Genomic DNA, 67,033 nt, shown 5'->3' on the forward strand with positions numbered 1-67,033 from the left:
TGGGAAGAGGGGGGTGAGGCATAGTGGGATATGAGGGATACTGGGAGTGAGGAATGGACAGGACATGGAATACTGGGACATGGGGACACTGAAGGGGCGAGGGATGTTGGGGTACTGGGATTTTGGGTCACGGGGACACCAATCCAGGGGGATCCTGGGCTCAGTGTCCTGTCCTGCAGCGCTCTGGGCTGGAGGCGGCCGTGGCCGAGGCCGAGGAGCGCGGGGAGCTGGCACTGAGGGACGCCCGGGCCAAGCTGCGGGGCTGGAGGGGGCCCTGACCCAGGCCAAGCAGGACCTGGCCCGGCAGCTCCGGGAGTACCAGAGCTCATGAACGTCAAGCTGGCCCTGGACATCGAGATCGCGACCTACAGGAAGCTGCTGGAGGGCGAGGAGAGCAGGTAGGAAGCCCCGATCCCAAATCCCACATCCCATAACCCACTGACATCCCACATCCCATAACCTCTGGGCATCCATATCTCACACCGGTGTCCCATGCTCCACCCCGTATCCCATGAGCATCCCATTTGCCATGCCCTTCATCCTGGACACCGTGAACATCCCATGCTCCATGTCCTGTGAGGATCCCATATTCCATGGGCATCCCATATTCTATACCTCATATCCCATGGACATCCATATCCCCCATCCCATATCCCCCATCCCATATCCCATGGACATTCCATATCCCCATCCCATGCCCTGTGGGTATCCCATATCCCATGGCCATCCCATATCCCCCATCCATATCCCATGGCCATCCCATATCCCATGGACATCCCATATCCCCATCCCACACCCTGTGGGTATCCCATATCCCATGGACATCCCATATCCCATGGACATTCCATATCCCATCCCATGCCCTGTGGGTATCCCATATCCCATGGACATTCCATATCTCCCATCCCACACCCTGGGGGTATCCCATATCCCATGGACATTCCATGTCCCATGTCTCATATCCCATGAACGTCCCAAATCCCCCCTGCCCTTGACCATGTGCCTTATTCTCTCCCCCCCAAAAAACTGAGTTTGGGGGACCCCTCCAACCCCTCCCACTTCAGCCACATCCCTTAAATGCCATCCCCCGCCCCACCAATCACTGCTCCTCTTTAGGGGAAAGTTTGGGGGACAGCCCCCCCCAGATTTCCCCTATTCCATGTCCTTTATCCTCCACCCCATCACTGATCCTGTTTGGGGGACCCCCCCAAACCCCCAGGCTCGAGGCTGCTGTGCAGAACCTGAGCATCCACACCAAGCCTTCGGGGTACCTGGGTGAGTTTGGGGTGTCCCTGGAAGCCCCCGATTTTGGGTGCCCCCCCCATGTGCCCCTCCTCACAGCTGCTCCCTCTTCCCCACAGGTGGACTCGGGGGAGGTTTTGGGGGGGATTTGTGGGGGATTTGGGGGGGTGGGGGGATTTGGGGGGGCCGTGGTCAGCTCGGGGTACTCGGTGCCGCCCCCGCCCCCCCGAGAGCACGGCCCCCCCTCAAATCCCGTGCCATCGTCATCAAGAAGATCGAGACCCGTGACGGGAAACTCGTGTCCGAGTCCTCCGACATCCTGGAAAGCTGAACCCCCTTTCCTGGGGGACCCCCATTCCTTGGCTCGGCCAGCTGAGTGAGCCCCCCTCTCTCCCTGAATCCTGACCTGCTGAGCCCCCCCTGGGCTGCACTTTCTGGGGTGTCCCCCATGTCCACACAAACCGAACTCCCCCTTTCCCAGGGGGGTCCTCCATCTTCCCTGCCCTCCCAGGGTGTCCCCCTAAGTCCTGGCCAGGGGAACCCCCTTTCCTGAGAGGGGGTCCCCATGTCCAGCCAGCTGAGCCCTCCCCCTTTCCTGGCAGTCACTCTGTGTTTTGGGGGGTCCCTCATGTCCAGCCCAGCTGAACCCCCTTTTCTGAGGTGGGGGGGAGGGTCCCCCATGTCCTGACATTCTGAGCCCCCCCCAAGTCCCCTCTTTCCTGCCCGGGGGTCCCCCCAAGTCCAGGCCACCTGAGCCCCCAGAGTCCCCTTTCCTGGGGGTTCCTGTCCATGTCCTGGGGGGATTTTAGGGGGGGTCCCCCTTGTCCAGGCCAGCTGAGCCCATTCCCTTCCTGGGGGGGTTCCCCCGTTTCCCTGGGGGTCCCCCATGTCCTGACCTGCTGAGTCCCCCCTTGGTGTGCTCCCCCTCCATCCTGGCCCCCTTCCCTGGGGGTCCCCAGCTCCTGACAGGACACCAGGCACCCTCTGCTGACAACCTGAGCCAGTGCCAGTGCCAGTCTCCCCTGGGGGCTCCAACCCCCCCGCTGTCCCCTCTCGGACTGGGGGGTGGGCACTGGGGGGTCTGGGCCTCCCCCGGGTGTTCCGCTTGCTGCTGGAATAAAACCTTGGAAATTCGGAAGTGTTGATAACTGTGGGGGAGGGTGTGTGGGAGGGCTCATCCCAGGCTGCCTGGGGTGTTTTGGGGTGCCAGGACGATCTTGGGGTGCGTGGATCAGTCTGGGTGTGGTGAGATCCATCTCGGGATCCCTGGCGCTGTTTTGGGGGTCCTGAGTCTTTCTTGGGGGACTGGGACCAGTCTTGGTGTTCCCAGATCAGTTTTGGGGTCTCTGGGTCTGTTTGGGGATCCTAGGATCTGTTTTAGAGTGCCAGGACCCATCTGTGGCTGCCAGGACCAATCTTGGGGTGCCCTGCTCCCTTCCTGGGGTGCCAGGACCAGTTTTGGGGTGCCTGGACCCATCCCAGGGTGCCAATACCTGTTTTGGGTTGCCTGGATCTCTCCCAGGTGCCAGAACCTATCTTGGGGTGCCCGGGTCTGTGTCGGGGTGCCAGAACCCATCTGTGGGTGCCTGGCTTCGTTTTGGGGTACCAGGACTCATCCTGGGGCACCAGGGTCCCTCCTGGGGTGTATGTGACCGTGCCAACGTGCCCAGATCTGGTTTTGGGTGCCCGGCTGTGTTTTGGGGTGCCAGGACCCGTCCTGGACTGTCAATACCTGTTTGGGGGTATGAGGGTCACTCCTGGGGCGTCGGGGCCCTTCCAGGGGTGCCAGGACTTGTTTTGGGACAGCAATCCCTGTTTTGGGGGTGCCTGGCTCCTTTCTTGGATGCCCAGGCCAGTTTTAGGGTGCCCGGGCTGCCTGGGACTGTTTTGGCATACCAGGATCCACCCCAGTTTTGGGGTGCCAAGGTCCCTTCTGGGGCTCCAGGGCCCATCTTGGAGGGTCTTTTTGGGGGTGGCCGGCTCCCTCAGGGGGTGCCAGGGCCCGTCTCAGGGTGTCTGGGTCTGTTTTGGGGTTCCCAGATACCCTGTGGGGGGTCAGAACCAATTCCAGGGTCCCTGGGTCTGTTTGGGGGTACAAGCACCCACCCCAGAGCTCATTTTGAGGTGCCCGGGTGTGCTTTGGAATGCCAGGGTTTGTTTTGGTGTGCCAGGACCCCTTTTGGGACATCAGAGTCAATTTTGGGGTGCCCAGGTCCCTTCCTGGGCTCTCATCCAGGGGTACCAAGGTCTGTTTTGGGGTGCCCGTGTCCCTCCACGGGGGATTTGTGGGGTCCTTTTCTCTGAGGCTGCCACCGCACCCCAAAACCCCTGGCTGCCCCCCGGGCCCCCCCATTTTGGAGCGGCAGGGAGGGGGGACGGCAGCCTAATTTGGGGGTCCCGGCCCCCCCGGTTGGTTTGGGGGTGTCGGGGTGTTGCCCGGGGTGTTTGGGTTGGTGGGCACGGGGCATGGAGATGTTTTGGGGGGCTCAGAGCCCACGGGGGAAAGGGGGACGCCCCCCAAAATCAGCACTTCCCGTGGACTTTGTCCCCCGTTAATCATTAACCCCACGGGGCCCGGGAGGGAGGGAGGGGGGTTTGGGGCTGGGAGCAGATTTGGGGGTCCCTCCATGGGGGCTGGGAGTGCCCGCAGGGTCTGGGGGCGTTGCAGGTTTTGGGGTGTCCCACCCCAGTTCCATCTGCGGGCCGGGGGGTGACAGCTGGTGCCCGTAATTAGTGCCAGCAGAAGGTTAATTAATTAATTCACTAATTAATTAAGGAGCTGGGGAGGCGCTGCAGTCCCGCAGCCCTCAGGGCTCCCCGGCTCGCACCCCAGGGGTTTTGGGGACCCTTCCCACATTTGCGGGGGGAGGGGTGGTCCCAAACTGGGGGGGGCTCCCTCAGAGCCACCGCGAGCCCCCCAAATTTGGGGAGTCCGAGGGCTGGGCCCTCGGGGATTCGGGGGGCCCTGAGCTTTTGGGGGGCCTTTGGGGTGAAGGGGGCTGCTGGCTCGCGGGGGGGCTGACACAGCCCCCCCTTAAAAACGGGGTGGGATCAGGGGTGCCCCCCCTGGAGGGTTAAACTGGGGTCACCTCCCTGCACCCCCTTCCCGCCCCCCATTTCAACTCCCCCCTGACCCTATATCCGTTTTTTTTTTTTTTTTTTTGGGGGGGGGGTCTCCCCGGGGAATCCCCCTGCTTTTTTGGGGGGGCGGGGCTGGCTTGAGGGCTCACAGGGTTCTTTGAGGCGCTTGAGGAGTTTGGGGACCCCCCCCGAGGTTTGCCCCGCAGAGCCCCCCGGCCCTCCCGGCCCGGTGATTTTGGGGTTCGCGGACGCTGGAGGGCGGCAGAGGAGCGGGAATGGAGCCGCGGGGGAGGCGGGATTTGGGCCCCCCAATTTCGGGTGGGGTGAGTCGGGAATGGGGGGGTTCCCCCCGGGTCCGGCTCCACGGAGGATTTGGGGGCGGGGGGAGTGGCAGCAGGGGGTGGATCTGGGAGCGGGGGGGTCTGATGGGTTTGGGGGGGTCTGGTGGGTTCAGGGGGGTCGGGAGGGGTCGGGGGGAGGCTGGGGGTGATCCGGAGGTTCCGGAGGGGGCAGGGGGTGGGTTTGGGGGTATCTGGAGCGGTTTGGGGGCTGCGGGGGGCTGAGGGGTCTGGGGGAGGCTGGGGGGAGCTGGGGCTCTCTGCGGGGTCTGGGGGGGGGTCTGGGGGTGGTCTAGAAGTAGATGGGGGGTCGGGGGGCTGTGGAGGGTGGTCTAGAGGTAGATAGAGGGTCGGAGGGCTCTGGGAGGGGGTGGCCGGGCGGTCGGTCTGGGGTCTCAGGGGCTTGGCTGGGGGGATCGGGGTGGTTCTGGAGGGGTTGAGCCCCACGGACCCTCCTGGTTGGAAATGGGGGGTCGCGGAGACCCCGCAGGGAAACTGAGGAAGGGATCGCTTGTGGGGGGAGCGGGAGCCCTCAAGCTCGGTGGCACCCCCCGGGATGTCACCCCGTGTCACCCTCAGCGCCATCTGGACTCCTGGGGTGGGAGAAGACCCCTCCCATAGTCCTCCAGTGCCAGCATCCCCGTCTCGCTTCGCCCCTTCCCACTCGGGGCACGAATTAGGGCGGGGGCAGCCATGGGCGGGTCTCTGGGGCAGGGGGTCTCACCCCACCCCGCTGGGACACTGCGGGGGGACCTCGGGGATCCCGGGGCACCCACAGCGTCCTGGGGAGGGGCTTTAATCCCCCCATGACCCAAAGCTGCCAGCACTGGAGCTGCGGGTGCTGGTGGTGCCCGGGGAGGGAAACTGAGGCACGGGGACATCTCGGGGCCCCCTCGCCCCCGCAGGATTTGACCCCGAAGCCACCCTGGGGGTTCATGCCCGGGACCTCGGGACCCCCCAGAGCTGGGCAGGCTGAGACCTGAGCCAGCTCATCCCATGGGTGGGGCCGTGACTCACCCGCCCGGCTGGGACCCCTTTGAGGGCCCCCAGGTTTGGGGGGTCCCTGAGCCTTTTGGGGCATTGAGAGGGAGCTGGGAGAGGGGACCCGGACACTAGGGTCCCTTTGGCTCCCTTTTGGGGGCCTTTGAGGGGTTTGGGGTGCTGGGGGAAATGGAGTCCTCCGGGGTCTGGGGCTGGGGTCGAGCTCAGGGCGTTCGGGTTTTCCCAGCTTTGGGGGGTCCCTGCTCCTTCTGGGGTCACCTGGGTTCCCCTTGGGATGGGGGGAGTGGAGTGAGGGGTTTGGGGGTGCCGAACTATTGGGGGTGGTTCTGGGGCCTCATGGGGGTGATGGAGGAAGTGTGGGTGACCCTGTCCTTTGGGGGTCCGCCTGTGTCTGAGGATGAGGTCAGGCCCACGGGGCTCGGGGGTTCGTGCCCCGCCCCCGATTTTTCTGCTGGGGAACCTGAACCCCCATTTCCACCACTGAGGGTCTGTCCAAGCTCAGACCCCCCAAATCCACCTCCCGAATAGGCTTCTTATCCTCAGACCCCTCCTCCCCATGGGGGGGATCCCCAAAATCTGGGGGCTCAGACAGACACTTCCTGCCCCCCAAATGTTCCTGGAGCAGAGAATCCTCAACCCCATCTCTGCCTTTGTGAGACCCCCCCAAGCTCAGCCCCCCACAGATGCACCCCCTGAATGGGCTCCTTACCCCAAACCCACCTCCCCATGGGGGGGATCCCCAAAAATCCAGGTGCTCAGGTGGGCACCTCCTCACATAGACATATCCAGGGTGTTTTGGGGGGGTCTCTGCCCCACAGCGGGGTATCCCTGCCCCGTATTGGGGGCTGGTCCCTTGGCTGCCACCCGGGTGGGGTTTTGGGGTGCAGTGACAAGCTGGGGCCTGTCGGGGCAATTAACTGCCGTAATTAGCGTCGGGAGGAGCCGCCCAAACTCTCGGTACTTTCACACGCACACCCCTGCACTCCTCCCCTCCTGGCACCCCAAACCTCCTCCTGCTCCCCCACAGCCCCCCAAGACTCTGCGCCCCCAGGCCCAGCAGGTTTTGAGTCAGTGTTGCCTTTTGAGTTGGGGTGAGATGTGGAGTGACCCCAGGAGCTGGGGAGCCCCCAGGGTCTCGTTTTTGGGCCCTGGTTGGGCTTTGGGGCACGTTCCGGCCCTTTAGAGGGTGTTCTGGATTTGGGATCCCAAGGGTCTGGGGAGGGAGGGATGGATACAGGGATACCCTGGAGTGCAGCCCCTCTCTTTCCCACCCCCAGGAATTTGGGGAGGGGGTGAGGCTACCCCTGGGAGACCTACTGGGTCCAACCCCCCCCCATCCCAATGGTTTTCCCTGAAAAACATGGGATCCCTCCCACCTTAAACACCCGCCCCGGTCTTTTTAACCCTGAATTCACCCCATTTTCCTGTCCTTGTTTGCCCCCCATGTGGGAAACAACAGGGGGACCTGGGTGTCCTTTATTCCCAAGGGATATTCACGTGGATTCCTGTGGAACCCCCAGGGTCAGCCCTACCCCTGGCTGGGACCCACCCCCACCCTGTGACCCCAGAAGGGTCCCCAGCCCCTCACGGGGATCATGGGGGGCTGTCCAGTCCAAGTGGGTGCTCCTTCCTGCGGCTGCCTCCGCGGTGATCCCAATCCTCCTTCCCTGGGATCTGTTTCCCAGCGCTGGGGCTGAGAGGAGCTTTCCCTGTGGCTGGGCATGGTGGGGGTCCCACCCCTGGGCAGTGGCACAGCAGGAGAGGTGACCCCAATGGCACCACAACAGGCATGAGAGCCAGCCCGCCCCTGGGGGCTGTGACTCCTGGGATCGGGGGTGCCATGAGCTCCGGGCTGCCAGCTCTGCTCCCGCCAGGGATCCTGGGGCGCCCGGGGCTCTCGGCAGTCCCAGGGTGCCGCCCGTCTTCTGCAACACCTGCTTTGATCTGCCGGGAATCCATCTTGTTGTTCCAGCCGCCACCACTCCTGCTCCCAGCCCTGCAATTTCCCAGGTCGGTGGCTGCCAACGGAGCAGCCAGGAGTTTCCGGATCTGAGGTTTTCCCAGTTGAACCCAGTCCCAGCACAGTTTTGGGGTGAAAACGGCTGTATTTGGGCTCTGCTTCTGCTAGATATTTCCCTGGTTGGGACTGCTGGGCACCCGTGCTGGCGGTCCCTGCTCCCAGGGGATGCACGGGGAAGCTGGGATGCAGGGGGGCTGGGTGGGTGACGGTGGCCAAGACTGAGCAGAGGATGGTGGCCAGCACTGGGTGGGGGATGGCCCTCCATGGATGGGTGGGTGCCGTTGTGTTAGGTGGGTGATGGTGGCCAATGTTGGGTGGTGATTTGCCCAGCATTGGGTGGGTGGTGGTGGCCAGTGTTGGGTGGTGATGTTGCCCAGCATTTTGTGGGTGATGGTGGCCAGCACTGGGTGGGTGACAGTGGCCAGCCTTGGGCCCTCTGCTTTGCTCCTGGTGCATTCCCATCCCGGCAAGTGCTGGAGCGTCTGAGATGCTCCACCTTGGAGTACAGGAGGGATTTGGGAACTGATCCGGTGTCCCAGTGAGGTGTCTTCACCTCTTGGTGGCAGGGCGGGGCAGGGCTTTGCTGGCCCAGCAGCTGCTCGGGCAAGTGCTGGGCTGGCCGCAGGGCAGCAGCTGGGCCAGGAGCTGGTGCTGGAGCCACCCTGGGAACTCCTGGCAGGAATGCTCTCCACCCGGGCTCCAACAGGTTCATTCGGTTTTGGGGCTGATCTGCCGGTTGCGTAAGGTGAGGAGATGCAGCCGCCGCCTTCTTCCGCCAGTTCAAACCTCTTCTCTTCTCCAGCTGGAAAACTGGGGAACCCTGGAGGGTGGGAGGGGGTTTCCAGGTGGGATTGGGGCGTGCAGGAGGCACATTGTCCAAGGGGAGCATCAACTTCCCTGTTCCCTGCACCGCAAATTCCCTGGGGCTGAAAATCCTGGAGCTTCAGGAATCCCCAATGAGATTCAGAAGGAAACACCAGGACATGCACCCAGACCTAGATTTACATATTTTCAGTGAAAAAAAAGCTGGGGTGAGCAATCTTGGAGCTGAAACTGGTTCCACAAACCTCTCCCGGTGAATGGGATAATCCAGAGCTGGATTTTATTGGCAGTGTGGGGTTGGGGGGGGAGTTTTGGAGCTTTTTATTTGTTTTAACAGTTGGATAAGCCGGGATCCTCAATGGAAGCAGCTCAACACCTCATTTAAATAAAATTTAAAGCAATTAAGCAATTAAATTGTGTTGTTTTAACAATGGGGTAAGCTGGGAGTGGCTTTGCTGAATACCACGCGCTGACATGCTGTGGAGGGACTGGAGGACCACAAGGACCCTCAGGAAGCATCGTAAAATCCCTGGAAGGTTCCTCAGAGCAGGGATGTGGTCCCTTGTCAAAGCTGTGGGTCAGGGAACAGCTTTGACCCTGCTGGGGTGTAGCCCAGCACAGATATATTGGGATATTTCAGTCTCTGCAAATCCCAGTGTGTCCCGCCCAGCTCAACCCATCACTCAGAGGGATCCAGAATGACTTGAAAACCCTTTCAGAAGGTTTAAGAAGGTTTTAAAATCATCTTTATTGACATAAAAGTAGTTTTAGAACCCTGCCCAACACTAATGCTCCCAGTTGTGAAACACTTTGGACAGCCCACGTCACCCCTCCTCAGAGCAGGAGGTTGAAACTGAGTGCATCTGAGGGTGTGCCTGGGAGCCTGGGTTTTTGTTGGAATTCAGTGAACCCAGCCACTGGAGTCAGGCCGAAAATGACAGATTTAGCTAAAACAAGGGTTTCCCTCGAGGGTGTGATACATCAGAGAGTTCACGGGGCTTTGGCCACGGCCCAGGGAATTTGGGTTGGAGTTCAGCTCCAACACCAACAATACTTTTGTTTTTCTTTGCTCTCTGGGGAGTGTTTGCAGGCAGGTCATGGTTGTGGCAAAGTGAGGAGGGCGTCCTTTCAAACCTGAAAACAATGAAGAGAATTAAACAATCCCCCAAAAATGACATCTCCACTCCCCCCTGGCACCGACCAACTCCCTGTGCCAATAAAAAGGGGGACCCAGCAGCTGCTCCCACAGGACTTGGCTTCTCTCGCCTCTCCGGCTCCAGCCTCAGCCTTTTTCTCAGAACTTTGGGGACCCTTCACCATGTCTCGCCAGTCCTGTGCCCTTGGCAAGGGGTTCAGCTCCAGCTCTGTGTGCTTCGGGGGCAAGAACAAGGTCACGTTTGGCTCCATGCCCCGTGGAGGATGCCGGGGATCTGGCGGTGCCGGCGGCTTCAGCAGCAGGAGCCTCTATTCCCTGGGGGGCACTAAAAGCACCTCCCTGGGAGGATTTGGGGGGGCTGCTGGTGCCTGCCGAGGCTTTGGTGGCCAAGGAGGCTTTGGCTTTGGGGCTGGAGCAGGATTTGGGGGTGGCTATGGTGCAGGGTTCTTTGGTGGAGGCCCTGGTGGCTTTGGTGGCTTTGGTGGAGGATTTGATGGCGGGATGGGGGGCCAGGGCTTCCCCCCATGCCCCCCGGGCGGCATCAGGGAGGTGACCATCAACCAGAGCCTGCTGGCCCCCCTCAATCTGGAGATTGACCCCGAGATCCAGAGGGTTCGGACACAGGAGCGGGAGGAGATCAAGAAACTCAACGACAAATTCGCCTCCTTCATCGACAAGGTTTGGAGGGGCTTCACTCCAGGATTGGCTCTGGAGGGTGGGAATGACCAGGAAACGCTCATCCAGGGGCACCCAGAGCCGAAGTTGCCCAAATCACCATAAACAGAAAGTGTTTGGGGCTGTTTTTAAGGGGAAAATGGGCTATTTTAAGGGGAATATTGGGCTACTTTGAAGGAGCAGGTAAAATTTTTTGGATGTTTGGGGCTATTTTTAATGGGATTTTGGCTGCTTTAGGCTACTTTTAAGGGAAAGACGTGATTTTGGGTGACTTGAGCTATTTTAAAGCAGAAGGTGGGATTTTTTTTTGGAATATTTTTAAGGAGATGTTGGGATTTGGGGTGTTTTGGACTATTTTTAAGGAGAAGATGGATACATAGTGATTTAGGCTATTTTTAAGGAGACGATTGGACTTTTTGGATGTTTTGGTCTATTTTGAAGATGTTGGGACTTTTTTGGCTATTTTGAACAAGAAGATGCCAAACCCATGAAGTTCATGGTATTTCTCCTGTTTAGAGGCTCCAGAACTGGGAAGGGGACGTGACCCCCTTTTTCCCACTCACCCCATCCGCTGTGGTCCTACCTGTCCTGTAGTACTGGGGAGTTATCACACATTAAATGGGAACAAAATATGGAAAGCACATGGGGAAAAAAAAAATCAATAAAAAGATGGGGTTTTGAAGGGAGAATCTGACTCTTTCCCCACGTGTTTAGGTCCGGTTCCTGGAGCAGCAGAACCGAGTCCTGGAGACCAAGTGGAAGCTGCTGCAGGAACAGGGCGGCACAGGAACGGGGGGCAGGAACCTGGACCCTTTCTTTGAGACCTACATCAGCGGGCTGAGGAAGCAGCTGGATTGTCTCTCCAGTGAGAAGCACCAGCTGGACACAGAGCTGAAGAGCTTCCAGGACATGGTGGAGGACTTCAAGACAAAGTAGGTTGCTTGGGGTGTCTGGTGGTGAATAATCAGAGAGAAAGCCTCACTTCAAACAGCAAAAAAAGGAGAAATATTGATAATAATTATCAATATTGATTTTTCCCCCCGATGGTTAGAAAATGTAAAATGTTTTGGGAAAAGTGAGTTTGGATGAAAAGTGGTGCTTTTTCAAGGTTTTTTTCTCAACTTTTCTCAATATATTGCTCCAAATGTGCTTCTTCCAGAAGGAGGATCCTGGACTTTTTGTCTTCCTCAAGAAGGAATTCCTTAAAAATCAGTGACATTATGATTTAGTTAATTAATTGGTTGCTAAACCCAGCTCTAATTTCCTTATGGATTTCCTCATGATTCTTTCACATAATGTCATTCAGGATTTTAGGATTTCTGTGGAAGGCTGACACGAAGTAAAAAAAAAAAAAAAAAAGAAAGGAAAAGTAAAGACTATTTTCCTGCTGTTATTTATTATAGTATATAATTTATTTTAGTCTATAAATGTGAACACAAAATGTGTCCAGTTGGAAAAAGGAGAACAAAGACTGGAGAAATTAATCCACTTGAGGAATTACAAAAAACACTGGGCAAAGAAGTCTGGGAATCATGGGACTCCACAAGACCTGGGATCTACCAGAAGCTTCTGGGTGAAAATTGACTTTATATTTGGAGACAAGCATCTGGAAAATTTGAGTCCATTTGGGATTCTGGGGTGTCCTGTGCAGGGCCAAGTGCTGAACTCCATGATCCCTGTAAGCCCCTTCCAAATCAGGAGATTCCATGACACCTGTGAGGAGCTGAAGGTTCTTGGATCTCGTAGAAGGAGTTTGGAGTGGCCGCAAGTACCAGGACTCCTTTAGCAGAGCCAGAATTCCTCTTTCCAGGATTTTCTCACCCAGGTGCTGGAAATGCAGGAGCCAGGGCTTGTCCTGAAAGGCGAAGTGCAATTCCCTGTCCATAAATCTCTCTCATGGCAGATCTATTTTTGCTGGGTTTATGAGTCTGAGGCCAACAATGTTCATTAGTCTGAGCCGGAGCCAAAACAAGCAGCCAGATTCCATCTCTCTCCTTCCCATCCACAGGTACGAGGAGGAGATAAACAAAAGGACGGCAGCTGAGAACGAATTTGTGCTCCTGAAGAAGGTGAAGTCCTTGTTTTTTACCTAAAGGGGATCCAGGAGAGCTGGAGAGGGACTTCTGACAGTGGCCTGGAGTGCCAGGCCCCAGGGAATGGCTTCTCACTGCCAGAGGACAGGGATAGATAGGATATTGGAGAGGAATTCTTCCCTGTGAGGGTGGGCAGGCCCTGGAATGGATTTACAAGAGAAGCTGTGGCTGCCTGAGCCCTGGAAGCATCCCAGGCCATGTTGGACTGGGCTTGGAGCAGCCTGGGAGAGTGGAAGGTGTCTCTGCCCATGGAACGGGGTGGAATTGCATTTAAAGTCCCTTCCAACCCAGAGCGTTCCATGATTCCATGAAATTTTAGATTAACTGGTGTGTGCTGAGCAGGTTTTCTCATCTCATCTCTGCCACAGGATGTGGATGGAGCCTACATGACCAAGGTGGAACTCCAGGGAAAACTGGACTCTCTGTCAGATGAGATCAACTTCCTCAAGTGTCTTTACGAGGCAGTGAGTACTGTAGGGCACCGGGTGGGGAGGGTTGTGGCACCCTAAGGAAGCTCTGGAAGGGCTAAATCCGAGTTGGGCATCACCTGCAGGAGCTGTCCCAGATGCAGAAGTCTGTGTCCGACACCTCGGTGGTGCTGTCCATGGACAACAACAGGAGCCTGGACCTGGACAGCATCATCGCCGAGGTGAAGGCGCAGTACGAGGAGATCGCCAACCGGAGCCGGCTGGAGGCAGAGTCCTGGTACCGGAGCAAGGTGAGGGTGGCACACACTGCTGGGGTTCTCCTGTGCCCAGGAGGGTGGGAGAACTACTGGTGGCAGCTCAGGCCATGGCAAGGTCTGGAATGTTGCTGGTGCTGGTCCATCCAGAGTGGAGCTGGCACATACTTGCTCTCCTTGCATCTCCTGTGGTGATGTGGGAGCAGCTGTGAGGTCAGAATAGACTTAACATGCTCCTCCTGCTTCATCCCACCAGTACGAGGAGCTGCAGGCCACCGCGGGCAAGCATGGAGACAGCCTCAAGGACACCAAGACTGAGATCTCAGAGCTCAACCGCATGATCCAGAGGATCCGGGCTGAGATCGACAGTGTGAAGAAGCAGGTGGGGGTTATGTTTTTTGAGGAATGGGGAGGACCTTTTTTTGAGCCTTTTAGAACTTCCCTGAAGGGAAATAAGTGTGGTGGGAATTGTTGGGTGTAGGAAGGACCTGGGAATAGCTGAGCCTGAGTGGCTCTGGCATATGTTGCCTAGAGAAGTTATGGATGCTCCATCCATGGAAGTGTCCAAGGCCAGGTAGGACGTGGCTTGGAGCAAACTGGGATAGTGGAAGGTGTCCCTGTGCATGCTCCGGATCATCATTAAGGTCCTGTTTATTATGGATCAGATAAACCATTACATGTTTATCTGATCTGGGATTATGGCTTCATCTCTCACTGGCTGCCCCCACTCCACTCATCCCCTCCAGTGCGAGACCATTCAGACATCGATTGCAGATGCGGAGCAGCGCGGAGAGGTGGCTCTCAAGGATGCCAGGGACAAACTGGCAGAGCTGGAGACAGCCCTGCAAAAAGCCAAGACTGACATGGCCCGGCAGCTCCGGGAATACCAGGAGCTTATGAACGTCAAACTGGCCCTGGATGTGGAGATTGCAACCTACAGGAAGCTGCTGGAGGGCGAGGAGTGCAGGTGGGTGGGATACAGCAAGAATTCCAGCGCATCCTGACCAATCAATGGGAAAAATGTGTGCCATCATCTTCATAAACATTAATGGTGCTGTCGTGAGCCATGGACCACAGCCCTGTGGCTGTGTCAGTGGACCAATCCTGACTTCATGGAGTTGGACCACTCCAGATGCTCTGGCTGGATCTGACACTCCATCTCGTTTCCTTGCAGGATGTCTGGAGAGTGCCAGAGCTCCGTCAGCATCTGTAAGTACTGTTCCCACAGGAGTGTGGTGGGCTGGGATTGGTGCTCCCAAACTTCTTGGTGGCATCAGAGGTAACCTGGTGCCTTTTGTTCCTCTCTGCAGCCGTGGTGGGCGGCAGCAGCTCCGTGGGAGGTGGATATGGCAGCGGATTGTGCCTTGGAGGAGGAGGAATTGGCTTTGGAAGTGGGAAAGGCAGCTGCAACACGGGCGGTGCTGGTTTATGCTTCAGCCTGGGAGGGGGTGGATTTGGTGCTGGGGGCGGATTTGGCTCCCTGGGTGGGGGATCTAACTCAGTGGTGGTGGGGGGATCTGGCACCATCCTGAAGAACAGTGGCCCCTCCAGCTGGAGGGCATAGGAAAGGGATCAACCCCCCGACCCCGGCACCCAGAGGAGAAAGGCAGTGAATTGCACGATGACCCCCCAGTGACCACCTGGTGAGGACTGAGATTCCCAACAGCAGCCGAGAGCAGCTCAATCCCTCGTGCTTCCATGCCCAGCTCTCCTTAGGGAGCGGGATCCGCCCATTCATGGGGAGCCCCAAACCTGGCTGCGATGAGCCCAGCACCCTCCAAGCAAGAGGCACCCGACCACAGGCAGGAGCGGGGATGGATCCAAGTGCAGCTCCAAGTGTGCAGGGAAGCCTCGGCTCCTCTCAAGCTCTTGTGCTGGATCCAGCTTTAATCAGTGTCACTCATCAGCCTCAGCTTGAGCTCCAAAACAGGAATTTCCTCCTGGTGCCTTGGCTGAAGATGTTTCTCACCCAACTGACTTTTAGTTTGCTTTTGCCCCAGAAGTTTCACTCCTGCTGTTGTAAAATGTTTATTTTTACTCAGGGTTCACCTTTTCCTTGGGACTATGGGAACAATCATGTGTGTTTGCTTAAGCCTTTCTCCTTGGCATGTGCCATACCCCAATAAACATGAGAGGCAGAAACCTAGTGTGGTTTTCTCCCCGACCAAAGAGTTTCATGTTGTAACAAGTCTCATCTTCTGATGAGATCTGAAAACATTTCCTGACTTTCTCCTGCCCTTTGAAGTCTGAATTAAAGGAACTCAGGTGAAGGGGCAACCGGGTCTCCTCTCACCCCTCTCTGTCTCCAAAAATGTGGGGAGTTTGTGAGTTTTGCAGAATAAGGAGGGTCTCACTGGGGAGGCAGAAGGGTTGTTGGGTGCAGAGTGATAGTGACACAGTCAGGGGTGCCTTTGGTGACAGCCCTGGCAATGAGCCCACTCCTAGCAGAAAGAGGCAGCCCCTGAATTCTCCTGTGTGTCCTGCAGGATCTCTGGACATGGCAGAGATTCTTGTTCCACCATTGTCCCCACCAGGTCTGAGCAGACTTTCAGACTCTGTGGATTTTAGGAGACCCTTCTCTTCCTCCTTCTCTTCCTCCTTCTCTTCCTCCTTCTCTTCCTCCTTCTCTTCCTAAGCCCTTTCCATGCTGGAGTTAGTCAGTTTGGGATGTTCCCCAGCTATTCCACCTCTCCCTGGCCACTGTGCCTCCTGACCACACAACTGCCCACCCTTGTCTTCCGAGGTGGCCCCAGGACTGCAGTGCCACAGCTGGAGCTCCCAGGACACTCTGTGTGTGCACTCCAGGTGCTTTAGGAGCATCCTACCATGGTTGGTGTGGGAGAAGGAAGAGCAGTCATCACCCCTCCAAATAATCTGGAGTTAGTTCCTTGGTATCCATTATTTTGGAGCTAGCCCTACAGCTTTTCCTACTGTCTGCACTCACCAAGGATCCATGGCATGGATTGCTCTTAAGGCATCTCCAAAGGGTAACTGAGACCATGGGAAGAGCAAGACCTTCTCCCCCTGCTCCATCAAACCCCCTCTCTCCTCAAAGCAGAGTATTTGGATAAATTTTGATCCCCAAACTCCTGGTGTGGTTTGACCTCCTGCTCAGGAAACCTTGAATCACATTCCTGGCCAACCACAGACTGCGCTTGGGGTGACTCACCCCACTTCTCCCATGTTCCATTCTGAGCTGGTAAAGGCTGAAGACATCCAGTACCAGCAGTGACAGGCGGAATGTCACAATGGAATGTCACAATGCTGCCAGCACGGGCTTGTCACTGCTTGGGTGGGGACATGGTTTGAGCGGTGGTTAAACATTCAGGGATTGTAAAAGTGACCTGAAGTGGTGTTGAATGAAAAGGCACTGACTTCGCTCGGAGTCACCCCAATCCCTCGGAGTCACCCCAATCCAAACTTGCTTCCAGCAGTGACTCCTGCCTGAGGAGAGACAAAGGGCTTCTCCAGGAACACAAAGGCTGTCACTAAAACAAACATACTTAAAAATCCCTCCCTTTTAGTTCCTGGGATTGCACCAGCAATTACGGAAAAATTATCCCGGGCGGACATAGAGATGATATAATTCCTGCCTTTGGTTGGAAGAGAGACAATGTTTTCCATGGTCTGAAAATAGGATTGGATTGGATTAACCAGGGCTTGTCCCTGCCCATGGCAGAGGATGGACCAAGAGGAACTTTAAGGTCCTTTCCAGCCCAAACCATTCCATGATTCTGTGATTTCATGGTTTCCTCTCAGTTATTCAAGGCCTGTTTATTTTCACAGCATCATGGAACAGTTTGGGTGGGAAGTGACCTTTGAAGGTCGTTTTCCTGCACGGGGGGCTCCAGGAGAGCTGTAGAGGGACTTGGAAAGGGCCTGAAATTATGGGCTAAGGGGTGATGGCTGCCAGCTGGAACAGAGTAGGATTAGATGGGATATCCGGAAGGAATTCTTCCCTGTGAGGGTGGTGAGGTCCTGGAATGGATTTTCTGGAAAAGCTGTGGCTGCTGCATCCCTGGAACTGCCCAAGTCCAGGCTGGATGGGGCTTGGAGCAGTGAGGTCTACTGGAAGGTATCTCTGCTCATAGCAGGGGTAGGATGGGAAGATCTTTCCACTCCTTTCTCACCCAAGCCATCCCAGCTCTGCCCATCATGTCTGAACCAGGAGGTGGTATCAATACCCAAATCCCAGTTTGATTTCCTAAGCTTGGCTGGAGTCATGGCCGTGACTCAACGCTCTGCGTTATCTCTCCACGGGCGCTCGGGGCTCTGCTGTTTGCTGACTCGGGAACTCTCCTCCCCTGGGAACAGGAGAACTTTCAGATCGTGTCATCCCGCCCACAGAAGGAGAAAAAAATCCCAACAAAAATCCCCCAGGAAAGCGTAACCAGAGGTTTGATAACACTGAGGGAGGTGGGTCTTGCCTGGGCTGCTGGGGGACAGTTCCTCAGCCCCCATTTTTAATGTTTGTGTATTGATTTCTTGTCTATTTTTTGATTTATTGCCTATAAAAACTTCTCTCCAACCCCCAACCCCTCCCTTCCTTTGCTCGCACAGTGAGCTTTTGATATTATATATATTTACTTTCTCAAAAGTAGGACTTGGTGATCTTGAAGGTCTTTTCCAGTCTTAACAATTCTATGATTCCATGATCTTTATTAGTCTTATCTACCCCCCGCTAATCCACCTCCTCGAGCCCTCCTAGACCCACACAGGTCCCGGAGGTGGGATAAACACAGGGAATATCATCTTTTCCAGTGGAAATGCCAGTTTGGCTGCATGTCCGGGTCCCAAGGCACTTTTGGAAATGGGTGTCTGGGCGATATTTTTAGAGGTATTTAAACATCTGATGATACCAGAAGTTGCTGGTGTGGATTTTCCAGAAGCTCTTAATTAACATGTGTCCTGTGAGAATTCTGAGACCTGCACCAGATGGCTGCCAGCACAGTTAGGTGCCTCCAGAGGTGTGAGTTTGGACTTCAATATGGCCTAGGTGGCTTTAAAATGTTGAAAAATAATAAAGAAATCTACTTTTTTCTATAAAAAAAGAAAATAAGACTATCTGCTGTTTGATAAATAGGGCAAAAAGGTGGATCTGTGGTGGATTTTTGGATTAAATGACTTACAGAGTCAGCTTGAATCATTCCATGATTCTGTAAAGGGTGGTGCATGCCCAATCCCTGGAAATGTCCAAAGCCAGGTTGGACAGGGACTTGGAGCCACCTGGGATAGTGGAAGCTGTCCTTGCCCATGGCATGCAGAGGAATGAGATGGGCTTTAAGGTCCTTTTCAACCCAAACCATTCTGGAATTCTGTGATGGATCATAGTCTGAATCCATCCTCAGTCAGGGATTGGAACCGGAGGATTCCGACAAACTCCTGCCTTTCTAAAATCTACATGTGGCAAAGATATATTTGCATATAAACAGCAAAAGAAGTGAAACAGCTGGAAAGAATGGTGATGCCTCCAAGCCCTGTGCTCTCCGGATTTTCAAATCCCTATAAAGGAGTTGAGCCTCTATTAACTGCATTTAAATCGTTCCAGGGCATGTGATGTGGGCAGCAAGGTTTGGGATCCCTCCTCCCACTGCGCTCCCGGGGCTGTCTCTCCATCTTCCTGCACGTCCCACCATGGCAGCAAGTGCCTGGTGTCTCCTCATGGTCCTGAAGCTTTCAGAAAATCCTACACATGTTTCCCGGATAGGTATTTCCTCACCAGTGCTGAGATTATCTTGGCATGAAGACAGTGGGACATGCTTTAGTCCAACAATAAATGAATTTCCAGTGCCAACACCGGCGTCTCGTCACCGGTGAGGTTTTATTTATCAAAAAGGTGCAGAGCCTCATCAAAATGCAATTTGCTGAGCCCTGGCTGTAGATTGAGAAATTCAATTATCCAAGCCAAAGGCAATTTTCCAAGTAAAAAGAAGGCTGAGGGTGTAACTTAGGTGTGTTTTGGGAATTGTGAAAGCCAGGCTACAACTTGGCATGAGCCGCAGTGCCTGCCTGCAATGGGGCTTTGGAGTGAGAGATTTAAAGATAAACACAAGCAGGGAAACAACCCCAGCGGATGAAAGGTGAAAAAAAAATGCCCGGTGTATCCCAGGGAGGCTCTTGAAGCTCCAAAAGGTGTAGCATTCCTTACTCATGGAGTGCTGGAAGCCCCAGTAGGATCTTTTTTGCCTTTTCTCCTGCATTAGAGGGTGTGTTTCTGGGTAGGGTCAATGTTTGGCAAATTGGAGATGGAAATCTTTAGCCACGCCACGGTGATGAAGACAGGACCTGTCTCCTCCTTCACGCCCATGCAGACCCAGCCCACCTCCAAAAACACATAAAAGGGAGAGTGCGCTGCCCTCCAGCCAGAGGGACTGACTTCCCTTCTTCCACCCACCTCATCACCCACAACCCCATCGAGTTCCTCAGCTTCTCCATTCTTGGCTCTCTTGAGGATAACCAGCCATGTCTCGCCAGTCTGTCTGCAGGAGCTTCGGAGGGGGGAGCAGAAGGGGCTTTAGCTCCTGCTCTGCAATCGGTGGTGGCTTTGGAGGTGGCAGCCGGAGCAGGAGCAGCTACAGCTCGTACTCCGTGTCCAGGGGGTTCGGAGGTGGAGGACGGTGCGGGGGCTTCGGCAGCCGGAGCCTCCACAACATGGGGGGCAGCGCCAGGATGTCCATGGGTGGGTGCTACGGTGGCGGGTACGGCAGCAGGATGGGCGGCTTTGGCGGGAGCTACGGGGGTCTCGGCAGCTTTGGGGGAGGAATGGGTGGAGGAGGAGGAGGAATGTGTGGCTTTGGAGGAATGGGTGGAGGTGGAATGGGGGGTGGAGGAGGAATGGGTGGCTTTGGTGGAGGGATGGGTAGCTTTGGTGGTGGGATGGGTGGTGGAGGAATGGGTGGCTTTGGTGGCCCAGGCTTTGGCATGGGTGGCCCTGGGAGAGGTGGCCCTGGGATCCAGCCAGTGCAGATTGACACGACCCTCCTGCGTCCGGTCCATGTTGAGATTGATCCCCAGATCCAGCAAGTTAAAAACCAGGAGAAGGAGCAGATCAAGACCCTGAACAACCAGTTTGCCTCCTTCATTGACAAGGTGAGAGGGTGGGATTGTGTCTGATTAAGGCCAAAATTAGGAGGAACTTTCCAGTTGCGCAGAAATGTCCTTCTGGAGCTAAATCCCAGCAGGCAGAGAAGCTTGAGCAGAGCCTTTTCATTAAGGGAAGAGATGGGAATCTCTCCTCCACACAAGATCAAAGCAATGTCTCCAGGGCTTTCATCTGTCCTGTTGCACCAAGCTCTACTCTGAGGTTACGCTCTCAAGCAGGTTCAACATCTTCAACCTCCGCAGGTTTCGGGCACAGATTCTCCCTCCTCCACCACTCTCTGCCCAAACAACCTCCCATTTAAGTATTAATTTATATATTTTTCTCTTTCAAATCTCCAGGCTTTTAAATCTAGGCTGGAGATCAGATTTCCACACTACCTGTGATAGGGACAGACTTGGAGTAAGAGCAACGTGCAAAAACTTCTTTGAGTAGAAAAATATTAGAAATTTCCTTATTTTCCTTATTTTGCAGCTCAGGCATCAAAAGAAAGTTTAAAACAGAGTTAATTTGTTGTCTGATCAACATGCAAATCTTTGTGAGTGATGCAAGAGCTGTTTTGGTGGGAGCTGTTCCTGTGTGATGGTGGGTCCTCCCTCCGTGTCTTGGCTGTAGGTGCGATTCCTGGAGCAGCAGAACAAGGTGCTCTCCACCAAGTGGGAGCTGCTCCAGCAGCAAGGGCCATCAGGACCGAGGAAGAACCTGGATGTGATCTTCGAGAATTACATCCAGAACCTGCGGAGGCAGCTGGAATCAATCCTGGCACAGCGGGGCCAGCTGGAATCAGAGCTGCAGAACATGCAACAGTACGTCGAGGATTACAAAACCAAGTAAGTGCGGAGCCAGGAGCAGCTCAAGCAGCCTTTTGGTCACTTTAATTTTCCCCAACTGTTTTTTATGGTGATAGTGGAGATAGCTTTTCAGCCTAAATATTTTAATTTAGTGTTTTTCCCCCTTTTAGTTTGTTTCTAATGGCCTTAGGCAGGAAAGTCCAGGAATACAATTTGCACTTTTCCTTTCCATAGGTATGAGGAAGAGATCAACCGGCGCACAACAGCTGAGAACGAGTTCGTGGTGCTGAAGAAGGTGAGTCACAGGCACCACAAAATAATCCCTCAATATTTCCCTTTACCTGTGCTTGAATGGGAATTGTGGAATTTTTAAGATGTCCCACCTGATATCTGGAATCCCTTCTATCCAATTTGCATAATTGGATGATTATTTATTTTTAATTATTTACATCTATGGTTACTGAATTATATATAAACATAATGATGTCCCAGTGAATAACATCAAACCCTCCACCCTGATGGTGATTCCCACAAGCCTGAAGGATTCCCAAGAGGAAAAACATTATTTTCTGTGGAATCTTTCCTTTAGGATGTGGACAGTGCCTACATGACCAAAGTTGAGCTTGAAGCCAAGGTGGGAGCTCTGACAGATGAAATCAACTTCCTGAGGTGCATCTACGAGGAGGTAGGAGCTCTCTCTTCTCCAGGGGGGCTGAAATTTTCATCAGGTGTGTGGTGGCCAAGGACACTGAGGTTGGACTGGGTGTCTGGGTGGATTTAGGCTTGAGATGATGCCTCTGACTCATGTCTTGGTTGCAGGAGCTGTCTCAGATGCAGACGATCAGCCGGGACCTGTCCGTGGTGGTGTCCATGGACAACAACCGGCACCTGGACCTGGACAGCATCATCGAGGAGGTTCGGCGCCAGTACGAGCAGATTGCCCAGAGCAGCCGGGCTGAGGCTGAGGCCTGGTACCAGAGCCAGGTGAGTCAGGGAGCAGTCGAGACTCCTGGGCGTGGCTGGGTGATTTACAATAATTTATGTCTGGGTGAGACACCTTTTCAAGCTAACGGGGCTGGATCTCGTGGTGCAAGGAAGGTCCAGAGGCACTGAACTGCTTTTGAGGGATCTGACTCACTGTTCCCAATGCATCCCAAACTCACTGAGGTGTGTAGCACAAACTGATGCCTTGGGAAGCTGCCTAGAACAGAGGCCAGACAGTGTGAAAGGAATAAAGTAGGTATTTATTAAAAAGGCCTTCAAACAATACACCTTGGGCAGTACAAGAGCCTGGCCAAGACTACCAAGATGGACCCAAGATGGACAAGAGGTCAAGAGTTTTTGCACTTTTACAGGTTTTGGTCCATTTACATATTGAGGTTAATTGTCCAATTACAGCTTCAGGTTATGAAGTTCCATCCTTCCAGACTGTGCTCCTCAATTCAGTGTTGTTTATACTTTTTGGGCTTGAAGTTTGGATTTTGGGCTGGAAAAAGATTATTTTGTCTTACTAAACTGTGAGGAGAACTTGCTAACACTTTGTATGAAGTTCAGAGTTATATACTAATGCAGTACAGAATCTGGATAATATGAATGCTAAAACTTAAGGCATCAAAACCTCTCGATAAAATGGCCCAAAATGCACCTTAATGAGAAAACTCCAGCCCAAGTGGCTTTTCAGAAGCCAGGAGATGCTTTTTAGTGTCACTAAGATCCATTTCAAAGCTCAAACCCCATGGCTGAGTCCCAGAGCCACCTTGACCATTGAGCTGGGCATCCATCAGCAGTGCAGGGGGTCCTCATAGTGTCACCCGACCCTTGAAACTGGGGACAAATTTCCTAGAGGCACCAGGAATGTGTCCCTGATGGGTCGTTATGTCTTGGTGCCATCAGTATGAGCAGCTCCAGAGCACGGCCGGCCGGCACGGGGACAACCTCCGCAACACCAAGATTGAGATCCAGGAGCTGACCAGGAACATTCAGAGGCTGCGGGCTGAGATTGAGAACGTGAAGAAGCAGGTAGGGATTGGTTGATGTCTTGGGGATGAGATCGAGGACATGAAGAAAGGAAGGGGCTGGTTGGTGTCTGGGGAAGGTGGCAGCAGGTTGCATCACAAAAGACCATGAGTGGGGCAGAAACCTTCTGTCACCCCAAGTTCACTTCATGCAGATGTTTTTTTGACTCCTGATTTCTCCTCTTGGAGGTCTGAGGACTGATCATTAGGGACAAAATGAGGTCTGAGAAAGCTCTTGTTGTGCTCCCCAGAACCAGCAGCTTCAGGCAGCCATTGCTGAGGCTGAGGAGAGGGGAGAGATGGCTCTCAAAGACGCCAGGTTGAAGCTGGAAGAGCTGGAGAGTGCCCTGCAGAAGGACAAGGAGGAGCTGGCTCGCCTGCTGAAGGAGTACCAGGAGCTGCTGAATGTCAAGATCGCACTGGATGTTGAGATTGCCATGTACAGGAAGCTGCTGGAGGGGGAGGAGAACAGGTAAACAATGGAGCTCTCTTTGGGTGCTGTGGTCTACACCTGGAATATTCACTGAAATCCCAAACCAATTCTTTGGGCTAAGGGTGGATGTTGTGATTGATACTTTGTCGGATATTCTGGGAGTTAGGACCCATAACTGTCTCCCTAGAGGTGACAGAGCTGCTGCCCCATCTCTGTCACTGGTGAGTTTTTAATGAACCTCAAATCTGGAGAAACCTCATTGTAAAGAGGAATTGCCAATCCCTTCCTCTTCCAATCTTTTAGTGATTGCAAAGTGGTTTAGGAGGGTGAACCAGGATAATGATTTGACAGTTGAAACACAGTTTAAAGTTTTTACAACCTGTGTTTTATTGGGTAATTAAAATGTCCAATTTCCTTCACAGGCTGTGCAACGATGGCATGGCCAACGTCAATGTCTGTAAGTATCTACCCTGGGGTCCTTCACAAAAAGCATCAGGCTGTTTTTTCAGAGACAGAGTCTGGGCAACGGGAGCATAACCTGTGCTTCTCTTCCAGCTGTGGTGGGCAGGACGACTGTCTCTGGAGGCAGAGGAGGCATGGGAGGCGGATTCGGAGGCAGCGGCATGGGAGGCGGATTCGGAGGCGGCAGCTGTGGAATGGGAGGAGGATTCGGAGGCGGCAGCGGCATGGGAGGAGGAATGGGAGGAGGCATCTGCGGAGGAGGCAGCAGCTTCGGAGGAGGCAGCATGGGCGGCAGCTGCGGGATGGGGGGAGGAATGTACGGTGGCGGCTTCTCCTCTGGAAGCGGAAGGATGTGCGGCTCCGGCGGGGGATCCTCCTCCGTGCGGAGATGCGTCACCACCACCTCGGTCAAGTCTTCGGGAGTGAGATTCTGAGCCCCGAAGGTTAACAAGGAAAGAAGCACCTCCTCTCTCCTCCTGACAGCAGCCCAGCCTCCTGAAGCCCAGCTCTGGTGTCCTGCAATGGGATGAACTGTGTCCCTCCCACCCAGCTTGCCCCAGATCCCGGTCCCACCCGGCGGTTTGGGGCGATGCTGTGGGTGTCCCGGCACCGGGAGCTGCCTGGCAGGAGGGGCTGCTCTGCCTTCCTTGCTGTGTTGTACATTTCTTTTGGCAAATGTGTATAAAACTCCTCTTTCCGCCTCTTTCCTCCTGTTCTGTGTCCCTGAGGTGCTTCTGTGTGTGTCCATCCTGCTGTTCCCTTTGCAGGCCTTTGGGGTCAGGGTGGGTGTGGGGCAAGTATGACTCGTCCCTTGGGGAGGGGGCATCTCAGGTGGTGGCTAGAGGGAGGAGCTGGCCCAGGGAGGAGCTTCTGGGCAGCTTTGCTTACTTGGGAGCCCCAGGTGTGCTGCCAGCACACCTTCCCTGGAGCTTCAGCTTCCATTCCATATGTCTCGGCACTCAGTGACACCTGGGACACCTCATACACACCTGGACTCTTCCCAAGGAGAACAAAACTGTCCTTCAGTGCCTGGCTCCCATGACACGTGCAGATGTAGTGTCCCCACCTCCCTCCCTCCTCTGTGGTCTGCCCTCCTTCCTCGGGATATTGCCATTCCCAATAAATTGCAGAGAATATTCACGATGTTGTTGTGTTGCTGCTTTGGGAGCTGCTCTGGGCAGGGTGGGAGAGGGGGTTGTTCTCCTGCCCGTCCCTGTTTTTTGAGGGAACAGATCAGTGGTGGGGATGGATCAGGGCAGGTGCCCAGCTCAAGATGATGCTCTTGACAGGAGGCACAAGCCTATGTCTGGAATGGTGGAGGTCTGGTTCCTCCAGCCAACAATGAAAAGTAAGAGCCCAGGTGGGAGACCTGGAATCATTGAGTAATGGAATGGTTTGGACTGGAAGGGACCATAAAGATCATCCAATTCCAACGCCCTGCCATGAACATGGACACCTTCCACTACATGTGAGGTGTCGCACCCCTTGGACCAACCAATGTATTTAAGTTACTGCTTCTACGGTTCCTTCAGGATCATCTCCAGGTGCAGGAGACTTTGGCCTGTGTTAGGTGAAGGAGATGGCACCAGTGTTGCCGTGTGTAGTGGTGGGAGGGCAGGGGAATATGGATCAGGATGTTGGTGAAGCACCTGCCACTGGCTGCAGTCAGCCACAAACTCATCTGCCTCAGGGTGAGCCATGATTCCAGCCATGGGAACACGATGGGCTGGGAAGGTGATTCATCCCCATCCATGAGCTCAGCCACCATCCTCTCCCTGAGAAGCCGAGAAGCTGAGAAGCCAATGGCTCATCCTTGCTCCAAGAGCAGGAGGGAGAGATTTGGAGGAACTCAAGGAGGGAGTTTGGGAAGGGAGTCCAGAGTGTTTGATCCATGGTTCCTTCACCACCTGGACAGAACAAAGAGGCAGAAAATGCTGTCAGTGGTGGTTCAGGGTCCCACAACAGCCTCTGGAGTTGCTGATGTTCCTAGAGTGGGACAGGAACATGCAGACTGAGGGAGAAGTCCAGGAGAGGCAACAGGGAATGACTACAGGCTTCTTGGAAGAGAGAATTATCCCACTGGAAGCCCAGCAGGAGGGTGCCAGGGTTGGGGAACGTGGCTGGGTTTGGCCCAACAGGAAGATGCTGAGAAGGCTCTCAGAAGCTGGCATTGTGCCAGGAGCACTTTGAGGTTTGGCTTGGGGCAAGAGTCACCTGTTTTGGTGCTTAATTTTAAGAGCCTGTTTTTTCTCAGCTTTAAAATCCAGAACACAGCATTGTAGTCTCATATGAGGAGTTGTTGCAACACCTCCTCTGTGCAAGATCCACGAGGAAGCTCTTGGTTGGGTCAGATGTGAAGCCGGAGCATGGCTTTGGTCTCCACGTTTTCTGCCAAGTTCACATTTTCCCTGGTGTTGATCTTACCATGTTCAACTCCTTGTGCAAGAGATCTGTAGGATCAGTTTGGTGTTGAGTCTCACCTGAAGGAGGCTGAAGTGACTCCAAGTTTGGAATAATCTGCACATCTTGTCTGAAGATGTCAGAGTGACTCAATCTGGGCGTCTTATCTGCAGGAGCTGAGCGTGGTCAGCACCCAGGCATCTGGCTGACTTTGCAGATCATCCTCCTCGTTGTGGAACCTCCTTGTGGGATATTCCAGTGAAGTCCTGGTGCCTCCATACCATGGGTTTGGCAGCTGGGAGGGAGGCCAGGAGAAGGGACAACCTGTTTTCTCCACCCAAACCCGAGCCGTGCTGCAGCTGCCCCAGGCTGCTCGTCATGAGCAAGTGTGCTGGGCTGCAGGGTGGTCTGGAGAGCTTAAAGGTCCGTCTGGGAGATGACCATGGAGAAACCAGCCCATCTTGATTGCAGCTGCTTTTGGAAAGGAGGGTGTTGCCTCTGTGCTTTGTGGGTGCTGTCCATTCTCCAGCTGCAGGAACACACACCTGGGTAACCTTTGGCCAACCACTGGTCTCCCTCAAATCTGGATAACCTTGTCCCGCAAGGGTGGGACAATCCTTGGCCAGCTCTTACCTGAGTCCCTTGAGAGGGGGATAACTCTTGACTAACCAGGAGCTAGGAGTGGGATAACTCTCGTTCAAGTGTTACTGAGCCCCCAGGAGTGGGATAACTCTTGTCCAACTGTTGAGTCTCCCAAGGGTGGGATAACCCTTGGCTAACCATTGATTCTCTCAAGGGGAATGTTCTCCCCTCCCTGTTCCATGCCGACCAGGGGGCTCAGTACCGCCGTCCCAGTGACAGTCAGGGGCATTTTGGTTTTTGATGCCTCTTGTTACTTTCAAACCAGATTTAGTTGCCTAGATCTCTTTGAAGACTCTAAAAATTCCTTCTGAAGTTCTGTATTCATATACAGGTCTTTTGAATGGCCTCAAATTCATGTTCAAGGGCTACAATGTGCATTTTCTGTCATTTTTTCATTACTTGTGCTATTTTATTGGAAAATTAATTTTATATTTAATTCATTGAATTATTCAGGTATTTAATTGATAATATCCAGGTAGATAAAAGCTTTAGAATGCCTCTTAAATAGTATTTACAGAATTGGCTTCCTTTTAAACTAGAATCTATTTTTTTTGGAACACATTGATATTATTTGTATTTTCTGCAATTAATTAAATTTCATTTACATGTAACACAAAAAAAGGGATTTATTTCAGAGACATTTTCTAAAATACATTTCTAAACCACATTCCTAAACCACATTCCTTTCCCAATAAATTATTTGGAAGCAAAAGGTTATACTGTGCCTTGGGGGTTGCAACAGCTCCATTTCTCAGCAGGTTTTTCCATGTCAGTCATCTCATTTTTGGGAAAAAACAGGTAATTCAGAAGTCATGGGATTCAGCAGAGTAGCAGGAACCCCTTACCACTTCAAATTGTTCATCTGTCGCTCCTCTTGCATAGTGCTTCTCTGTCTGTCCCTGACATTGTCGCCAAAGGGTTCCCAATGTGTCCCTTCATTCTTCCTCAAGTTGTCACTCCCTGTCACCCTCAGAGCACTGAGGAGAGCAGGATGATTCCAGTCATATTCTTCCCTCTGCTTCAGCATCATCCAAAGCCCCAGCTGATTGTCCCAGATTTGTGGAGTTGCAAGTGGAGGGAATTCAGTCTGCAGGCAGAAGACACTCCCATTGGAGTGACACCCCATGCTCCAAGGAGATGTTTTTCCTCTCTAGCAGGAGAATATGCTGAGTCTCCTCAAATTTTGGTGTCGTGAATTCCCATTCAGGATTGGGAAACATCTGAAACACAAATGCAATTTAACATATAAAAAGAAGATTAAGGGTGTGTGTAAGGAATTGTGAAAGCCATATTATAGCTGGGATTTCATCAAAACTTTGTCTTTCTGTGGAGCTTTGATAGGGAGATCTTTATCTGGAATTATTGGGAGCCACTCATGAGGGCTGGATAGCCAATGAGGGGCTGCAGAAAAGGGGTTTATGAATAAAATTGATTTCCAAGATGTCATAAAGATACGAGAGTCCACTTAGTCATGGAGACGTGTCTCGATGCTCTCGTTTTATTCACCTCTAGATTACAGGGCGTGTTTCTGGGCAGCCCCAAATATGGCAAAGCTCGTGGAGAATCTGTCAACAACCCCGTGCTGATGAAAATACTAAATTGCTTTCCACCTTCACGCCCAAGCTGTCCCAGCCCACCTCCAGCAGCGGATAAAAGGGAATGCCCGAAGCTGTTGGAACCAGAGAAGACTCTGCAGACTTCTTCCTGCCCTCATCAACTCCGTTGGTCTTTCTGCTCTTCTGGATTTTGATTCTGCTTGGAAAAAACCAGCCATGTCTGTCTGCAGGAGCTTTGGAGTCGGGGGGAGAAAGGGATTCAGCTCCTGCTCTGCTGTCGGTGGTGGATTTGGAGGTGGTGGTGGCCGGAGCAAGATCAGCTACAGCTCGTACTCCTCATCCCGGGGAGGAAGCGGAGGAGGACACTGTGGAGGGTTCAGTAGCCGGAGCCTCCATAGCACAGGGGGCAGCAGAAGGATTGCCATGGGTGGGTGCTATGGTGGTGGTGGATACGGTGGCAGGATGGGTGGCTTTGGTGGAGGAATGAGCTGTGGAGGAATGGGTGGTGGTGGAATGGGTGGTGGAGGAATGGGAATGGGTGGCTTTGGTGGTGGAATGTGTGGTGGAATGGGTGGTGGAGCAGGAATGGGTGGCTTTGGTGGTGGAATGGGCAGTGGGGGAATGGGTGGAATGGGTGGCTTTGGTGGTCCAGGCTTCCCTGGAGGCATCCAGCCGGTGCAAGTTGACCCCAGCCTCCTGCGGCCAGTCCATGTTGAGATTGACCCCCAGATCCAGCAAGTCAAAAACCAGGAGAAGGAGCAGATCAAGACCCTGAACAACCAGTTCGCCTCCTTCATTGACAAGGTGAGAGTTTAGGATGGGTTTTTTTTGGAGGTGGAATGTCAAACAACTTCCTTGGGGTATGAACTGGGAATTTTTTCACTTACCAACAGTTGCTGGAGTTGTCAGACCAATGCCTCAGCATCAAATTGTAATTAGTCAGGTTCAGTTAATAAGTAATACTGAACAATAGTGGAGGTTTTGTGCTAATGGAAGATTAAAGAGAAGGTCTGCAGGATATTCTCGGGATTGTCTAGGCAAGGCACTTCTGCAGCCTCATTTTGAGTGATTCAGGGCAAAGTCATCATTTTAAATTGAATTGTCCTAAGAGTTCTCATTGCTGGGATTTGCTTTTTGATGAAACGTTCTTCTCAAAGCCTGATTCTAGAAACTGCAGAGCATTAAACCCCTTTCCAAAATGCTTGAAATATTTTAACTTCAAATAGAAGCCAAAGAAATAGAGAATCTCTCCCAAGAGAATGCATGGGCAGTTAGGGAATAAAAATTTCATCTTTCTTGACTTCAGTGCTGGAAAGATGATGGCAAAGTCCAACCCTGATGCTATGGAAAATTGAAATAGTGTTTTCTACTGGGAACATCACTTTGTCCCCAGGGGAGAAGTTCAGAATGACTCAAAACTTAATTGTCTAATAATAAATAAATTAAATAATGCTTCACATACACTTCAGGAGCTTAAATGCCTGAATGAGACATAGATGAGGAATGATTCCCTGGGCTCCCAAATCTCCCAGGAGCAGCATGTCTCTCTGGTGAATGTCTCACACAATCTTTGTGGCTGTAGGTGCGATTCCTGGAGCAGCAGAACAAGGTGCTCTCCACCAAGTGGGAGCTGCTCCAGCAGCAAGGGCCGTCAGGGCCGAGGAAGAACCTGGATGCAATCTTTGAGAATTACATCCAGAACCTGCGGAGGAGGCTGGAATCAATCCTGGCACAGCGGGGCCAGCTGGAATCAGAGCTGCAGAACATGAGGCAGTACGTGGAGGAGTTCAAAACCAAGTGAGTGCGGGGACAGACAGGGAGGGATGAGCCGGGAGAGCGGAGCTGACCCCACAGGTGGAGTGACCAGGGGTCTCAGAGTCTCACCTTGTCCTGCCCCCACCACAGGTACGAGGAGGAGATCAACCGTCGCACGGCTGCTGAGAACGAGTTTGTGGTGCTGAAGAAGGTGAGTCTGGAAGGCACCAGCAGGGACAGGGTGAGGGGGGACGGGAGGCAAAGATTCAGCTCCAAGATGGGCAGACCCCAACAGAAAGAGCCAACAGTTCTTGTGTGATGAAAGGAAGCCATGGTCCAATTCTGAGATCTTTTCTTTAGGATGTTGACTGTGCCTACATGACCAAAGTTGAGCTGGAAGCCAAGGTGGGAGCTCTGACAGATGAAATCAACTTCCTGAGGTGCATCTACGAGGAGGTAGGAGCTCTCTCTTCCCCTTGCTGAAGTTTTAATGAGGGTGTGGTGACCAAAGTCGCTGAGATTGGACTGGGTGTCTTTGTGGGTTTGATCTGGAGAGGTTGCCTGGAGCTACTGCTCTTTTCTCCCCTCAAGAGAAGGTGCCTCTGACTCATGTCTTGGTTGCAGGAGCTGTCTCAGATGCAGACGATCAGCCGGGACCTGTCCGTGGTGGTGTCCATGGACAACAACCGGCACCTGGACCTGGACAGCATCATCGAGGAGGTCCGGCGCCAGTACGAGCAGATTGCCCAGAGCAGCCGGGCTGAGGCTGAGGCCTGGTACCAGAGCCGGGTGAGTTGGGAAGGACTTGAGGCTCCTGGGACAATCCCTGCTGCTTGAACCACCTGAGCTTTTGGTCAATTGTATTCCTGATGGGTATCTTTGTCCCCATGCCTACAGTACGAAGAGCTCCAGAACACTGCTGGAAAACACGGGGACAGCCTTCGCAACACCAAGATTGAGATCCAGGAGCTGTCCAGGAATGTCCAGAGGCTGCGGGCTGAGATTGAGAACGTGAAGAAGCAGGTATGGGACCATCAGGGCCTCACTGGGTAACTGCTGTGTGCTGGGTCAGGATGGGGCTGGGTGTTGAAAGGCAAAGCAATCATGATAATTCACGCCCTTTGGAGAAGATGGATTATGCCTGTCTGTTTTCACTCCAGTTTGTGCCCTGAGGATGCTCCAGTAGAGGGTGGGTGGAAGGGATCTCACACACTGGTTTTCTCTTCTCAGAACCAGCAGCTTCAGTCAGCCATCGCTGAGGCTGAGGAGAGGGGGGAGATGGCCATCAAGGATGCCAGGAGGAAGCTGGAAGAGCTGGAATGTGCCCTGAACAAGGACAAGGAGGAGCTGGCTCGCCTGCTGAAGGAGTACCAGGAGCTGCTGAACACCAAAATTGCACTGGACGTTGAGATTGCTATGTACAGGAAGCTGCTGGAGGGGGAAGAGAACAGGTACTTAACTGGCACCTATTTGACTAAATTCTTGACAGATTATAAGACGTGTGGGTAAAACCTTTGAATCTACTCTAAAGATTGATTTGGTGTCATTCACGCTCTAATTCCCAAGTATATATTAATTATATTAAGCATAAACATACTTAAGTGGGCTTTCCATCTTAAAAGAATGTGAAGGTAAAGGTTGTTCATGTCTTTAAAGAATAATTGGAAAATTCTGAAAAAGAAATTGAATAGGTTGCTAATTTTTTAAAGAATAATTGAGAAATACAAACTTGTACAAGAAAGAGAAATTCTCTGCTGAAGAGCCATGTATTTCCCAGAGGAATAATTGGCCCCCTTTTCCCTCACAGGCTGTGCAACGACAGCATGTCCAACGTCAATGTCTGTAAGTATCTGCCCTGGGGTCCTTCAGAAGTGGTAGAACTTGTTATTTTGGGCAACAGGTGAGTAACCTGTGCTTCTCTTCCAGCTGTGGTGGGCAGGACGACTGTCTCTGGAGGCAGAGGAGGCATGGGAGGCGGATTCGGAGGCAGCGGCATGGGAGGCGGATTCGGAGGCGGCAGCTGTGGAATGGGAGGAGGATTCGGAGGCGGCAGCGGCATGGGAGGAGGAATGGGAGGAGGCATCTGCGGAGGAGGCAGCAGCTTCGGAGGAGGCAGCATGGGCGGCAGCTGCGGGATGGGGGGAGGAATGTACGGTGGCGGCTTCTCTTCTGGGAGCGGAAGGATGTGCGGCTCCGGCGGGGGATCCTCCTCCGTGCGGAGATGCGTCACCACCACCTCGGTCAAGTCTTCGGGAGTGAGATTCTGAGCCCCGAAGGTTGACAAGGAAAGAAGCACCTCCTCTCTCCTCCTGACAGCAGCCCAGCCTCCTGAAGCCCAGCTCTGGTGTCCTGCAATGGGATGAACTGTGTCCCTCCCACCCAGCTTGCCCCAGACCCCGGTCCCACCCGGCGGTTTGGGGCGATGCTGTGGGTGTCCCGGCACCGGGAGCTGCCTGGCAGGAGGGGCTGCTCTGCCTTCCTTGCTGTGTTGTACATTTCTTTTGGCAAATGTGTATAAAACTCCTCTTTCCCCGTCTCTCCTCCTGTTCTGTGTCCCCACCGCCCTTCCTCTGTGTGTGTGTCCTGCCCTCCTTTTCTGGGATGTTGCCATTCCCAATAAATTGCAGAGAACATTAATGATGTTGTCGTGTCGATGCTTCGGAAGCCATTCTAGGCAGGGCGGTTCATGCTTTGGGGAGGCAGCTTGTTGTGAAGCTGGGGGGTCATTCTTTGCTCAACGTGTGGTACCTGTGCTTTGAAGGAAGTGAACAGGTGGGCGTGGACCAGGGCAGGCATCTCAGCTCAAGTGATGACTGACTCTCACCTGAGGGCACAAGTCCAGGTGCTGGGTGCTGGATGCTCAGTTCCCACAACGCTCAGTAACTGAGCCAGCAGAAGACCAAACTGAGGAATACAGGAGCCTGCTCAGTTTTTAGGCATCTCCTGACATAGTGAATCATCCAGTTCATCCCTGGAATCCTGTAGAGTTACACTCCCACAGCAGATTTCTGCAATTGTTGGTTCTGGAAACCTCCAGCACATTCCCAGTGCTTCCCAGTCACTGAGCTAATACAAGCTGTCCTGTCCCAGTTTTTTTGGCTCAGCTTTAGGCACATAGAGGTACTCAGTGCCTCAGCGCCTACATCACATCTCTCCAGATGTGGCAACCCGCCAATTCCTGAAGCTCTAGGAAAGGGTCCTTCTCAATCCCTCTTGGCTTTTGGAAGCTCTGCAAAGGGTCTGCTGAAACCTGTGTCCTGGGATTTAGGCAGGAACATTCCCAGTGCCTCATTGCCAGACCAGCAGAGACCCACAGGGGCTGATAGATGACCAGAATCAGCAGCAGCAGGTGGGAATCAACACTAGATAAGAGCCATCTGAGCTTTCTGCCTCTGAATGGTCTTTGGGTTGTGATGAGGGAGTGGCAGGGTAGGAGTCCCTTGGGTGGGGGAACTGGTGAACATGGATAACAATGGATCAGGGTGTTGGTCAAGCACCTGCCTCTGGTGCACACCTGGGCTGTGGGATGACCAGGTGGGATGCACAGCTTAGTGCCCAGAGAGCAGGGGGAGCACTGGAGAGCCATGTGCCATCCCTGACCAGCCGTGGGAACACGATGGTCTGGGAAGGTGTGATTCATCCCCGTCCATGAGCTCAGGTACTATCCTCTCCCTGAGAAGCCAATTAATTCCCCAGCGGCTCATCCTTGCTCCAAGAGCAGGAGAGATTTGGAGGAGCTCAAGGCAGGGGTTTGGGAGGGGAGTCCAGAGTGTTTGATCTGAGCTGTGCTGTGGTTCCTCTACCACCTGGAGAGATCAAAGAGGCAGAAAATGCTGTCAGTGGTGGTTCAGGAGTCCCACAACAGCCTCTGGGAGTTGCTGATGCTCCTAGAATGGGACAGGAAGCTGCAGACCAAGGGAGAGGTCCAGGAAAGGCAGTGGGCTCTTGGAAAAGGGGCTTCTCGCCACTTTGAAGGGTGCTGAAGCTGGAATTGTGGCTGGGTTTGGCCCAAATAAAGATGCTGAGTAGGCAATGCCTGTGCGAAGCTGGTGTTGTGCCAGGAGCACTTTGAGGTTTGGCTTGCGGCAAGAGTCACTTGTTTTGGTGCTTAATCACCTGTTTCAGTGTATAATTTTAAGAGCCTGTTTCTTCTAAACTTTACAACGATCTTTACGTGGCGTTGTAGCGCTGCTGTGAAGAGTCATTGCAACACCTCCTCCGTGCTCTTGGTTGGGTCAGATGCGAAGCTGGAGCATGGCTCAGTCTCGATCCACGTTTTCTGCCGAGTTCACATTTTCCCTGGTGTTGATGATTCTGCTGTGCACAGCTCCTTGCGCAAGACATCTGAGGGCATGGCTGGAGCCCAGCTGCCTGTCGAGTTTTAGCTGGAGGAGACTCAGGTGACTCCAGGTTTGGAATAATCTGCACATCTTGTCTAAATACGTCAGAGTGACTCAATCTGGGCGTCTTATCTGCAGGAGCTGAGCGTGGTCAGCACCCAGGCATCTGGCTGACTTTGCAGATCTTCCTCCTCGTTGTGGAACCTCCTTGTGGGATATTCCAGTGAAGTCCTGGTGTCTTCATACCATGGGTTTGGCAGTTGGGAGGGAGGCCAGGAGAAGGGACAACCTGTTTTCTCCACCTAAAACCAAGCCGTGCTGCAGCTGCCCCAGGCTGCTCGTCATGAGCAAGTGTGCTGGGCTGCAGGGTGGTCTGGAGAGCTTAAAGGTCCGTCTGGGAGATGACCATGGAGAAACCAGCCCATCTTGATTGCAGCTGCTTTTGGAAAGGAGGGTGTCGCCTCTGTGCTTTGTGGGTGCTGTCCGTTCTCCAGCTCCTGGAACACACACCTGGGTAACCTTTGGCCAACCATGACTTGTATTCCTCAAGGATGGGATAGCCCTTTGCCAACTGTTTAGTCCATTCATGGAGGGATAATCCTTGGCCAACTGTTGCATCCCTCAATTGCTGAATAACTGTTGCCAGCTGTTGAGTCCCTAAGGGTGGGATAATCTTGGCCAATATTTGAATCCCTGTCAAGGGTAACGTCCTCTTCTTCCTCCCATCCCACACACTCTGTGGCTCCAGAAGCCTCATCCCAGTGGCAATCAGTAAAATTCATGTTTCTAATTCCTCCAGTGGCTTTTGGAAGTGTTTTACTGGGCTGGTTTTCCAGAGTGTGTCTATGGTCATCAGCTGATTCCTAGGGATGTATTCAAACCACATTTACCTGCCCAAATCTCTCCAGTGTGACCACGAAAACTCAACACATGTAACTGGGAAGCTTAAAAACAGGATATATTTTGACTGCTGAAGTGCTTCAAGATATATTTTTCCTTTGACTTTTATTAATGGTTTTCAGGAAATAAGAATGAAGGAAATTTTGGTGTTTTTTACCAATAAAAGCAATAAATGTAACAAAAATATTTATTTGATTAGTGAGGCTCAGAAGATACATCACAGGATGTCCTTCATTTGAGTGTCCGAATCCACTGCCGGGGGAGTTGGTGCATGAAATTAAACATTATTGTCAGTCATCATTACAACATCTACTGCCTGGAGCGTCCTTTCCATCCTCTGTGGCTTGGTTTGACAATCGCTGTGGCCATTGGAAAAGCACAAGCAAAGAGTTGGACATCCTTGTTCTTTTGCTCTGGTGCTCAGAATCCCAGGACCTGGTTGTCTCAGACTTTGTCGGACACATTTTGTAGGGGAAAAATCCCACCTGATGCTCTTAGGAAGGAACTAAACAGCTCCTTTCTGGTTAAAACAGAAATGCTGACCCCTGTTAAGTGTTAATGATATGGCATTTTTCCACTTGGAAAGCCATCGGGAATTTTCTGCTTAACAAGGAGATGCGGTGTGTGCTTGGGGGAATTGTGAAAGCCTCATTCTATCTGGGTTTCACCAAAATCCTTACCTGGTGTGGAGTGTCAGCCAAAAATCTGGAATCAGACAACCTGTGGAGTCGTTAGGAGCAGGCAGGGAAACAGGAGGAGGGAAGAACATGACAACATCACTGTAAAATATATTTTTCCAGATGACATGAAGATATGAGAGTCCACTTACTCACAGAGACCTGCCTCGGTGCTCCTGCTTCTCCCTCTGCATGGCGAAGCGGATTTCTGGGTGGAGTCACCAATTTGGCAAAAAATCTGTTAACCGCACCAAGCTGATGAAGACAGTAAATTTGTTTCCTCTTCACGCCCAAGTTGTCCCAGCCCACCTCCAGGAGCAGATAAAAGGGAATGCCTGGAGCTGTGGAGCCAGAGAAGACTCTGAGCACTTCTCTCTGCCCTCAGCACCAGCTCAGCTCTGTGGATCTCCTCATCTTCCCCAGCTTTGGCTCTTTGAGGAGAACCAGCCATGTCTCGTCAGTCTGTCTGCAGGAGCTTCGGAATTGGGAGCAAAAGGGGATTCAGCTCCTGCTCTGCTGTTGGTGGTGGCTTTGGAGGCAGTGGTGGCCGGAGCAGGATCAGCTACAGCTCGTTCTCCACATCCCGGGGGATTGGAGGTGGCAGCGGACGCTGTGGAGGATTCAGCAGCCGGAGCCTCCACAACCTGGGGGGCAGCACAAGGATTTCCATGGGCAGCTGTTATGGCAATGGCTACGGATGTAGAATTGGTGGCTTTGGTGGAGGATTTCCAGGAGGATTTGGTGGCATTGGAGGAGGTGTCATTGGTGGAGGAATGGGCGGCTTTTGTGGCCCCATCAGAGGTGGCCCTGGGTTCCCTGGAGGCATTCAACCAGTGCAGGTGGACCCAACCCTCCTGCGGCCAGTCCACGTTGACATCGACCCTCAGATCCAGCAAGTGAAGTGCCAGGAGAAGGAGCAGATCAAGACTCTGAACAACCAGTTTGCCTCCTTCATTGACAAGGTGAGAGGTTGGAGCTGGACTTGCATGGGAATGGGAAAACTGCAGAAATTCCTTGTGCTCTGGAGAAGGAAGTATCCTTCTCAGCTCAGTGCTAGGCTGTGGTTGTTTCCATTGGGTTCCATCTGGTTTCCTCATGAGGAAGTGTCAAAATTTAGCATCCACAGAGAAACAACTTTCTCCCAGTTTGGTAGATGCACACTGCTTTTCACTCCAGTGCAGACAGGCCAGAGGGATGGGGATTTACTCAGTGACCAAAGTCTGTCTTAAGTCTGTCCTTTCTATGGGATAATTTTTTCTCAAGGAACTTGAAGTCTAGGAATAAAATAAAAAAAATTCCCAACCATTTCTTCTTTCAGTTTAAGCAGATTAACTCCCTTTAAATTATACAAACTGGGAGATGTTGGTTATAAGTGTGCTCCATGTCTTTTAAATATATGATGTATATATGGAATAATTTTTGTGTTTGATAAGAGGAATGTTCTTGAATATGGAGACCAATAGGATTTCATTCACTGGTAGGTCAAAAAGGATCTGATGCTCAAAAAAAACCAACAAAAAACCCAGAGATACAGGAGGAGAAAAGAGGAATTTAAGGATAAGGGGGGAAAAAGGAGAAAAAAGAGAGGAATTTTCCCCTTGGAAGCAATGGGAAGGGTTTTGGGGAATGATTCCCATGGTCTGTCAAAGTTCCCAGGAGGTTTGAGCAGTGGGATGTCTTTCTGGTGAATGTCTCACACACTCTTTGTGGCTGTAGGTGCGATTCCTGGAGCAGCAGAACAAGGTGCTCTCCACCAAGTGGGAGCTGCTCCAGCAGCAAGGGCCATCAGGACCGAGGAAGAACCTGGATGTGATCTTTGAGAATTACATCCAGAACCTGCGGAGGAGGCTGGAGTCTCTGCTGGGGCAGCGGAGCCAGCTGGAATCAGAGCTGCAGAACATGAGGCAGTACGTGGAGGAGTTCAAAACCAAGTGAGTGCGGGGACAGACAGGGAGGGATGAGCCGGGAGAGCGAAGCTGACCCCACAGGTGGAGTGACCAGGGGTCTCAGAGTCTCACCTTGCCCTGCCCCCACCACAGGTACGAGGAGGAGATCAACCGTCGCACGGCTGCTGAGAACGAGTTTGTGGTGCTGAAGAAGGTGAGTCTGGAAGGCACCAGCAGGGACAGGGTGAGGGGGGACGGGAGGCAAAGACATAGAAAGGACTCAGCTCCAAGATGGGCAGATCCCAACAGAAAGAGACAACAGTTCTTGTGTGATGAAAGGAAGCCATGGTCCAAATCTGAGATCTTTTCTTTAGGATGTTGACTGTGCCTACATGACCAAAGTTGAGCTGGAAGCCAAGGTGGGAGCTCTGACAGATGAAATCAACTTCCTGAGGTGCATCTACGAGGAGGTAGGAGCTCTCTCCTGGGGGACTGGTGTTGCAATGAGGACGCCAAACATTGAGGTTGGACTGGGTGTCTGGGCAGATTTAGGCTTGAGATGATGCCTCTGACTCATGTCTTGGTTGCAGGAGCTGTCTCAGATGCAGACGATCAGCCGGGACCTGTCCGTGGTGGTGTCCATGGACAACAACCGGCACCTGGACCTGGACAGCATCATCGAGGAGGTCCGGCGCCAGTACGAGCAGATTGCCCAGAACAGCCGGGCTGAGGCTGAGGCCTGGTACCAGAGCCGGGTGAGTTGGGAAGGGCTTGAGGCTGCTGGGACAATCCCTGCTGCTTGAACCCCCTGAGCTTTTGGTCAGTTGTGTTCCTGATGGGTATCTTTGTCCCCATGCCTACAGTATGAAGAGCTCCAGAGCACAGCCGGCCGGCACGGGGACAGCCTCCGCAACACCAAGATTGAGATCCAGGAGCTGTCCAGGAATGTCCAGAGGCTGCGGACAGAGATTGAGAACGTGAAGAAGCAGGTAGGGAGTTGGCCAGTGTCTCATGGGTTCTGTTTTCCCTCCAGTTTGTGCCATGACAATGCTCCAGTAGAGGGTGTGCAGAGGGAATTAGGAAATTTACTTTCTTCTCCACAGAACCATCATCTGCAGTCAGCTATCGCTGAGGCTGAGGAGAGGGGAGAGATGGCCACCAAGGATGCTAGGAGGAAGCTGGAAGAGCTGGAATGTGCCCTGAGCAAGGACAAGGAGGAACTGGCTCGCCTGCTGAAGGAGTACCAGGAGCTGCTGAACATCAAGATTGCGCTGGACGTTGAGATTGCCATGTACAGGAAGCTGCTGGAGGGAGAGGAGAACAGGTGAGACCTCCCACCATGGGCTGGGCCAGGGTTCTGTTCCCCCTTGGGTCAGATTCATCTTTAATCATTCCTCACAAAACATTAACATTAACATTTGATTACTTTCCTTTTTTCCTTCAAATTTTGAAGCCAAAACAGAAACATGGTCCCCACAGAGAATACTTCTCAGGGGGCTTGACTGATCTTATATGAAACACTGTATAAATGGAATATTTGGGGAAGAGTTTTGCTTCTGACTGTATATAGATTTACAACTGATCTTCCTCTTCCTATACAGGCTCTGCTTAGAGAACCCCTCCAACGTGAATGTCTGTAAGTATTTGCACATTGTTTTCTCTGCCGAATTACCTTTATCCTTGGTTTTGTAAAGATTCCCAGGATGTTGCCTGGTGTTCAATGAGCCTCTCCCTCTCTTCCAGCTGTGGTGGGCAGAACCACCGTGTGCGGAGGCAGATCTGGCAGCTTTGGAGCCAGCAATGGCCTGAGCGGAGGAGGAGCGTGCACGGTTGTTGGTGGGAACATCATTGGCGGCAGCTGTGGTGTGGGAGGAGGGATCCTCAGTGGAGGCTTCTCCTCTGGGAGCGGGAGGATGTGCAGCACTGCAGGTGGCAGCTTCATGGCCGGGGGGGGCTCCTCCTCTGTGCGGAGATGCGTCACCACCACGACGGTCAAATCCTCTGGGGTCAAATACTGAGCCCTCATGCCTGTCCTCCCAGGGAAAGCAGCACCTTCCTCTTCCTCCCACCAGCAGCGCAGCCCCTTCCATCCCCTTCGGTATTCAGGAGGAAAGAAACTGTTTCTAGGGGAAATCTCCCCAAAGTGAGATTGAAATCAAGACACACCCCTCTGGCCCAGCCTGGCTCTCACTGAGCCCCACTGGGGTGAAACATCTTCCTCGTGGGTCCCCAGCACTGCAGAGCTCCCCGGCGCTGCTGCACCAGCTGAGGAGGAGCCTGTGGAAAACTGCTCTTTCCTGTCACTTTTTAAGGCTTGTGTTTCCCCTGCACCCCTCATGGGTCCCCCTCATCCTGCTCCAGCTGTGTCAGGAGCCCACATGAAAAGAAGGAAGGAGATTATGTCCTATAGTCAGATTTAGGAGTGAGAAACAGGTCTCTGGAGTTGTCCACCTTCCCCAGGTGGAGTAATTTGGCAGCTTTAATGTTTTATGGATCCTTTTCCCTCCTCTCCTTCCTGCCTGGAGTGTGTGGCCCTGTTGCCCCCCTCTGTCGTGTGAATCAGCTGCTTCCTGTCAGTGCCCTGGCCCCAGGGTCCTTCAATACCAATAAATTGCAGAGAGATGAAGATATTTTTGTGTTGTCTCATCACTTGATGCTCCTCAGCGGAGGAGAAACACAGGTTTGCCCTGGGTCAGGGTGATCAGAGGACAAATACAAACTGAAGAGAGAAAGAATTGAGAGCAGGCCTGAGAGAAGGACTTGGGGGTACTGGTGGGTGAGAGCTGGACCTGCCCAGCCCAGAGACCCCCAAGCCTGGGCTGAGCCCTCAACATGAGCAGCAGGGGAGGGGCTGTTCTGTTCTGCTCAGGTGAGGCCCCACCTGCAGAGCTGCCCCAGCCCCGGGTCCCGCACAGGGAGGATGAGGAGCTGCTGGAGAGAGCCCAGAGGAGGCCACGGAGCTGCTCAGGGCTGGAGCCCCTCTGGAGCCAGGCTGGGAGAGCTGGGGGTGCTCACCTGGAGAGGAGAAGGAAAAGGAGACCTTTGAGCCCTTTCCAAGGGGCTCCAGGAGAGCTGGAGAGGGACTCAGAAAGGGAGTGATGGGACAAGAGGTGATGGCTTCAAACTGGAAAAGAGGAGAGTTAAATGGGATGTTGGGAAGGAGCTCCTCCCTGTGAGAATGGTGAGGCACTGGCATGGACTTCCATGAGACTGCCCCATCCCTGGAAGTGTCCAAGGCCAGGTTGGATGGGGCTTGGAGCAATCTGGGATGGTGGAAGGTGTTCCTGCCCATAGCAGAGGGTGGAACAGCATGAGCTTTAGATGCTCCCAACCCAAACACTTCCATGATCCTGTTTTGAGCTGATTTGGATGATCTTGTGGAAATGTCAAGGTATTTCCTTGAGCATCACCCTGAGAACTAGGATTCATTATTCCCATTTAGGGTTTGGGCTGGCTGGAGGTGGGTGGGAGCTTGGAGCAACCTTGTCTAATGGAAGGTGTCCCTGCTCATTGTGGAATCCCCTGAACCCTCCCTCAGGGAAATCCCCAGGGCTTTGCCTTGGAAGAATATATCACAGAGTTTTCCTCTCCTAGGCTGAAAGAGAGGACTCAGCCCATGGTGCTCTGCAGCCCTACTGCCAATCTACATCAGATTGCCTCCCCCATTGGCCAGTTGACACTGCCCACCCCAATTATTCATCCCTCATCCACCGTACAGGTTGCTGCCCTTGGCCCTGCCCTTTGCCCACCCCTGTGCCCTCAGGTCATTGGTCACTGACCCCACACTCTGGTCGTGCACACCACATGGTTTTATCTTTATCTTTGATCCCTTTGGCATGGTGGATGCAATAAACCTTCTCTGGAATACATCATACAAAGGCCCTCCTTGTCTTTCCTCTGCTGAGCTGTCTGTGGGGTGTGTGTGTGTGTGCATGGACTGGAAATGGTTGCTCTTGTGGCCTTTCTCTCAGCGGCTTCTGAAGGAGACACCGCAAAGAAGGTTGCAGCATTTCTACCACCCTGCCACGCTGCAACAGCCAGGGCGGGGAGCTGTGTGGGCTTTAGGATCCCTTCCCACATTCTGTGATCATCTCATTCCAACTCCTGCCATGGAGGAGTCTCCAGTGGGGAGCTGGAGCTGGGATGAATCCTGGCGGGATGAATCCTGGCAGTTGGAGCAGGATGAATCCTCCCCAGGGCTGGCACAAGGATGAGCAGCACCCTCTGCCTGCCTGGCTGGGCTCTTACACCAGCTCCTCATCTGTGAGTGGTGGGAAGGTCTGACAACTCTGAGTGGACACAAATTACTCACAAAGGGAAAAAAAAACCCAGCAGCGTGAAGAAATAAGCCAGAGCCCAGAACCTGCCATCAGAGCTCCAGGTTGCCCAGCCAGCTTAGTCATTAGCCCTCTCCAAATTACATCCCACTGCAACCAAATTAATTTGATTAACGCTTGACTGGATTATTCTGTAGCTCTGGGAGGAGCGAGAGGTGAATCAGCCCTGACTTCTCTGCAGTGTGTGTGCTATGCGGGGTGGGACCAGATGGGATTTAAGGTACTTTCCTACTTCAGCCATTCCATGATTCAATGATTGACCTGGCACAGATAAAATATGGAAATGGAGATCAATATTGTCAAGTCCTTGTCATCTAAATGAGCAAAATAAGGAAGGAATGATTGTTTTCATTTGAACCAGTGTTACTTTCCTGCTGTTTTTCTTATTTACCTCCAAATTTCCTTCCAGTTCACCCTCCTGACTTCTGAATGATGTTTACACCAGGCTGCAATGTGTCTTATCCTCCTGTTTGAGTCAAAAATAGCATTTCTGATTCTAAAATTCATAGGTTGGCATGGCAAAGACCAAAAGGTCATGGCCCTCTTCCTTATCCCAGGGAAGAGTCTGAAATCATCTCCTTGTTCCTCATCCCAGGGAAGAGTCCAGGGACAGGTATGGACCCAGGTGGTTCAAAGCCCAGGAGTGTCCCGGGGACACCCTTGGGAAGGTGGCAGAGAGGACAGAGATCTCCAGCCTGTGGAAGCCCAGGAAGCCAAAGGGGCTGATGTCATCCTGCCAAAAACCACAGGATTTTTCTGAGTTCCCTGAATTTTTTTGTGGAGAGGAGCCAAGATGTGCTGGGGTTTATCATTCCCATCTGCTGCACTCATGAAAAAGGGAGTTGAGGGAAATTGCTCTAGTGCATCGCTCTGGGATTAAGGGGTTGGGATTCCCTTTGCCTGCTCTGTGGGGCACTGTGAGAGCTGCTGGATCCCGTCCAGGGATGCCACAATAGACACTGAGGGGCTGGAGCTTGTCCAGAGATGCAAACAGTGCTGGGGAAGCGCTGGAGCACAGGGACAAGGGTCTGGAGAGCTCCTGAGGAGCAGCTGAAGGAACTGGGGAGGCTCAGCTTGGAGAAAATGAGGCTTGGGGGAGACCTCACTCTCCAGAACTCCCTGAAAGGAGGGTGCAGCCAGGTTGGGGTTGGAGGGCAGGGAAAAGTCATTGCTCCTCTGGGGTCAGGGCATGGGCTGTGCAGGATCTTTTGCATAAGAACATGGGAAGAAACTGAATTGGTGCCATGTTTTATGAGCTCCTTAGGAAGTTAACCCAAGTGGCATTTTATTGGCTGTAATTAGGACTGTAATGAGTTTTTAATTGTTACTAATCACCTTTTTGGTGGGAGGGCCTTGGGATCCACCATGTTTTTTTCCCCTGGGTGGGTCATTGTGCAAACATGGAGGAGACTCCCCCCAGTTTGGGCTTGCAGTTGGACAGCTGGGGAGCAGGAAATATTTGCTTTTGTGAAAAGCACTGGTTTGTCACCTGAGAGGAGACCACCCTCTGCATCCCGCAGGCTGGGGTTTGCCTGGCACACTTCTCCTGAGCAGCTGGAGTCCTTTGGGATCTTGAGGATGGGACATTCAGGGGAAGAAATTAAGGAGCAGAGAGGTTAAAGGAGGTTAAAATCGGGGATCAGCATCCTTTGGTCCCCTCTCTGCACTTCAAACAGCAGCACCCCCAGTTCTGTCACCTCCAGCTCAAATGTGCCCTAGAAAATCCTCTGACCTCCTCAGGAGAGACCAAACTCATCAGCTCATGGAAGCAGCTACAGAGTATCTGGCTTGGGAGGAGGTTTAAAACTCCTGTGGGCAAATACATTAACAAAGGTACCTAAAGCTGTGCAACTTCCAAAGAAATTTAGCTAAGGGGAGCTCTTCCCTTTGCATTCCATGCTAGGCTCCTGATGTTTAATCCTCATACTCCATCACCTCTTTTCCTGCCCTTTGGATCCTGCCTTGGGTTCCTTGTGAGTGAATCCACTGCCAGGTTCCAGGGGTGACTTGTGCCGGGATCCAGAGGAGTCTGTGTCCCAGAGCATCATCTGTGGCTGTGCAGAAAAATTTAGGCCCTTCATCTAATTAATATTCACCCCAGCTTTGCTTGGCCAGGTTGAGCTGATATCTGAGCACTTTTCCTGCTGGACTTGGGCCCTGTTGGATGCTGACCCTGCTCCTCTGAACAAAACAGCTGCTGCCACCCAGCCCCATGACCTGGATGAGCTGCCTGGGAATGTGGTGCCTCCCGCTCCCTCCCGGCCCTGTTCCATCCAGGGCTGCCTCAGCTCCAGCTGGGACAGGTAGAGCCGGATTTGCACAACTACGGCAGCGGCATCATCCGCACCTGCTGCTGACAGAGACCATTCCTCCTCTTCCTCCTCCCACCCACTGGGATGGTGGTGCTATGGTGGTGCTTCCTGAGCTTCATCCTCCTTCCACACTCCCTAGTTCTGTCCTTGGAGACAACCCACATTATCTGACCGATTCTGTTGGAGCATGGGTTGAATCAATTCTACCTCTTCCGTGGCCTGGGGACTCAGCTGGACGGGGGCTGGGGTGGACACAGCCACAAAATGTCACAAAATGTCACTGGATGGTTTGGAGCCTGTGCAAGGGAAAGTTCTCTGACACACCTGAACCTGACAGTGACCTCCAGACCCCTCTCACACACCTGAACCTGTCACTGTCCCCCAGGTCCTGCTGTGACACACCTGAACCTGACAGTGACCTCCAGACCCCTCTCACACACCTGAACCTGTCACTGTCCCCCAGGTCCTGCTGTGACACACCTGAACCTGACAGTGACCTCCAGACCCCTCTCACACACCTGAACCTGTCACTGTCCCCCAGGTCCTGCTGTGCAACATTTGAACCTGTCATTGTCTTCCAGATCTTCTGGCATACCTGAATCTGTTACTGTCCTCCCTCCTGCTCTGAAAACTGAACCTGCCAGTGACCTCCAGGCACTGCTCTGACACCAGAACCTGTCCCTGTCCTCCAGGTCAATGGCAATTGACAGGTTCAGGGACAGGGACAAGTCAATTGACTTTCCCATAAGTTATGGGTCAGGATGAGACAGGAGTTTTGGGTAGGGTACAAACCCACCACCGTTGCAGGTCATGGCTCCAGCTGACAATCAGGAGGAAGGTGACAGGAGAAGAGGTGGGTTGTGCCCATGTTTGTGGTAGGTCTCTCTGGGCTGGGTGTTCTCTGCTGAGTCTGATCCATTCAGGATTTGATTTGGGGCCAGAATCAGCTAAAATGGGAACTGTTCTCTGTGTCAGCCTTGGACAAGAACCTCCTGCTGGTCCTGGGGAACCTTGGAGCTGCTTTCCTCCCTCTTCCCCCACAAAACTTCTTGCTGAATGAGTTCTTCCATTTTGGGGGGGGGGGCTCTGCAGGTGTTTGTGACCCCCTGGAGTAAAGACTGGGCTGGTGGCCAAGGAGTTGAGCCCTTCACATGGATTGTTTTCCGTGGGCCATCCTCTGGGAAATCCATGCCAGGGCCTCACTGCTCTCACATTCCTCCGAATTTCTTCTCAATATCCCACCTAACCCTGCCCTCTGGCAGTGGGAAGCCATTTCCCCTTGTTCTGCTACTCCAGGCCTTGTCCCAGGTCCCTCTCCAGCTCTCCTGGAGTCCCTTTAGGGACTGGAGGGGGCTCCAAGGTCTCCTTTCCCTTCTCCTCTCCAGGTGAACACCCCCAGCTCTCCCAGCCTGGCTCCAGACGGGCTCCAGCCTTTGGAGCATCTCCATGGCCTCCTCTGGACTCACTGCAGCAGCTCCACATCCTCCCTATGTTGAGCAGTGCTCTCAGGCCCGTGGTGGAATTGTTGGGATTCTCCTGATCAAGGCCAGGAGTTGGACTTGATGATCCCTGTCTGTCCCTTTCAGAACTCTAGATATTCCAGGATTCTATACCTGTTGAAGTTCTTAAACTGGCCTTCCCCACATCACCCTCAGGCCTTTCCCTCCTCAGGCAGGAGATTTCCTCTGGAACCATCATGGGATGCTTTTTGTGCAGCTTTACCTTTTGTGCACCTGCCTCGTTGTCCCATGCCTGCTTCTTCTGCTGCTGCAGAGGCAACCGCAGCCATTCGGATCCATCCGTAGAGGGATTTACTCAATTGATCGCAAAGTCTGACCTTGATTGGGCTAATTATGAGCTTGGAGTCCAGCCCAGGTGGAGCTGGGTGTAGTCACCCTCCTCCTGCTGATGCTACCCTGGGAGAGCAGCACCGGACCCACTTTGCTGGGATGTCGATAATCACCTTGTTTACCGGATTTGGAACATCTGCCAGAATTAACTCCAGCTGCTTCAGCTTCCTGTGGGACAGGATGTGATTAAAATCATTCTCAACTCACACAGCAGCTTTTGAAGCTGCTGAACACTCTCAGACTCTTTTTTACCTTGGGGACCAAGTGACGAGGTTCCTGAGGTTTCAAACACCTGGAGAGGCCATTCTGATTGTTGGGTCACCTGGAGATCCTCATCAAAATCCTGCCCTGATATAAATGAAAAGAAATTTATATAATGACTGCCATTTCCATTGACCATTTTTTCTGCTGAGAAACATGTGCACATAGAAAAAAAAGTCTCATGTCTCCCTGTGTTTTTAACCTGGAGTTCAACCCAGTTTCCTCCTCCTCCTCTTTTTTTTTTTTCTCCTTTATTTTAATCTTTTTTATTCTCTGCAGGTTGTACTTTCCTCCTCCACCTCCTCCTTCTGAAACCCTTTGGAGATTTTATCTCTGCCTTGTTCCAGCACCTCCCGCCCGAGCCCGAGGGCATCAGCTGTGTGTGGAGACACCGGGACACGCTCAGCCTGTTGGAGATCTCAGGGATCAGAGGCTGATACTTGGCAAAAAAATTAATGAGCTTGTCCTTCATCCATTCGCCACTATTGTTAATAATAACAGCAATAGAAAAATGACTGCAGTGTATTCACAAATCATATTAAATTTAATTAATAAACTTTCACATTATTGTCAGGGAAAGAGGAGATTAACTGATATCCTAAAACTGATATAATAATTATATTGTTATTTTCTGAATTGATGATTTAATATCAAGGGTGTTATTGAGGATATTATAGTCTTACCTTCCTGTCAATCCCAAATCATGAACCATTTATTAAAAGAGATTAAAAGAGTCATCAGGCCCTTGTTAACAGGATTGCAAATTAAAGTCAGCTTTTGGGTTGTTGGTCCCTAAATAAGCCTCCCTCAGGGACAACTCCAGGACTGTCTGACCCTGGAGCTGGTGATCTCCCTCCCCACTCTGGGTGGAATCCACCCTGGAAGCTCCCTCTAGCCTTCTCAAAGTCAAAATTCCAGTCCAAAGTTCTCACCAGGGCATTTCACCTTTTTTTTTTCCTACAAAAATTATCATGTTTTTGACATTTCTTTTCCTGCCTTTGCTGAGCACGGGGAAAGGTTGTGGCCGTTCCCTGCATGGATGTCTCTGTCTCTGGGGAGCTGTTCCTGCTCTTTGAGGGCTTTCCAGCCCTTCCCACACTGATCTTTGCTTCCCTCGCTCTCATTGGATCTTGGACTTGATTTCAACCTCTACCAGGTTTTTCCGTGCTGTCCCAGAGATCCTGGCCTCCACTTCATCTACTCGTGTCCTCCTTCCCCTCCAAATAAAATTCCTCTGTGGTAGCACTCGTTCCTCCTGCTCTGGAATTCTGTGATCCCCCAGCTGCTTCCTTCCATTCGTGTTTTGGAGCAGCTCCTGATGGAGTAGCCCAGTGATGGGTCCTGTTCCTCCTTACCTGCCCTGTCTGGGGCACCCAGCACTGCTCCTTCCCCTCCCTGCACTCCCTGCCCTGGATCCAGCAGAGCGTTTCCATAAAACATTGCTGTTCAACAAAGGCAAAAGAAGATATCCACCACCAAAATCATTCCCAACCACCCGAGCACTGCCTGTCTGCACAGAACAAATACCTCCCATTTAGAGCCTTCCCAAACCCCCTCCAGTTTCAGTTTTCTCACCAGAAACATTCACTATTTACCACAAAGTGTTGAGAATTCATAGGATTCTAAAAATTCCCTGATAGAGGGATTTTTTCCTGTGGTTTAATAGCGACTTCCAGTCTCACCCAGCTCTAGGTCTGTGGGAGGGAAACTCCATCTGATCTCCGTGTGCCCTAAATGATGAATGTGGGATCCACTTTGGACTATCTGTATCATTAGGACAATATATATATTCTTGCAGCTGGGAAGCCTCAGGCTTAAAATAGGATAAACTTTTGGAGAGTACCAATGTTTCACCTCTTGTTCTGCAAAAAACACAAGGTTTTTGACATTTCACTCCTTTTTTTTTTTTCTTCTCCAAGTCCTTGCTGCCTTTGCTGACCACAGGGAGAGGTTGTGGTTATTCCAGGGACGGAGGGGGGGAGAAAAGGAAAGTCTGCGGGCTAGAGGCATCTTTATGAGTGTGTCTGTGTCATCCCAGCCCCAGTTCCAAGTGACTGAAGGCCCTAATTATGCAGGAACTTTGGCAGCTGGAGATCAAGATCTCTCTCGTGCTCATTTATCTCCTTCATTGGGGCAGTTATTAAATTTAAATACAGTATTTCTTCATGTGCTACTGTACGGTTCTGGCAGTACTTCTTAAATAGTCAGAAGTGCATTGATGTCCTTATTTATTCACTCTGTTCTGCCAGTGGGTCTTGCCAAGATCCTTCATTTGTACTTAGGATCCGGTTTTCCGAGACACCCTCAGGATTTTAGTAATTTTGGCTTTTGTGTTTTCGATAGTTCTTTTTTCCCCCTTTTCTTTTTGTTATTTTTATTTCTATTTTCTGAAGAGTTTATGACTGCCTCATCTCTGGAGGTGCTCAAGAACAGATTGGATGGGGCTTGGAGTGACCTGGTCTGGTGGAAGGGAGACCCTGGAGTCCCTTCCAGTGCCCAAAGGGGCTCCAGGAGACCCGGAGAGGGACTGGGGACAAGAGCCTGGAGAGAAAAGACAAGAGGGAATGGCTTCCCACTTCCAGAGAGCAGGGATAAGTGCAATATTGGGAAGAAATTCCTCCCAGAGAGGGTGGGGAGGCCCTGGAATGGATTTCCCAGGGGATGCTCCATTCCTGGAAGTATCCAAGGCCAGGCTGGACAGGGCTTGGAGCTCCCTGGGACAGTGGAAGATGTCCCTGCCCATGGCAGGAACTAGATGAGCTTAAGGTCCCTCCCAACCCAGACCATTCCATGACCTTATTTTGAGCTGATTTAGATTCTTTGGGAATGTTGAGGTGTTTCCTTGAGCATCAGCCTGAGAACTGGGATTTATTATTCCCATTTAGGGTTTGAGTTGAAAATGGACAGAGGTGGATGAGGGTGATGGAGTTTGGCAGGTTCCTGCCCCAGTTGTGCTCAATAATCTCCAGTTTGGGTCTGTCTCTAAATTTCTGGATGTTTCCAACATGTCCATCCTGGTGCTCTTCTGATTCCCTCATTGTCCACAAAAAGTCACACTAATGTCACTGTCTCAGAGGCTTTTCCAGGTGGGAGGAACTTCCCCACCTGCCCCAGGGACTGCTAAGGATGGCCAGAACAACACAGGGGCCCTCAGTCCCTGCTCCAACAGCTGCACAAGCGGCCCAGAGGGGCAATTTTAATGGATGAAGTTTTGGGAAGCAATTTAAACTTATCCTTAAATCCCAAGACAAAGAGCCAGGTTGACCCTGTGGTTGTAACACCCTGGTCCTGTGAAAATCCATCTCCCTGGGAAGGATGATGGATGAACCTTTGATCCCTTTGTGCCAGCTGTGTCTGAAAGTGGAGGGAATGACAGGAAGCTCCCATTTCATCCTCAGGATGCGTGGACATCTCTTGGGATGCATCCCTGTTTCTGGAGCCAGCTTGACAGGTCCAGGTGTGGTTGGGATGTGCTGCCAAGGCTGATCCAGTGTCAGCTCCGATCACAACAGCTGCCCACACTCTGGATTACGGCACGTGGGGTGGGATGGCTGCTCTCCTCACTCGGGCTCTGGGCTCCAGCTGCTACAGCAAGCTCAGAATTCACACCTGGTTCACTTCAGCTGCTGCACAGGGCAGGATTTTGGCGTGGGCCCTCTCCCACAGGGAGCTGTGGCTGCTCACTCTCTGGGGTCACAACACTTCTTTCCATGGTCCATGGGGATTGCCTGAAGTGTTGCCCAGTGCAGCTCTGGAATGAGGCACGTGCAAAGTGGGAAGAGGAGGGGTGGAAAGGGGAATCACACTGGAGCCAGCACCAGCCCTTCTGAATCACAGAATCATTTAGGTTGGGATCATCAAGTCCAATGATTTCCTTGGCACTGCCAAGGCCACCATGGACTGTGTCCCCAAGTGCCACATCCACACATTTCTTGGACACTTCCAGGGATGATGACTCCACCCCTGCCCTGGGCAGCTGTGCCAGGGCTGGACAACCCTTTCCACTAAGGAATTCCCCCCAATTTCCAACATAAACCTGTCACAATTTGAGGCCATTTCCTCTCATTCTGTAACCCATAACGTGGGAGAAGAGTCAGACCTCATCTGGCTCCAACCTCTCGGGTTTCCTGCAGTCAGGATGACCATGAGAGTCTTTTTTTCCCAGCCCGGCAGCTGAAGAAAGAGTTGTAGTTCTTCAGCCCGTGTTCACAAGGTTGTTTATTATCTAATATCTAAAATATTTTCTTCCCAAGCTGCAGAAGTCTGGTCTGCAGGTCTGCCAAGTGCACACTGCCCTGGGCTGGTGCTGTCTTACTATACTAAAAACAATGTGTACTTTACTTACAATTATTTTCCAATACCTATCACCTATGTTAGACAGTCTACTTTTACTCTAAACCAATCCAAATATGCTAACATCACCCAGAAGATGGAGACTAGGAAGAAGAAGGAAGAGTGGCAGGACAATGCCCAAATTCCTCCATCTTGTCTCCTAGACCCCCATAGTAAAATTCTTCAAAATCCCACCTTTCACCCTGTGACAACTGTTATTGTGCTACTTAAACTTTTGTGACTTATAATTTTTCATACAAAGTTGCTTATTTGCTCCATGGGTTAAGATTGAATTCCCAAGTGTCTTTGGCTTCCTGCCAGGGGCCCATGTCACCCCGGGCACCCCTCTGGGTCTTCTGACACCAACCTTTCCAGTCTCCTTTGGGAATTCCCTCCCCTCTCCCCTGCTTTTAAAATACTGATAATTGCACCATTTTTTAATGTTCACCGTAATTAATTCCTGCAGGAGACAGAATTCTCCATCCAAGTCAGATTTTTATGCAGGTTTATAAAAAGGGGGAAATCAGCTGGAGATCTGGTTGAATTTCTTCAGGAAATGTAGACTGATTAAAATTAATAAAAAAAATGACACAGAAGGAAGATCTGAGATACCAATTTGGCATTTCCTGGTGTAAGGTGAGGGAGGGGATTTTGGTAGGGAAAAGTGGATTTCTCAGCTGTTTTCCTGAAAAACACTGTGTTTCCAGGTGAGAAAAGTCTCTTTGAGCATCCAAAGTCTTGTCCACCTTGAGATACTCCAGCTGTTTTAATAACCTCCAGCTACAAACCCCTAATTTAGGGAATTTATGAGGCACTTCCCAAATGGAGCCAGGATTGCACAGCCCTGACCACAGAACCTCTATGTGATGGATTCTCAGCCTGGCTTCATCCAGCTCCTTTGGGAGGAAGAGAATCCTGCCAGGTGAAGTCCAGCTCCTCCTAAAGTCATGTAAGGGTCAAAGAGGAGGTTCTTCCCATGGGGATGTGGTTCCAGAGGTGGTTTTAGAGGAACCACATCTGGTGACTTTTCAAGAAATTAATCCAGGCTGGAGCCTCCAAGTGGTGCTGCCGGCAGTGGGGTTTGGTTCCCAAATGCTTTTCCATATGCCCATAGCCACTGAATGTTTGAAAGATGGAGTCTGGCACAGAGATGGGGAGAGGGGTGGATCTTCCCTGTGAGAAGCAGAAGTTGCTCCTGGGATATTCTGGGAAAGAGAGAACAGGAATGTGAAGCAAAGGGTGCAGCAGGTACTCCTGGTGATGCAGTGAAGGGAGGTCAGACACCCCCAAGGACCATCAAGGTCTTGTGCCCCTTGAAATACCAAAAGAGGTGGGGAAATATGGGAGAGCATGAGCTGTGGGGATGAGCAGAGGTAACTGTAATTACGGATGGAGGTTAATGAGATAAGGAGATCCGTCAGCAAAGCTCATGAGTCAGGCAGGATTTGGGGAATTTCACAACTGCCCCACTGGTGTTGGTGTTTATCTGACCTCTCTGGGCAGCCATTAATTGCTGCCTGATGAACCAAACCCAATAACAACATTAGAGACCTGCTAATTACTACGGAATGGAGATGAGCTCCTCCAGAACGTATAAAGGAGAACTTCCATACTCCTCTAAAGTAGCTGAGGATCCTTCATTCTCATTTCTCCTCCAGTTTCACCACTTCCTCCACCGGCTCTCCCACCTGGAAGTGCTGCCATGAGACGATATTTCTCCGGATATGGGAACGGGAGTTTCAGTTCTTCTTCTGCTCACTGCGGGACCTTGGGTGGTGGAGATGGGAGATTCGGAGGGTTTGGGCATGGGTATGGCAGCAGGAGCCTCCACAACTTTGGAGGGTTCAGGAATGTCTATACTGGTGGAGGCTACGGAGGAGAAGGAGTAAGATATGGGAGATGCCTTGGGTTTGGTGGCTGGAGACAACCTGAGACGGGCTTTGGTGGAAGAGGATATTTCGTGGGAGGTTTTCAAAGTGGTAAAACAGGGCTTGGTGGCACCTACAGAGGAGGTTCAGGCAGGGAGGTAGTCAGAGGAGGTCTTGGTGTAGGGGAACAAGGGGCTGGACAGGGATTGGGACAGGCTGGAATTCTCCGAGGCATTGAGGAAGTCCATGTCAACACCAACTTGCTGAGGCCAATACGGCTCCAGGTGGACCCCGAGTTCCAGCGAGTGTGCTCAGATGAGAGGGAGCAGATCAAAGCTCTCAACAACAAATTTGCATCATTCATCGAGAAGGTGAGTCCTGGTCTCTGTGCTGTTATCTGGGAAGGGGGAGGTGTAAGGCAAGTGTGAGTCATGGGGACACCTTCATGTTCCATCTTTTCCCCACAAAAATCCCAGCATTGGCTGAATTCCCACAGGCTGTTGTGAAGCTCACAATGGGTCCCTGTAAACACCGCTGGGTAAATCACTTTTTGCCTTGGGGTAAAAGTCTTGAAGTTGTCTTTTGTGGCAGGACAGTAAACTACTGAGATGTCACTGGCACATAGACTCACTCCTCTTTGGAAGAAAGGGGTTTCTGGGAATATATATTCCTATGTTCTGGTGCCTGGAGGTTGTTGATGCCAGCAAGACAAATGGGTGAGGGACTTGGACATCTTGATGAGTTGATATTTATTTCTCAGGCAAAGCCAAACTTTGCAAGAACAGGCTGATTTAGTGCCTCTCCTTGCAGGTATTTGCACTTACCAGAAATTGCAAGTGAATTCAATTTCTCTGAATTATTAAACAAATCACTTCTTGGTTTGGAACCCCTGCCCTCTACTAGGTGGTCCATCTTCAGCTTTTTCATTACTTTCCATCTCTCCAGTTTTGTCTTCTCTCCTGCTTCTACTCAAACCAGCCACGAAAGCTTTTCCAACTCACTGGTGTCTGGAAGGTGTCTCTGTCTATGCTTCTCTCTTTTACATGTGGGGACTTCAGGGTTTCCTATTTCACTGGACAGAAGGTGCTGGTTACACTGAGGAGGTTTAGGATTCCATCGCCCTGAAAAATTAGAATGTCTGTGACTCTTCTTTCCCTTCTAAACTTTTGGGTATCCAGCTTATCACCTGGTCAATATTATAAAATCGTGGAATGATTTGGGCTGGAAGGGGCCTTAAAGCTCATCCAGTTCCTGCCATGGGCAGGGACACCTTCCACTGTCCCAGGGAGCTCCAAGCCCTGTCCAACCTGGTCTTGGATACTTCCAGGAATGGAGCATCCCCTGGGAAATCCATTCCAGGGCCTCCCCACCCTCTCTGGGAGGAATTTCTTCCCAATATTGCACCTATCCCTGCCCTCTTGTCTTTTCCCTCCAGGCTCTTGTCCCCAGTCCATCTCCAGGTCTCCTGGAGCCCCTTTGAGCACTGGAAGGGGCTCCAGGGTCTCTTTTCTCTTCTCCTCTCCAGGTGAGCACCCTCAGCTCTCCCAGCCCGTCTCCATGGCAGAGATGCCAACTGGAGACATGCAGCCCCTCTGGATCTGCTTCACCTTCCAGGTTCAATGTTTGGAGCGGCAGAATCAGGCACTCTTGGCCAAGTGGGAACTTCTGCAGCAGCAAAGCTCTGGCCCTGAGGAGAGAAGAAACATCAACAACTTCTTCCAGTCCTACATCACCAACCTGCAGCGGCAGCTCGAGACACTCCAGAGCCAGAAGGAGCAGCTGGATCCCGAAGCCTACAACATGCTCCAGCTTGTTGAGGATTACAAAAACAGGTGAATAGTCACAAATCTGGGAAAACAGGTGCTGGGATTTTCCCAGGTGATGCTCATATGCCCTTGGATTGCAAAGCTCAGCTTTGCATCTGCAGGAGTTGGGAGTTTCTTAGCCCTGCACTGCTGCAGGTGCATTATGGGGCTTGACTTTGATGCTGGAAGAGTTTGGTAAGGGTTGAAATCCCAAAAATGAGAGGAAAACCAAAGTTTGCAATGATCTCTCCCATCCTTTTCCTTCCCAGACTCCCCCTTTTCTTTCTCCCCCCTAGCAGTGAGTGACCCAGGATTCCACTCACAGGGCCCTGGTGGGAAGGGACAGAGCTGAACTTGGGGTCAGGTTGGGAAGAGTTGTCACCTTTTCTGGCTTACATAATTTATGTCCACCCACAGCTCTGAAAAATAGAAAGTTTAGTTCAGAATTACTAAATTTAGAAGTGATCTGTATTGACCCGATTTTTTGGGCTGTTTAGTGCATCTTTTTGCAGAGGGTTTGCACTTGCCAGAAATTGCAATTAAAGTAAAATGAAAACTCAACACTTTCAGCCTTTGAGTGATTATGTTGTTTACTTGTCCACCTGACTTAACAACTAATATCAATAATTAAGGGTAATTGATATATTAATTAAATTTATTAATTAATAATAGATAACAGATAGATAATATATTATAGATAATAGATAATAATCTACCTCCTTTTGTCCTGCAGATTCGAGGATGAGATCAACAAACGCACGTCCAAGGAGGAGGAGTTTGTGGAGCTTAAAAAGGTGAATTGACCTGAGATCCTGAGTAAATCAAAGCCTTAGAAATAAAACAATATCTGGGTGGTTGCCAAGGTTCTCAAAAGCTGAAGTTTTTGCTGAGTTTGTCTAATTTTAACCAAACTAACTGAAAGCCACAACAAGACTGAGGAGGGATTATTTCCTCTAGAGAATGAATTGGTCCTTTGTAGGACAAATATCTAAAAAGTGCTGTTTTTTCCGTATTTACTCAATCCCAGTCCAGGTGGAATATTGTTATTAAGTTAAATAATGTCTGTAGATGGTTTAGAAAACTAAAACTATCTGTGAAGATAAAATTTAGGCAACTTTTTACTAGAAGTATGAATAAAAATTGTGTTTTCCCATTTCTCATGTTCCCCAGGAACAGATTTTTTGCTGTAGCTGTGGTACTCATTTCCCAGCCAATTTTTTAATCTTAAATGCTTTCCTTTTGTTCCCCTTGCTTTTCAAATGAAATCTGAGATCTCTAGGCCATTATTTGATTCCAGGAATGAAGGCTTTACGGAAATATCCCAAGAATTGCACTTCAGTGTAGCATTTGGGTCAACAAAATGCGAATATTAAAATATTTTGGTTTTTTTTTTTACAGGAACTGGATAGTGCCTACATGGGAAAAATGGAGTTTGATGTCCGAGTGGATATCCTGAGGCAGGAGCTGGAGTTCCTCCGGTGTTTATATGAAGCTGTGAGTGATTCAAATCTTACCCGCAGGTCTTGAAGGACACACCTTGTGGAGATTCCCAGAAATTTTGCTTGGGTGGGATTTTTTGGCTTTGAGAGTTAATTATCCTTGGCCTTTTGTGAGTGAAAAGGGGACTGGTGTGTCCTGAAGGCTAGAAGACCTTGCAAATTACAAATGGTGGGGGTACAGTGGTACCTGAGGGCTGCAGGTGGAGAAATTCCAGTGGGAAATTGGCCACAAGGTCCCATTTTTTCCTCACAAAGACCTGGACTGACCACAAGGACTGTTAAAATCCCTAATCTGGTTTTCCCTGCAGGAGTTGTCCCAGCTGCAAACGGTTGCTGGGAACATTGATGTTATTCTGTCCATGGACAACCACAGGGACCTGAACATGGATGGAATCATTGAGGAGGTCAGGCAGGAATATGAGGGGATAGCCCACAGGAGCACGGCTGAAGTGGATGCCATGTACCGGGGCAGGGTGAGTGCACGCCAGGGAAACAGGAACACAAATCTCCTCATTGGAAAAGAAACCAAAAATATCTTGTGTCCTCTTCCCATCAGTACCAGGACCTGCAGAACATGTGGGTGAGTCAACGAGAGCAGCTGAGGAACAGTCACCAGGAAATCCAGGAACTTGCCAGGCAAATCCAAAGACTCCAACCAGAAATTGAAATCGCAAGGAAAAGGGTAAAGCTGATATTTTCCACCAGGACTAATGGTTTAAGCCCCTTTTCCGTGGGATCTCAGTGCAGTATGTAGCAGCCAGTTGTTTGGAGGCAAACTTAGGGATGGAGTTTTCTCTTCCAATTGAAGCAGATTTATATTTTTTGGATCTATATTGGGTTTTAGTTGTGTTAGTTTACCCAGTCCAATGTATTTTTGCTGTTCTGTCACTGAGGAAAGCATTTTGATTTCCAAGGAATGCCAGGAGGGTGTGAAAATTATGGGATTTGGGGGTTTTCCTGTGCTGGGATAGGAGTTGGATTCGATGATTCCTGTGGTTCCCTCCTGCAATGGATATTCCACGATTCTCTTATAAAATCCTCCCCACAGATGGGACATGGTCACATTCCCTTTGTTCCCTCTGCAGAATTCCAGCCTCCAGGACTCCATTAAAGATGCTGAGCACCGTGGGAGCTCGGCCGTCAGGGATGGCCAGGAAAAGCTAGAGGAGCTGGAAAATGCCCTCCAACAGGCCAAGGATGACCTTTCTCAGCTTGTCCACGATTACCAGGAGCTCCTGAATGTGAAGCTGGGCCTGGACATTGAGATTGCCATGTATCGATCACTCCTCGAGGAGGAGGAGAACAGGTGGGGGCAAAATCCACCCTGGGTGAAGCACCCAGACAAAGCAGCATGTCCATGGATCTGTCACTAGGATCTCTGGGATGCACTGGGCCTGGGACGAGTCACCTTTCTGCAGATCATTGATAAAGACCGACCTGAATTTTAATTCTGATTTTATTGGCTGCCTTACCTCAGTGTCACTTTTCCTCCACAGGATCCAGGAAGGATCACCAGCCACGATCTGTGAGTATCCCAATTTTCTCAGGTTTTTTTTACAGGAAACTATTCCTACTTTGTGGTCTTGACACCATTGGAACAAACTGTCCCAGTTCCTATCCAAATTCAGGAAAGGATGCAAAGGGGAGTTTGTGAACACACATTAATGTAACAAGTGGCTTTGGAATTATTGGCTAATTCCTAATAAATTTGGAGGAAATGGGAAACACCACATTTAACCCATAGGTCTGTTTGATGCAGGGTCCAAGGGAAGGAAATAAAAACTAGTCCTAAAATTTGTGTGAAAGATAAGGAAGCTGAAGGAGAGAGAAACACAGACTTGGCCTTTGTAAAGGATAGGCTGCACTGAGTGTTCATGGGTGAAATAAGACATAAATGATGTAAAAAAAAAAAAAAAGCTAAACCACCAAAAAATGAGAAAATGTTCCATAGGTTAATGTCTACTAAGGGAGATTCTTGTTGGCCCCTTCAAAGATAAGTCCATGATCAACAGGGTAGGAAGGATGATGTTTAAATCAGCCCTGCTCAGAATTTTCTGAGGTAAAAAGGATAAATTGAATGTAATTTCCATTTCTTCCAGGTGTCATTGACCACAATGCCAGAATTTCTGGAGTTTTTGGAGGCATAAAGAATGTGAAGGGGAGAATGAGTTCTGATGGTACCAGTGGGAGCAGAACAAAGGGGCCAGTCACTGGAGGGGGAAAAGGTGGAAGCTCTGGAGGGGGTGGATCCAGCTTAGGTGGGGGTGGGTCTATCTCTGGCGGTGGAAAAGGCACAGGCTGTGGAGGAGGAGGAAGCTCCGGCAGTGGAGGCTCCATGTCCAAGGGCGGCAGCAGTTCTGGAGGGTGGGGGTCTAGCTCTGGTGGTGGTGGTTCCATTTCTGGAGGTGGGAAAGGCTCAGGATCTGGAGGAGGAGGAGGAAGCTCAGGCAGTGGAGGCTCCATGTCCAAGGGTGGCAGCAGCTCTGGAGGGTGGGGGTCTAGCTCTGGTGGTGGTGGTTCCATTTCTGGAGGTGGGAAAGGCTCAGGATGTGGAGGAGGAGGAAGCTCTGGCAGTGGAGGCTCCATGTCCAAGGGTGGCAGCAGCTCTGGAGGGTGGGGGTCTAGCTCTGGTGGTGGTGGTTCCATTTCTGGAGGTGGGAAAGGCTCAGGATCTGGGGGAGGAGGAAGCTCAGGCAGTGGAGGCTCCATGTCCAAGGGTGGCAGCAGCTCTGGAGGGTGGGGGTCTAGCTCTGGTGGTGGTGGTTCCATTTCTGGAGGTGGGAAAGGCTCAGGATCTGGGGCAGGAGGAAGCTCAGGCAGTGGAGGCTCCATGTCCAAGGGTGGCAGCAGCTCTGGAGGGTGGGGGTCTAGCTCTGGTGGTGGTGGTTCCATTTCTGGAGGAGGGAAAGGCTCAGGATGTGGAGGAGGAGGAAGCTCAGGCAGTGGAGGCTCCATCTGTGGAGGAGGAGGAAGTTCAGGCAGTGGAGGCTCCATGTCCAAGGGCGGCAGCAGCTCTGGAGGGTGGGGGTCTTGCAGTGGTGGTGGTGGTTCCATTTCAGGAGGCGGGAAAGGCTCAGGATCTGGAGGAGGAGGAAGCTCAGGCAGCGGAGGCTCCATCTGTGGAGGAGGAGGAAGTTCAGGCAGTGGAGGCTCCATGTCCAAGGGTGGCAGCAGCTCTGGAGGGTGGGGGTCTTGCAGTGGTGGTGGTGGTGGTTCAATTTCAGGAGGCGGGAAAGGCTCAGGATCTGGAGGAGGAGGAAGCTCAGGCAGTGGAGGCTCCATCTGTGGAGGAGGAGGAAGCTCAGGCAGTGGAGGCTCCATGTCCAAGGGTGGCAGCAGCTCTGGAGGGTGGGGGTCTAGCTCTGGTGGTGGTGGTTCAATTTCTGGAGGTGGGAAAGGCTCAGGATCTGGAGGAGGAGGAAGCTCAGGCAGTGGAGGCTCCATCTGTGGAGGAGGAGGAAGCTCAGGCAGTGGAGGCTCCATGTCCAAGGGCGGCAGCAGTTCTGGAGGGTGGGGGTCTAGCTCTGGTGGTGGTGGTTCAATTTCAGGAGGCGGGAAAGGCTCAGGATCTGGAGGAGGAGGAAGCTCAGGCAGTGGAGGCTCCATCTGTGGAGGAGGAGGAAGCTCAGGCAGTGGAGGCTCCATGTCCAAGGGTGGCAGCAGCTCTGGAGGGTGGGGGTCTAGCTCTGGTGGTGGTGGTTCAATTTCTGGAGGTGGGAAAGGCTCAGGATCTGGAGGAGGAGGAAGCTCAGGCAGTGGAGGCTCCATCTGTGGAGGAGGAGGAAGCTCAGGCAGTGGAGGCTCCATGTCCAAGGGCAGCAGCAGCTCTGGAGGGTGGGGGTCTAGCTCTGGTGGTGGTGGTTCCATTTCTGGAGGTGGGAAAGGCTCAGGATCTGGGGGAGGAGGAAGCTCAGGCAGTGGAGGCTCCATCTGTGGAGGAGGAGGAAGTTCAGGCAGTGGAGGATCCATGTCCCGAGGTGGCCAGAGCTCCGGTGGTTATGGATCGGCGTCTGGCAGTGGCAGATGCAGCCCCCAAAGTGGGGGCATGAGCTCTGGAGGTTGGAGTAGCTCTGGCAGAAGAGGATCTATATCTGGAGGTGGCCAGAGCTCTGGTGGTTATGGATCTGACTCCAGTAGCGGAAGATGCAGCCCCCAAAGTGGGGGCATGAGCTCTGGAGGTGGGAGTAGCTCTGGCAGGAGAGGTTCCATGTCCGGAGGTGGTCAGAGTTCTGGTGCTTATGGATCAGGATCTGGGAGTGGCAGATGCAGCTCCCACGGTGGTGGGATGAGCTCTGGAGGTGGGAGCAGCTGTGGCAGAAGAGGCTCCATGTCTGGAGGTGGCCAGAGCTCTGGTGGCTATGGATCTGGCTCTGGGAGCAGCAGATGCAGCTCCCACAGTGGGGGCATGAGCTCTGGTGGTGGAAGCAGCTGTGGCAGAAGAGGCTCCATGTCTGGAGGTGGAGGACAAGGAAGCTCTGGCAGTGGAGGCTCCATGTCTGGAGGTGGAGGACAAGGAATCTCTGGCAGTGGAGGCTCCATGTCTGGAGGTGGAGGACAAGGAAGCTCGAGCAGTGGAGGCTCCATGTCTGGAGGTGGCCAGAGCTCCGGTGGCTATGGATCTAGCTCTGGGAGCAGCAGATGCAGCTCCCACAGTGGGGGCATGAGTTCTGGAGGTGGGAGCAGCTGTGGCAGAAGAGGCTCCATGTCTGGAGGTGGAGGACAAGGAGTCTCTGGCAGTGGAGGCTCCATGTCTGGAGGTGGAGGACAAGGAAGCTCGAGCAGTGGAGGCTCCATGTCTGGAGGTGGCCAGAGCTCTGGTGGCTATGGATCTAGCTCTGGGAGCAGCAGATGCAGCTCCCACAGTGGGGGCATGAGCTCTGGAGGTGGAAGCAGCTGTGGCAGAAGAGGCTCCATGTCTGGAGGTGGAGGACAAGGAAGCTCTGGCAGTGGAGGCTCCATGTCTGGAGGTGGAGGACAAGGAATCTCTGGCAGTGGAGGCTCCATGTCTGGAGGTGGAGGACAAGGAAGCTCGAGCAGTGGAGGCTCCATGTCTGGAGGTGGCCAGAGCTCTGGTGGCTATGGATCTAGCTCTGGGAGCAGCAGATGCAGCTCCCACAGTGGGGGCATGAGCTCTGGAGGTGGAAGCAGCTGTGGCAGAAGAGGCTCCATGTCTGGAGGTGGAGGACAAGGAAGCTCAAGCAGTGGAGGCTCCATGCCTGGAGGTGGCCAGAGCTCTGGTGGCTATGGATCTAGCTCTGGGAGCAGCAGATGCAGCTCCCACAGTGGGGGCATGAGCTCTGGAGGTGGAAGCAGCTGTGGCAGAAGAGGCTCCATGTCTGGAGGTGGAGGACAAGGAAGCTCTGGCAGTGGAGGCTCCATGTCTGGAGGTGGAGGACAAGGAATCTCTGGCAGTGGAGGCTCCATGTCTGGAGGTGGAGGACAAGGAAGCTCGAGCAGTGGAGGCTCCATGTCTGGAGGTGGCCAGAGCTCCGGTGGCTATGGATCTGGCTCTGGGAGCAGCAGATGCAGCTCCCACAGTGGGGGCATGAGCTCTGGAGGTGGGAGCAGCTGTAGCAGTGGAGGCTCCATGTCTGGAGGTGGAGGACAAGGCAGCTCAGGCAGTGGAGGCTCCATGTCTGGAGGTGGAGGACAAGGAAGCTCCAGCAGGAGAGGCTCCATCTCTGGTGGTGGGGAAGGAGGAGGAAGCTCAGTCAGTGGTGGATCCAGTTATGGCAGTGGTGGGTGCATTGGTGGAGGAGAAGGGGGCTCAGGGTATGGAGGAAGCTCAGGCAGGAGAGGCTCCATGTCTGGAGGTGTTTCCAGCTCTGGTGGATATGGATCAGGCTCTGGCAGTTGCAGCCCCCACAGTGGGGGGATGAGCTCTGGAGGTTGGAGCAGTTCTGGCAGGAGAGGTTCCATGTCTGGAGGTGGTGGGAGCTCAGGTCATGGAGGATCCAGTTATGGCAGTGGTGGGTGCATTGGTGGAGGAGAAGGGGGTTCAGGTTATGGAGGAAGCTCAGGCAGGAGAGGCTCCATGTCTGGAGGTGTTTCCAGCTCTGGTGGATATGGATCAGGCTCTGGCAGTTGCAGCCCCCACAGTGGAGGGATGAGCTCTGGAAGCTGGAGCAGTTCTGGCAGGAGAGGCTCCATGTCTGGAGGTGGAGGAAGCTCAGGTCATGGAGGATCCAGTTATGGCAGTGGTGGGTGCATTAGTGGAGGAGAAGGAGGCTCAGGGTACGGAGGGAGCTCAGGATATGGAGGTGGCTCTGGCAGGAGAGGCTCCATGTCTGGAGGTGGTCACAGCACTGGAGGGTTGGGGTCAGGCTCTGGCAGTGGTGGGAGCAGTTCTGGAGGAGGAATCAGCTCTGGGTATGGAGGAAGCTCGGTTGGTGGTGGATCCAGTTATGGCAGTGGTGGGTGCATTGGTGGTGGAGAAGGGGGCTCAGGGTATGAAGGAGTAGGAAGCTCGGGCAGGAGAGGTTCCATGTCTGGAGGTGGTCACAGCTCTGGTGGATATGGATCAGGCTCTGGCAGTTGCAGCCCCCACAGTGGGGGGATGAGCTCTGGAGGTTGGAGCAGTTCTGGCAGGAGAGGCTCCATGTCTGGAGGTGGTCACAGCTCTGGAGGGTTGGGATCAGGCTCTGGCAGTGGTGGGAGCAGTTCTGGAGGAGGAATCAGCTCTGGGTATGGAGGAAGCTCAGGCAGTGGAGGGTCAAGCTCTGGTGGGTGCATTGGTGGTGGAGAAGGGGGTTCAGGGTATGGAGGAAGCTCCAGCAGGAGAGGCTCCATGTCTGGAGGTGTTTCCAGCTCTGGTGGATATGGATCAGGCTCTGGCAGTTGCAGCCCCCACAGTGGGGGGATGAGCTCTGGAGGTTGGAGCAGTTCTGGCAGGAGAGGCTCCATGTCTGGAGGTGGTCACAGCTCTGGAGGGTTGGGATCAGGCTCTGGCAGTGGTGGGAGCAGTTCTGGAGGAGGAATCAGCTCTGGGTATGGAGGAAGTTCTGGCAGTGGAGGGTTAAGCTCTGGTGGGTGCATTGGTGGTGGAGAAGGGGGCTCAGGGTATGGCGGAAGCTCAGGCAGGAGAGGTTCCATGTCTGGAGGTGTTTCCAGCTCTGGTGGATATGGATCAGGCTCTGGCAGTTGCAGCCCCCACAGTGGAGGGATGAGCTCTGGAAGCTGGAGTGGCTCTGGCAGGAGAGGCTCCATGTCTGGAGGTGGAGGAAGCTCAGGTCATGGAGGATCCAGTTATGGCAGTGGTGGGTGCATTGGTGGAGGAGAAGGAGTCTCAGGGTATGGAGGAGGAAGCTCCAGCAGGAGAGGCTCCATCTCTGGTGGTGGGGAAGGAGGAGGAAGCTCAGTCAGTGGTGGATCCAGTTATGGCAGTGGTGGGTGCATTGGTGGTGGAGAAGGAGGCTCAGGGTATGGAGGGAGCTCAGGATATGGAGGTGGCTCTGGCAGGAGAGGCTCCATGTCTGGAGGTGGTCACAGCTCTGGAGGGTTGGGGTCAGGCTCTGGCAGTGGTGGGAGCAGTTCTGGAGGAGGAATCAGCTCTGGGTATGGAGGAAGCTCGGTTGGTGGTGGATCCAGTTATGGCAGTGGTGGGTGCATTGGTGGTGGAGAAGGGGGTGCAGGGTCTGGCGGAAGCTCAGGCAGGAGAGGCTCCATGTCTGGAGGTGTTTCCAGCTCTGGTGGATATGGATCAGGCTCTGGCAGTTGCAGCCCCCACAGTGGAGGGATGAGCTCTGGAGGTTGGAGCAGTTCTGGCAGGAGAGGTTCCATGTCTGGAGGTGGTGGGAGCTCAGGTCATGGAGGATCCAGTTATGGCAGTGGTGGGTGCATTGGTGGTGGAGAAGGGGGTTCAGGGTATGGAGGAAGCTCAGGCAGGAGAGGCTCCATGTCTGGAGGTGTTTCCAGCTCTGGTGGATATGGATCAGGCTCTGGCAGTTGCAGCCCCCACAGTGGGGGGATGAGCTCTGGAGGTTGGAGCAGTTCTGGCAGGAGAGGCTCCATGTCTGGAGGTGGAGGAAGCTCAGGTCATGGAGGATCCAGTTATGGCAGTGGTGGGTGCATTGGTGGCGGAGAAGGAGGCTCAGGGTATGGAGGAAGCTCAGGATATGGAGGTGGCTCTGGCAGGAGAGGCTCCATGTCTGGAGGTGGTCACAGCACTGGAGGGTTGGGGTCAGGCTCTGGCCGTGGTGGGAGCAGTTCTGGAGGAGGAATCAGCTCTGGGTATGGAGGAAGCTCGGTTGGTGGTGGATCCAGTTATGGCAGTGGTGGGTGCATTGGTGGTGGAGAAGGGGGTTCAGGGTATGGCGGAAGCTCAGGCAGGAGAGGTTCCATGTCTGGAGGTGTTTCCAGCTCTGGTGGATATGGATCAGGCTCTGGCAGTTGCAGCCCCCACAGTGGGGGGATGAGCTCTGGAGGTTGGAGCAGTTCTGGCAGGAGAGGTTCCATGTCTGGAGGTGGTGGGAGCTCAGGTCATGGAGGATCCAGTTATGGCAGTGGTGGGTGCATTGGTGGAGGAGAAGGAGTCTCAGGGTATGGAGGAGGAAGCTCCAGCAGGAGAGGCTCCATCTCTGGTGGTGGGGAAGGAGGAGGAAGCTCAGTCAGTGGTGGATCCAGTTATGGCAGTGGTGGGTGCATTGGTGGAGGAGAAGGAGGCTCAGGGTACGGAGGGAGCTCAGGATATGGAGGTGGCTCTGGCAGGAGAGGCTCCATGTCTGGAGGTGGTCACAGCTCTGGAGGGTTGGGATCAGGCTCTGGTAGTGGTGGGAGCAGTTCTGGAGGAGGAATCAGCTCTGGGTATGGAGGAAGCTCGGTTGGTGGTGGATCCAGTTATGGCAGTGGTGGGTGCATTGGTGGAGGAGAAGGGGGCTCAGGGTATGGCGGAAGCTCAGGCAGGAGAGGTTCCATGTCTGGAGGTGTTTCCAGCTCTGGTGGATATGGATCAGGCTCTGGCAGTTGCAGCCCCCACAGTGGAGGGATGAGCTCTGGAGGTTGGAGCAGTTCTGGCAGGAGAAGTTCCATGTCTGGAGGTGGTGGGAGCTCTGGTCATGGAGGATCCAGTTATGGCAGTGGTGGGTGCATTGGTGGAGGAGAAGGAGGCTCAGGGTATGGAGGAGGAAGCTCCAGCAGGAGAGGCTCCATCTCTGGTGGTGGGGAAGGAGGAGGAAGCTCAGTCAGTGGTGGATCCAGTTATGGCAGTGGTGGGTGCATTGGTGGAGGAGAAGGAGGCTCTGGGTATGGAGGGAGCTCAGGATATGGAGGTGGCTCTGGCAGGAGAGGCTCCATGTCTGGAGGTGGTCACAGCTCTGGAGGGTTGGGATCAGGCTCTGGTAGTGGTGGGAGCAGTTCTGGAGGAGGAATCAGCTCTGGGTATGGAGGAAGCTCGGTTGGTGGTGGATCCAGTTATGGCAGTGGTGGGTGCATTGGTGGAGGAGAAGTAGGCTCAGGGTACGGAGGGAGCTCAGGATATGGAGGTGGCTCTGGCAGGAGAGGCTCCATGTCTGGAGGTGGTCACAGCTCTGGGGGGTTGGGATTAGGCTCTGGTAGTGGTGGGAGCTGTTCTGGAGGAGGAATCAGCTCTGGGTATGGAGGAAGCTCAGTCAGTGGTGGATCCAGTTATGGCAGTGGTGGCTGCATTGGTGGAGGAGAAGGAGGTTCTGGGTACGGAGGGAGCTCAGGATATGGGCGAGTCTCTGGATATGATGGAGGCTCGGGGTATGGAGTAGGAAGCTCCGGCAGGAGAGGCTCAATCTCTGGAGGAGGAGGAAGCTCCACCTCTGGAGTTTGGGGATCGAACTCTGCTAGCTCCTGCATGTCTGGGAGTGCGGGAGAAGGTGGTTGGGATTGCTCTGGAGGAGACGGTTGTTATGGTGGAGGGACCTGTGGAGATGGGACACCTAGCTGCAGAGATGAGATTGAGGAATGCAGGTCTGGAGGAGAGTGGTCTTCTCCAAGCCCAGGTTACTGGTCTGCCTATGGAAGTGGCTCAGGTTCCCCTGGAGATGCTGCCCACAAGTAAAATTTGGATGGAAATTCTCACCAGTGGAACAGGATGAAGCTGTCTCCCCTCACTGTCAGGGGAAATGGGACTTTCCTGATGATACCACTGGTCTGGACGGGCTGTGCATCATCCTGAGCTCCCCCTGCACAACTGTCCCTGGACTGTCCAGGGATCTCACTCCTCTGCTGGATGCTGATATTGTGATGGTGTCCCTTCCTTGGGCTTTCTCAGAGCTTTTAATCTCAGTCTGTGTGGAACTTTTATCTTTGGCAACTAAAAGCTTGAAACCCTGTCTGGTGTGTTTGTTTTGGTCTGGGGAAGGGCAGGACTATGATGTCTCTGATGAGATGTTTGATAGAACTTTCCATATAAATGAAGTCATGGAAATCTGATCCAACCACAGGAAAAAGCTCCTGGAAAAAGTGAAAAAGTGGAAGAAGGTGGCTGGAAAAGAATTGCAAATGCAGATACTCTGCTGCAAAAATGGGGTTTAGGGCCAAGTCCTTTATGTCTGTTCTGACTAGTCAGCCAGGACACATGGCTATACCTCAGATCTATTGTTCCCTCCAGGAGTCACTCATTAAATATCTTGGGGGCAGATCCTCTGTATCTCTGTATAGCTGCTTTTTTTTTTTTTTTGTCACTGCAGCTGCAGATAAAGAAAGGAGCAGAAAGTCTAGGAATAACAAAGTCTCA

The 67,033-nt window shown here is 52.6% G+C and overlaps 6 protein-coding genes across 6 annotated transcripts in view; all 6 read left to right on the forward strand.

Moving 5' to 3' along the window:
• KRT8 (keratin 8) overlaps positions 1–2,376 on the forward strand; it is a 6,912-nt gene extending 4,536 nt beyond the window's left edge. Inside the window, 6 exon segments of the mRNA XM_064401059.1 lie at positions 180–255; positions 258–317; positions 320–398; positions 1,220–1,286; positions 1,377–1,463; positions 1,466–2,376. Coding sequence (XP_064257129.1) covers positions 180–255; positions 258–317; positions 320–398; positions 1,220–1,286; positions 1,377–1,463; positions 1,466–1,573 — 477 coding nt within the window. The 3' untranslated portion in view covers positions 1,574–2,376.
• A 7,393-nt stretch (positions 2,377–9,769) lies between these two features.
• Positions 9,770–14,845, forward strand: LOC135287817 (keratin, type II cytoskeletal 4-like). Its single transcript, XM_064401035.1, has 9 exons — positions 9,770–10,339; positions 11,051–11,268; positions 12,345–12,405; positions 12,798–12,893; positions 12,983–13,147; positions 13,368–13,493; positions 13,858–14,078; positions 14,286–14,320; positions 14,422–14,845. The coding sequence occupies exons 1-9, from the start codon at positions 9,824–9,826 to the stop codon at positions 14,673–14,675; spliced, it is 1,692 nt and encodes a 563-aa protein (XP_064257105.1). The 5' UTR covers positions 9,770–9,823; the 3' UTR covers positions 14,676–14,845.
• Positions 14,846–19,492: 4,647 nt separating this feature from the next.
• Positions 19,493–25,045, forward strand: LOC135287809 (keratin, type II cytoskeletal 5-like). The gene is made up of 9 exons (XM_064401025.1): positions 19,493–20,200; positions 20,826–21,040; positions 21,236–21,296; positions 21,591–21,686; positions 21,821–21,985; positions 22,895–23,020; positions 23,268–23,488; positions 23,872–23,906; positions 24,005–25,045. Exons 1-9 carry the CDS (start codon positions 19,574–19,576, stop codon positions 24,343–24,345), a joined length of 1,887 nt encoding a protein of 628 aa, XP_064257095.1. The 5' UTR covers positions 19,493–19,573; the 3' UTR covers positions 24,346–25,045.
• Positions 25,046–28,652: 3,607 nt separating this feature from the next.
• Positions 28,653–32,941, forward strand: LOC135287811 (keratin, type II cytoskeletal 3-like). The gene is made up of 9 exons (XM_064401029.1): positions 28,653–29,313; positions 30,092–30,306; positions 30,415–30,475; positions 30,625–30,720; positions 30,889–31,053; positions 31,162–31,287; positions 31,495–31,715; positions 32,072–32,106; positions 32,191–32,941. Exons 1-9 carry the CDS (start codon positions 28,726–28,728, stop codon positions 32,529–32,531), a joined length of 1,848 nt encoding a protein of 615 aa, XP_064257099.1. The 5' UTR covers positions 28,653–28,725; the 3' UTR covers positions 32,532–32,941.
• A 3,502-nt stretch (positions 32,942–36,443) lies between these two features.
• Positions 36,444–40,085, forward strand: LOC135287823 (keratin, type II cytoskeletal 6B-like). The gene is made up of 9 exons (XM_064401040.1): positions 36,444–37,143; positions 37,898–38,112; positions 38,221–38,281; positions 38,442–38,537; positions 38,658–38,822; positions 38,931–39,056; positions 39,171–39,391; positions 39,669–39,703; positions 39,811–40,085. The coding sequence occupies exons 1-9, from the start codon at positions 36,631–36,633 to the stop codon at positions 40,083–40,085; spliced, it is 1,707 nt and encodes a 568-aa protein (XP_064257110.1). The 5' UTR covers positions 36,444–36,630.
• Positions 40,086–52,940: 12,855 nt separating this feature from the next.
• On the forward strand, positions 52,941–60,380 carry LOC135287775 (neurofilament medium polypeptide-like). Its single transcript, XM_064400991.1, has 10 exons — positions 52,941–52,968; positions 53,259–53,398; positions 54,642–54,859; positions 55,566–55,626; positions 56,231–56,326; positions 56,640–56,804; positions 57,417–57,637; positions 57,828–57,856; positions 58,431–58,537; positions 58,623–60,380. Exons 1-10 carry the CDS (start codon positions 52,941–52,943, stop codon positions 60,378–60,380), a joined length of 2,823 nt encoding a protein of 940 aa, XP_064257061.1.
• Positions 60,381–67,033: the final 6,653 nt, after the last annotated feature.

The sequence above is a fragment of the Passer domesticus genome, chromosome 31 (assembly GCF_036417665.1).
Source record: "Passer domesticus isolate bPasDom1 chromosome 31, bPasDom1.hap1, whole genome shotgun sequence".
NCBI classification, from domain to species: Eukaryota; Metazoa; Chordata; class Aves; order Passeriformes; family Passeridae; genus Passer; species Passer domesticus.

What these genes read in the sequence shown, in the direction of transcription:
- LOC135287817 (XM_064401035.1), top strand. Translation starts at nt 9,824, where the DNA reads ATGTCTCGCCAGTCCTGTGCCCTTGGCAAGGGGTTCAGCTCCAGCTCT. An exon ending in GTGGAGGACTTCAAGACAAA is followed by an intron (nt 11,269 to 12,344) that starts GTAGGTTGCTTG and finishes TCCCATCCACAG; the next exon opens with GTACGAGGAGGAGATAAACA. An exon ending in TCGACAGTGTGAAGAAGCAG is followed by an intron (nt 13,494 to 13,857) that starts GTGGGGGTTATG and finishes CATCCCCTCCAG; the next exon opens with TGCGAGACCATTCAGACATC.
- LOC135287811 (XM_064401029.1), top strand. Translation starts at nt 28,726, where the DNA reads ATGTCTGTCTGCAGGAGCTTTGGAGTCGGGGGGAGAAAGGGATTCAGC. An exon ending in TGAGGTGCATCTACGAGGAG is followed by an intron (nt 30,721 to 30,888) that starts GTAGGAGCTCTC and finishes TCTTGGTTGCAG; the next exon opens with GAGCTGTCTCAGATGCAGAC. An exon ending in CTGGAGGGGGAAGAGAACAG is followed by an intron (nt 31,716 to 32,071) that starts GTACTTAACTGG and finishes TTTCCCTCACAG; the next exon opens with GCTGTGCAACGACAGCATGT.
- LOC135287809 (XM_064401025.1), top strand. Translation starts at nt 19,574, where the DNA reads ATGTCTCGCCAGTCTGTCTGCAGGAGCTTCGGAGGGGGGAGCAGAAGG. An exon ending in TTGCCTCCTTCATTGACAAG is followed by an intron (nt 20,201 to 20,825) that starts GTGAGAGGGTGG and finishes TCTTGGCTGTAG; the next exon opens with GTGCGATTCCTGGAGCAGCA. An exon ending in GTCGAGGATTACAAAACCAA is followed by an intron (nt 21,041 to 21,235) that starts GTAAGTGCGGAG and finishes TCCTTTCCATAG; the next exon opens with GTATGAGGAAGAGATCAACC.
- LOC135287775 (XM_064400991.1), top strand. Translation starts at nt 52,941, where the DNA reads ATGGGAGATTCGGAGGGTTTGGGCATGG. An exon ending in TTCGGAGGGTTTGGGCATGG is followed by an intron (nt 52,969 to 53,258) that starts GTATGGCAGCAG and finishes GAATTCTCCGAG; the next exon opens with GCATTGAGGAAGTCCATGTC. An exon ending in GGAGCAGAACAAAGGGGCCA is followed by an intron (nt 58,538 to 58,622) that starts GTCACTGGAGGG and finishes GCGGTGGAAAAG; the next exon opens with GCACAGGCTGTGGAGGAGGA.
- LOC135287823 (XM_064401040.1), top strand. Translation starts at nt 36,631, where the DNA reads ATGTCTCGTCAGTCTGTCTGCAGGAGCTTCGGAATTGGGAGCAAAAGG. An exon ending in AGTTTGTGGTGCTGAAGAAG is followed by an intron (nt 38,282 to 38,441) that starts GTGAGTCTGGAA and finishes TCTTTTCTTTAG; the next exon opens with GATGTTGACTGTGCCTACAT. An exon ending in AGGCCTGGTACCAGAGCCGG is followed by an intron (nt 38,823 to 38,930) that starts GTGAGTTGGGAA and finishes CCATGCCTACAG; the next exon opens with TATGAAGAGCTCCAGAGCAC.